Here is a 71,332-nt window from a genome sequence, read left to right on the forward strand (position 1 = left end):
CGGAAAGGGCTAGAAACGGGAACATGTGGCTAGTGTTGGTATCTCGTTGGAGGTGGCGAAAATGTTGGAGGATTATGTGCTGGATGCGACGGTTGATGGGGTAAAAGGTAAGGACCTTGCCTTTGTTGCGACGAGGGGGAGGTGGAGCATGGGCGGAGCTGCGGGATACCGAGTATACATGAGTGAGGGTCTCATCTATGAGGGGAGAGGGAAAGCCCTCCCCTCCCGCCCCGTTTTTTAAAAATAGATCACAGATGCGGCGTAGACGGAGGAAATGGGAATAGAGGATAGAGCCTTTGCAGGAAGCAGGGTGGGAAGAAGTGTAGCCTAGATGGATGTGGGAGTCCGTGGATTTGTAATAGACGTCAGTCGATATTCTATCTCCTGTGATGGAGACTGTGAGATCAAAAAAGGGGTGGGAGGTGTCGGAGATGGTCGTTTGGTTTTAGCATCCAGTTCGGCACAGATTCCTAATTGATTAGTAGGCCCGGATATGTTGTTCAGCCGCCCTCACTCGAATGAGATTCCATATGAGCGCTCCATCGTGCGTGTTTGTGTGAGAGAGAGAGTGTGTGCGTGTCTGCGCGTTCTGGGCGAGCGGCAGGTAATGCGAACCAACTTGAAGTAATCGGTTTTTAAATAACGTTGGACAACCTTAATCGCCAGTTGTTCTATTAGGTCAAAACCATAAATCTTGATTTCATACATTTATCTGCTTCCGTATCAGAAATAATAGCCAATGAAATTTGTTGCTCTTAAGACTGGAGTTATTGATTTTATTTGACATTTGTGTTTGTATTTATGATAGCAGAAAGCAAGAATCCAGAATACAATCTTAATACCACTGAATATTAATGAGTATTTGAAGATGCATCAATTGAGATTGAATAACATTGGAGGTTCAATTAACAATTGGATTGCTTTAATGGAATGACGTTTACAATGGGCAAGACAAACGACGATTTAAAACGCAAAGGCTGGTCGACAATAAGTAATATTTCCAGAACAATTTCTCACAAATAAAGAAAGGATGATCAAAAGATATCTCTTCACCTCCATTAGGTGGAATTGAGGAGTTTTAGACACAGCCGGATCTGGCGATGTTGGCCTTAAGCGGGATTGCCTGGGTTTCGTGTTTAACCACGCAGGAGTAAAGCTCGTTTGAGTTCCAGACTGTAGCTGGCAGAGTCAGGTAACTGCTCGCACTGAACGTGTTGTCCGTCTCCTGCTGGATTCGGCTGGTCTCAACGCCGTCACTTCTCGCACTGCCGTCTACGGTCCACTCAATGTCCACTGCACCCGGATTAAACCCGCTCACCAAACACACCAGGGTGGCGGTACCCTTTCCTGCGATTTCTTCCGCTGAAGGTCGGAGGACGGACACTGCGGGCGCGCGAGGTGCTGTTTAAAATAAAGTCACAGATTAGTGGGTGTTGAAGAATTACCGATTAAAATATTATCTTTGTTAAAAATACAGTTGGTATGCCATGGATCCATTAATTTTAATGAATAAACATTTTTCCTCTACTTGTTTCAAATTATTAAATTGCGCACGAGATATTTTCCAAGTGCGATCTCCGAAGAATAATTGGTGTTTATGACGATGGGACATGTTATATTTAGTGATGTAACGTAAGTTATTTCGGCAGCGTTTTTAATTGATCTCCAGATTATTATTTCCATTGGCTCCAGTTGAAATAAAAATCGGGTGTTGTACCCGACAGCTATTCGCGGGTTTTTATTATAAGGAACTGTTGAGCCAAGTTCAATCGACCTCGCCTAAAACATAAGTCTTATTTAGACATTTGCCCTTAGTTCATTTATTAAGACCAAAGACCGAAGTGTTATCAAGGATTTGATTACAGGGACAATAATATTTTGCCATTTTACCCATCGATGCACACACTAGTTTTGAAGCAACAGTAAATTTATTGTGTTCCCGCATTTTTTTAAATTGTTTTTTGACGTATTTACATTTTTGTTGAAAAGTATTTGTTTATTCTTTTTGGTAAAATTTAGCTCAATTTCTGAATTGGAACAGCGAATCTCACTACTTGCACACAATGACACAAAAAGAAAATCGGCTGTAAAACGTCACTTGGAATAAAACTGATTTCAACTGATATGGTTGGGAAATTCAATGCGCAAATTGCTTTCACATTTTCAGTTACTTTTCGTATAAAAATGAAATATCCGCTGTCCCCTTGTTTCCACATTCCGCATGCTGTAAGTGTAATGACGATTATATCTGGCAACAAAACTCATAGATAACGGAATTTAAAATTACGAAATGAATTCAACATCGCATCAGCAGCAAATGTTTGGCCGCGGTGTGTTTGGGTACATTAACTCTGAACATCTCCCGGAGAAGCAATTAAGCAAACATTTGAAAGCATTAAAAAAAAACATAGACTCATAACGAAGAACGATTTGAAATCCAATGTCGCTGCACTACACTTCGCACCGTATTATAGTTTGCTTCCGAAGCTTATTCCAGCTAAATTTTGGCCATGACATCCTTTAGCGCTTACAAAAAAAAGCATAAATCAATTTTTAAGCAGTTTTAACAGTTTAAAACAGGGCAAAGGTAAATCTCGAGTTGCTCCTCTCGGGATATGACAATTTCGTTGAAATTAACTTCATATTTCTTAACCTGTCTGAAGGGGACTGTTCTAATTGATCGCTTTATCAATGAGTTTGTTTAATTTCATCTGTTTCATTGTTTGAAATAAAACTGTAGTCAGGTCGCGAACATTACAAGAATCTATTACATATTGCTAATTTAGGAAAAAATCTAAGGCCACAAAAGAACTTGCGGAAGGCGGCGAACGCTTGCACGGAAAATTTATTTTATTGTAATTTTTCTATTACAACTTCTTTCAATATCGAAAACAACGTAAGGTAAATACAATAAATTCCATAAATTGTTGCAGCTGTTGCAGTCTTGTGCTTATGCTTACGGGGTTTTGAAAACCCGGGTGCGTTAATATCGACGCTTCAGACGTCTGGTTTAGTTTAGAGATACAGCGCGGAAACAGGCCCTTCGGCTCACCGAGTCCGCATCGGCCAGCGATCCCGGCACATTAACGCTACCCTACACGCACTAGGGAAATTTTACATTTATACCGAGCCAATTAACCTACAAGTCTGTCCGTCTTTGGAGTGTGGGAGGAAACCGAAGATCTCGGAGAAACCCCACGTAGTCGCGCGGAGATCGTACAAACTCCGTACAGCCAACATCCAATGTCGGGATCGAACCCGACAGGGTTACAGCCATTTCAGCGCCAGGTACAAATTGGAATTTAAAATCCAAGGCAGCGCTATAACGATGCGCCGCCGTGCCGGTTCTTGGATTAGAACCAATAATTTTCAAGAATCCATATTTCTCCATATTCATAATTTTGGGAAAACCCCACGAAGTTCCGGTGATCCGCAGCTCACGCACATTTTACAGCTCGTGATGTGATATCAACACAAAAAGAGAGCTATTATCGAAGGTGCAATTTGCATAGAATTATAGGTGTTATTAAAGGCAAGAAATAATTTCCCGAAAGAGACACAACGTGATGGAGTAACTCAGCGTTTCGGGAGCATCTCTGTAGAAGATGGATAAGTGATGTTTCGGGTCGGGACCTGCTAATATTCTTGAATCCTTTCACTTTATTCAACTCATATTATCGACTCCATTCATTTTCTTCCGTCTGAAGAAGAGTCCCGACCCGAAACGTCACCCATCCATGTTCACCAGAGATGCTGCCTGTCCCACTGAGTCACTCCAGTGTTTTTTTTTGTGTGCTTTGGTTTGTAAATCAGCATCTGCAGTTCCTTGTCACTCTAATGTTATATCCCGTTTCCATAAGGTCGGGCTTATTCTTATCCTGGTTTGGTAAGTGTTAGCTCATCGTCCGAAAAGTAATTAAGATTTTTTTTAAAAAAAACAGCTGGACAGTCATTTCGTCCTTTCATTGCTGTTGTGAACCAATTCTCCAAAGGAAATTCGATCGTGGTCGGGTATCCTTCAAAACGCATCTCTGGTGAACATGGATGGGTGACGTTTCGGGTCGGGACCCTTCTTCAGACGGAAGAAAATGAATGGAGTCGATAATATGAGTTGAATAAAGTGAAAGGATTCAAGAATATTAGCAGGTCCCGACCCGAAACATCACTTTAAAGGTTTTTATTTGAAACATCAATTAGCGACAGAAAACGAATTATCTTTCACCGCAGTATCAATAACTTTTAATAAGGTAAAAGATAGTTTACTTACTGCCAATGCCCAGCCTCGTTCCTTTGCCGAAGATGTAAGGATTTATCCACACGCCACAGTAGTAGTCCGCAGCGTCTCCAGACTGCACGTTCGATATTGTCAAAGTTGCAGTGTTGCCTGACACTGATCCGGCGAAACGTTCAGGAACTCCCGAGCCTCTAGTAATGCTGCTGCCCGAATAATAATAAAACAGAAACCGCGGAACCGATCCGGGAATCTGCTGGTACCAGGAAACATAGGTGGTACCTAAACTGCCGCCAGACATGGTGCAGGGTATTTGCACGTTTTGCCCCGGAGACGTGGACTTTGAAGACGGCTGATTTAGTGTAACTTGCGCATTTATGTCTGGAAAACAAACCAGAAAAAAAGTACAACATTAACTAATACTAGCGAAACAGCAGAAGTGTGAGAAATATAAACTTTTAGTCGCACTCCAGATTAAATACTATTGGAAGTAAAATACTCACACGCTGCAGAAAACGCTAACGCACAAACTAGTGGCATCCAGCAAGACATTGTAATTATTTGGGTGGAGGGCGCCAGATGAAGTGGCTAATTAGGTGTCTCTCCAGGTCGCTTATGAACCCTGTTGCGAGGCGTCACTGTCTTCCTTACTTATGCAAAACACTCAAATCACAATGGATGCTGCGCCAATCAGAAGTTGCCAGATTCTTCCTGTGTCAAATTATTTCCGAAATGTTAGGTAGATGAGGATTTAGTTACCAGTTATGTATCTCGGTACAATTTAATATATTTCCAAGCATGGACGGTGTAACAAGATAGCGAGAGATTCTGTTTTGATATCTCTGGTTTCTCTCTCCCGTGACTCTCAGTCTGAAGAAGGGTCTCAACCCGAAACGTCACCTGTTCCTTTTCTCCAGAGGTGCTGCCTGACCCGCTGAGTTAGCCCAGCAATTTATGCCTATTTTCCGTGTAAATCAGCATCTGCAGTTCCTTCCTACACCTGGAGATTTTGTTTATTTTTTGAAACGGGACATTCAATTATGGTTTTGCATTTGGTTTGGATCCTTTTCTGTGTGGTTGCATAGAGTGTATGTTGAAATAAAGTATCAATAAAGTATTGAAGTAACTCATCATATCCACTACTGATTAATCTGATCTCACTGTGTCGTCCTACTGCACGGGACTTGTTCCTTCGTCCCTTTAAATGCACATTGTATTTGAAACTGGTGAATATTATGATGAAGATGGTGATGAGGAGATGTCTGAATGCGAATTTGCAATTGGCTGCAAATGGTTTATGATTTTTCTAAATCTCGGTGTCAATTCTGACCTTCTTACTGTATATGCAAGTCACTGTCAAAAACGATGTAAAGATGTTGGAGTTATGTTTGGAAACCATGTTTGCTCGTAGCACCCAAGGTTAGTCCAGGTTCACTGACTTTGCACGTGAAATTGAGAAGGAAATCGAGAAATATATTTCATCGCCAAGGAAGCTTTTATCCGTTAAAAAAAGTGATGTGAGCCTGCTGGCGCTTGGATTGCCTTGGTATGAATTCTGTCAACCTTCATTCGATATATGGAATTATATTTAGATGTGACTAGTGTTGCTTGATAGGACGTACGCACATTTCTTACTGCGAACCAATCGCTCTATTTATAGCGAAAGCCTATTTTCATATTATGGATTGCTACAGCATCGTGTGAATCATACAGAAACCAACGCTAATCAACGCTTTTCAACAAGAAAATACAGCCTAAAGAACTTCGAAAAATATCAACATTTTATTGTTTGGGCCCTTACAATTTGGCTGACAATTAATCAAAAGAGAGCGTTTATTCACAAAATGCTGGAGTAACTCAGCAGGTCAGGCAGCATCTCAGGAGATCCCTGAGATGCTGCCTGACCTGCTGAGTTACTCCAGCATTTTGTGAATAAATACCTTCGATTTGTACCAGCATCTGCAGTTATTTTCTTAATCAAAAGAGAGCTGTCTCTTCCATTAATGTGCCTGTGCCGTTAAAACTCTCACCTATAAAGTCCTCAGATCGGTGACTTGTAAACAAGCCAAGCAGAGGCATAACTGTCTCAAGCTTTGTTTCAGATTTCCCCCCCACTGCTTAGTACTTCTGAAATGCTTACAGCTTGCCTGGATGAGTGCAGCTACGACAGCAATCAAGGAATTGAACTTCATCTATAACAAAGTAATCCGCTTTATTGACACTTGCCCCATTCTATATATTCACTCGCTGCAAGTTAACAATAAATTACGAAGACACTGTTTGCGTATACAAAATGCATTGCAATTGCTTGCCTTGGACGAACGGACAAGACCTCCGTGCCCAATCAGGTTGTGAGCAAATTGTGTGCATGGGAGCAGCACTGTTGCTTTCCAAGTCACAGATCACATTTAATGGGAAATATGTGACCATGCTTTGTGATTGCTGGGCCTGTGTCCCTTTTCATTAACAGAATTGGGGTCCGATCTCCAGAATACTTCAGAGATTCAATAAGCACCCCATCGCATTCTTATGCTTAATTAGAGACGCGTGACAAATACCTTGCTGTCAATGGTGATTCAAATTTGACGTATTGATGGATAATGTGATTAATTGTGGTTCGATTATTTCCTAAAGGCATTGGAGTAAATATCCATTTTCATCTATTACAGGAACAAAGCGTTTTGTTGACGTTGCGGGAACACACGGGCTTTAAAAGAGATTTCATGAATCTTGGTTTTGGAAACAGACGCAGATGATTGGTCCGGAGAGCTGTTCTACTCGTCATGCTAAAGCTTTGAAAAAAATGTCTGCTCTGGCTATTGCTCGACAGAGAGAAGGTTACGAGCATTCGATATTAACTTACCACGACTGCGGTACTCATTCAGAAGCTTCAGTGCATTCCAAATGGCAAGTCCAGTTACAACATCCAGCCGCGATGCTGTTGAATGAGGGCGGCAACCTGACCATACCGACACTAAGGTCCGGCCAGGCCTGCTAGTACGTCACTGGCGCCTCCGTGGCTAACACCCGTGGTCACGGGACTTTGGGCATTTCCTTGAGGACTGGTCATTATTCTGCGTTTGGTCTGATCTGATCAGATCTCATCTTTTACTTCAACTTTAAAAACTTATACTTCAGCTTTAAAAACATGGCACCGAGGAGAAGGAAGGGGCAGGCCAAGGCCACAGTCCGACCCCCACACTCACTCACCAGGCAGCTGGAGGCTGAGGTGACCCAGGAGGAGGAGACCCAGGTGGAAAAGGCCCAGGAGGAGGAGTTCCAGCAGGCGGAGGCCCAGGAGGAGAACTGGGAAGCTACCATTGTCCCCACCACCACCCCGGCCCTGATGAGCACCGGTAGAGTCTCCAAGAGACTACATATATTCAGTGACGAACAAGAGAGTGACCTGGTTAAGTGGTATGAATCACACCCTCAACTGTACGATAAAAACTACCGGTAGTACCGCAACAAGGCCGGGAGGACAGCTCTCCTTGAAGCCAAGGCCAAGGAGTTCCCTGATTGCACCTGTAAGTACAAACCATGTAGTGTGGTAGCTGTGGTCTCCATTCTTTTGCAAACAGGCACTGATATTTATCTTTTTATTTATACAGATGATCAACTATGTGGTTTTTTTTTAAAAGTCAGAGGACAAGATTTGGAAAGCTGTCCCAGAGGGCGAATAAGTCTGGGTCTGGTGCCAAGAGCCTGACGCAGAGGCAGGAGTGAATCCTGCAGAAGTGGTCCTTTCTGATGTCACACATTGTGCGAGAGGATGCCCAACAAAGCCAGAATACAGTAAGTATCATAACATAGACATTGTGAAACAGATTATTTGATTTTCATTATGCTTGTCATGTCCTGATGGTCTTGAAAGTCTGTAACTTCACATTTATCTCCTTCCACTTTGACAGGAGTGTACCACATTCCAGGACCTCGAGTGAGGACGAATGTGATCCTATTGAGGGACCCTCTGGATCCACCATTCATCCGCACAGCAGACGGAGCAAGACCACTGGCAGCTCCAGTGCATGCTCCACCACAGCGGAGGAAAGAGAGGCAGGTCTGCGGGAGCAGGTCAGCGATGTAAGCACGAACGATGAGTTCTCTTCCCATCCATCCATCCATCCATCCATCCATCCATCCATCCATCCATCCATCCATCCATCCATCCATCCATCCATCCATCCATCCATCCATCCATCCATCCATCCATCCATCCATCCATCCATCCATCCATCCATCTTTCCTTTTGAAAAAAGAAAATTGCCTGTATCTTACTCATTTATGCTTCAGCTGATGCAACTGGTGGAAGAATCCCGCAATGCTGTGCATACCATGGCACAGCCGCAGACAACACATGAGATGACTGTGGACACCTTTCTTGAATATTTGAAGACCCAGATTCTCAAAATTCCACACGATGCATGGTTTTCGTACGCCATTGCTGCCTTGACGATGGCACATGACTTCTCACATCAGGTTAATATCTTCAGTGAATCTTGTCCAGTTTTGAGGAAGTTTGACCTCAATATTAACCCTTAATTTTTATATTGATGATTGAATTATTGAAAGTTATTTCAGGTGTGTTGCACAATCTGCTGCAGATGGGGAACGTGGTGGGACAACAAGAGATCGGACAGTCTATGATGGGACCACCAGTCTACCACAGCAGTATGCTCACAATGCATCTAATTTTATAATCTTTTTTGTGAGTTGGATTTGACATTCTTTGTTTTTATTTCTTTGCCTTTCACCTATTTTCGATATGCTTCTGTGTTGCAGCCACAGTCACTGATGATACCCCTCACTGATGCCATTTTATCGGCACGCAGCACCTTTCCCATCGCAGATGGCATACTCAATCCCAGATTACCATTGGCTGGAGACACCTGCACTTGTGCCAGTGGCAACAGTTCGGCCCCCCAGAATGGAGAGTCTGGCCTCAAGTTCTGACAGCAGTTCTTATGGGCCATTGCATAACCGGCCACAATAAAAATTAGTACATAGACGATTGTGTGTAATGTTAAAAGTTTGTTTTTTGCTAGTTTTTCTAATCATTTGAAGTTTATAGTTTTTCACGGATTTTTGCATGTAGTTATTCACCTTTTATAGGAATTTAGTTTGCTGGAATAAAGAAAAATTTGGACAGTTTTACAAAAGATTGATGACTGGTTATTTCATTTCTGAGTACTTTCTCATAGCAACCTGCAACGGACCAGGTTGTGGAGGACACATGCTGTGAAGCCAATTGTCTGCACATTCTTGGGCTCCTGCTGCATCGTAGTCAGCAAGCATCTGAATCTGCTGACGAGGATGCCGAAAGGCATTTTCCACCACCTTCCTAGCCCTGGACAGCCTGTAGTTGATCCTCTGCTCCCTTGACATCCCCCTGTGGGAGTATGACTTTATCATCCATGACCTGAGTGGGAAGGCGTCATCACCAACCAGTGTGCATGGGATGTCAGGGCTGTCTTCTCCTGGCAGAGGTTCTGGATCAGGAAAGCCTGCTCTTCCTTCTTCCAGTGCTTTTCCAAGGGAGGTCTCTCTCCAGATCCCACCATCTGCAACACTGCCAGGTGTGCCCACGTGCACATACAGGAAGTTGTAGTTTGCACCCACCACAGCCATGATTACGATGGAATGGAACTTCTTGTAGTTGAAGTATATGGAACCTCCATTGGTTGGACACCTGATGGCCACATGCTTGCCGTCCACTGCCCCACATGTGTTCTGAAAGTTCCATCTGGTATCAAAGCCCTGCACCACTCTCTTCCACTCATCTGGTGTAGTAGAACAGTGCATGCCTTCATCTTCATAAACATTGATGATGGCCTCACAGGTCTCTCGGACAACCTTGTTAATGGTGTCGTGGGCCACAAAAAAAGCTGTAGCAGAGGCTCTTGTCGGAGTCTCCTAATGCAAGGTATCAGAGGGTGATGGCATGGTGCAGGCCTGGTTCCAGTGGCTTCCTTGTGAAGGTCTCCCTTTTTTCCAGGAGAGGACCCACCCGTGACATCAGTTCCTGAAATAGCTCAGGGGGTAGCCGAGTGAAGTTTCCGAAGGCAGCCTCATCTTCTTGCTGGAGCTCAGTCATCAGGTTGTCATACTGGCCCAACCTCGGACTCTTCATGGAAAAGGGCTTCAACCACTACAGACCTCTTCTTGGGCTTCTTCTTCCCCATTCTTCTTGAATATGTTAATTATCAGTTTGAAAATTCAAATGGTCAGACGAGATCTTCAACCAACAAGTCATGCTTGGGACGTTGTATTCAAGGGGAGAGTATACAGTTAATGGCAAGACCTGCTGCAGCATTGATGTGCAGTGGGATCTTCGAGTCAAGTTCATACCTCACTGAAGGTGGCAGCACAATTAGATTGGCTGGTAAAGAAAGTGCATGGTATGCTTGCCTTCATTGCCATGGGCATTGAGCATTGAAGTCAGGAGGTCATGATGGAGCTGCAAAAGGCTTTGGTAAGGCAACATGCGGATTATTGTGTGCTTTTCAATTTTCCCCATGACAGGAAGGATGTGGAGGCTTTGGAGAGAGGGCTCGTTGCTGTTCTGTACTGTTATATGTCCATCTGGTTTCTCTTTCTTTTTTCAAAACACTTAACAATTTCAGTCAAAGATACAGTAGAGGTCAGGAAGCCAGAGAACTGGCACACATTAATTTAACTGCTGCCTGGTGGGTCCAAAGTCACCCATCAAAGAGTTTTAAGAGAATAGTCATGGTGCATATCAAAACCAGCCTCCCATGCAATGCAATCCACTTCATTCTACTGACACCACAACAGAATACCATCTAACACCATTGCCTGGCCTTGCACAGATTCCTGGAACAATTGGATAACAAGAACCCTTCTGTCGGACTCCTATTCTTTAACTACAGTGCTGTCCTCAACACCACAATTTCAACTAAACTGGTTGCCAAACCCTTGACGTGGGAATAAGCACACCACTCCCCCCCCTAACTGGATCCTCTTCTTCTTGACCCAAAGAACGCAATCAGTGAAGATAGGTGACAAAACGCCCTTGTGGTCACTCTCAACACCGGCACTCTGCAAATTTGAGTTATGTGCCCCTTTCCATATCCCGTATACACTCGTGACTTGGTGGATTAATTCTGCTCTAACTCCATTTACAAATTTGCAAATGATATTATCGTAGCCGGCGGGATCATCAGCAATCCTGGCGTGGAGTAGAAGAATGAGATAGAGAGTTTAGTAAGATGGTGTCAAGACAACACCATCTCCATCAATCTCAGAAAAAGGAAACAGCTAGTCGTCGACTGGAAGAAGCATTGTAGATTATACAAACCAGTCTACATTGACAATGCTGAAGTGGAGGGGGGCAAGAGCTTTAATTTCGGGCGAAATAGACATTACCAGCTATTTGTCATGGCCCAATCAAATTGATACTCTGGGCAAGAAACCTCTGCAACACATCGACTTCCGCAGGAGGAAGGGAATTCGACATGTCTCAAATGGCTCCTGCCAATTTCTCAAGATGCATTATAGAAAACATCCTATTGGAAGGCATCACAGCTCAGTTTGGCAACTACTCTGCCCAAAGCCGCAAGCAATTGCACAGGGTTGTGGATGCAGTCCAGCATATCAGGTCCAGCGCCCTTCCCCCGTTGACTCCATCTCTCCTTCTCACTGCCTCACGAAAGCATCCAACTTACACCCTCTTCTCCCTCTTTACACATTCCCTGTTCTCCCTTCTTCCTTTGAACAGAATGTACAATAGGTTGAAAGCATGCACTGCACCACCAGATTCAAGGACAGCTTCATTTCTGCGATTATCCAACAATTGAACTGACTTCTTTAAGCTAAGGTGTTTATTCACAAAATGCTGGAGTAACTCAGCAGGTCATGCAGCATCTCTGGAGAGAAGGAATGGGTGACGTTTCGGGTCGAGACCCTTCTTCAGACTGACGTCAGGGGGCGGGACAAAGGAAGGATATATGTGGAGACAGGAAGATAGAGGGAGATCTGGGAAGGGGGAGGGGAAGAGAGGGACAGAGGAACTATTTAAAGTTGGAGAAGTCGATGTTCATACCACTGGGCTGCAAGCTGCCCAGGCGAAATATGAGGTGCTGTTCCTCCAATTTCCGGCGGGCCTCACTAGTGGGCACTGGAGGAGGCCCATGACAGAAAGGTCAGACTGGGAATGGGAGGGGGAGTTGAATTGCTCGGCCACCGGGAGACCAGTTTGGCCAACGCGGACCGAGCGCAGGTGTTGACATCTGGAGCAGCGGATGCAATAGATGAGGTTGGAGGAGATGCAGGTGGACCTCTGTCTCACCTGGAAAGACTTTAAGCTAAGGATGTATTCCCGATACCCTAATCTACCCCTCTGCGGCCACCTGACCTGATGAGTTACGACAGCACTTTGCGTTTTCCTCAAGGTCCCAGCATCTGAAGTTCCCTGTATCTCAATAGAAATTATTATTTTTCTTCAGCAGCATCCCATTCTATTTGGAAACTACAACATTCCAGTTCTCACAAAGTTAAACTTTACTCACTGTCCTAACAAAGCACCATGGACTATAAGCCCGTATCAATCCAGACGTTTTGAATTTATTGTCCCTATCTGAACCGGAATTATGTTTTTGGAGACTGCCTTTGACTTTCTGTATCGAAGCTTCAACTCAAGCCACAACAGTCAAATAACTATAACCAAACTCATCAGTTTTACATCAGTTGTGGCCATGTTGCGACTCAGAATTACTTGCTCTCAACGTAATTTACCAAATTGACAAGGCCTGTTTCCTGTATTCTTTCTCAGAAATATTACTCACATTTTCTATTATTCCACGTGGCTTGAATATGGTAACTTCCTTAAGAATTCAATGCTCTTACTGAGTGTTTTGGTATCCATAAATCACATTGTTGCCATTCACTGGATCTTCCATCTCAACAGTTCCAATTGTACATTAGGTGCTGCTGCATCTATTGTATTAACTATGCATATCCCTGTTGCATATCCTGCTCCCACTCCCTCTACTAGTCTTCTAGAATTTCTAAAATTGGAAATATATTTTCACAATAACTGCACTCTTAACAGATGTTGGATTAATTCCTTTATAGGTGTGGAATACCATTCTGCAAACCCAACCCAGTGAGGTTAAGCGTCACTTGAATGTGACGGTAATGGGGAACAACAACTACCTTTCCTTTTGCCTGGGTCATTACTTATCCATTACCGTAATATCCTCATCACAGAGTGTTAAGCTCTTGGTAGACACAAAATGCTAGAGTAACTCAGCGGATCAGGCAGCATCTCGGGAGAGAAAGAATGGGTGAGATTTCGGGTCGAGACCCTTCTTCAGAATGATGTTAGGGGAGGGGGCGGAACAACGATAGGATGTAGTAGGGGACCGTAAGACCAGTGGGAGAACTGGAAACGGGGAGGAGAAAGCGAGGGTCGGAGGAACTATCTGAAGATAGAGAAGTCAATGTTCATGCCACTGGGGTTTAAACTGCCCAAGCGAAATATGAGATGCTGTTTCTCCAATTTGCGTTGGGCTTCACTATGACAATGGAGGAGGACCAGGACACAAATGTCAGGTTGGAAATGGGAGGGGAAGTTGACGTGCTGAGCCACCGGGAGATCAGCTTGGTTAAGGCGGACTGAGCGAAGAGACAACTCTCAGACACCTCCTCCTACTTTTCATTGGACCATGCTCCCACTGACGAGCACCAGACCTTAATCTCTAACACTATCACTGATCTCGCCAATTCCGGCTCTCTGCCCGCTAATGCCTCCAAACATATCGTTCCCCAGCCCCGAATGGCCCGATTTAACCTTTTCCCTAAAATCCACAAAGAGAACTGTCCTGGCAGACCCATTGTTTCTGCCTGTTCATGTCCCACCGAATTAACTTCCACCTACCTCGACTCCATCCTATCCCTCCTGGTCCAATCCCTCCCTATCTATGCTCTCCGTCTCCTCAATAACTTCCGGTTTCTAGGCCTCCACTCCCTCATCTTTACTATGGATGTCCAGTCACTCTACACCTCCATCCCCCACAAGGATCGTCTTGAAGTCCTCGGTATCTTCCTCGACCGCAGAAACAGGCAATCTCCATCTACCAATACACTCCTCCGCCTAGCAGAGCTGGTTCTTACCCTCAACAACTTCTCCTTCGAATCTTCCCACTTCCTCCAAATCCGAGGCGTAGCTATGGGCACTTGCACGGGACCCAGCAATGCCCAGCAATGCCTACCTCTTTGTAGGGTTTGTCGAACAATCCCTGTTCCAGGCGTACACTGGCCACATCCCCGAACTCTACCTCCGCTACATTGACGAATGCATTGGTGCTACCTCTTGTGCCCATGCAGAACTCACTGACTTCATAAATTTCACCACTAATTTCCATGCTGCTCTTAAATATACTTGGACCATCTTTGACATCTCCCTACCGTTTCTGGATCGCACAATCTCCATCACAGGAGACAGACTAGTGACCGAGATCTACTACAAACCTACTGGCTCCCATGGCTATCTTGACTACACCTCTTCCCACCCTGTTTCCTGGAAGAACTCTATCCCCTACTCCCAATTCCTACATCTATGCCGCATCTACGCCCAAGATGAGGTATTTCATACTAGGGCATCAGAGATGTCCTCATTCTTTAGGAAATGCGGATTCCCCTCTTCCATTATAGATGAGGCTCTCACTAGGGTCTCCTCTATATCCCATTGGTAACGAGGATAGAGTCCCCCTTGTCCTCACCTTCCACCCCATCAGCCGTTGCATAGCACAAATTATCCTCCAACATTTCCACCGCCTCCAACGGGATCCCACTACTGGCCACATCTTCCCAACTCCATCCCTTTCTGCTTTCCGATGAGACCATTCGCTCCATAACTCCCTGGGTCGCCCCTTCCCACCCTAACCACCCCCTCCCCAGGTACTTTCCTCTGCATCCGCAGGAGATGCAACACCTGTCCCTTTACCTCCCCCCTTGACTCCATCCAAGGACCCAAACAGTCTTTCCAGTTGAGGCAGTGGTTCACATGCACCTCCTCCAACCTCATCTATTGTATCCGCTGTTCCAGATATCAACGTCTCTACATCGGGGAGACCAACTTCTCTACATCGGGCGGCACGGTGGCGCAGCGGCGCAGCGGTATAGTTGCCGCCTTACAGCGAATGCAGCGCCGGAGACTCAGGTTCGATCCTGACTACGGGCGCCGTCTGTACGGAGTTTGTACGTTCTCCCTTTGACCTGCGTGGGTTTTCTCCGAGATCTTCGGTTTCCTCCCACACTCCAAAGACGTACAGGTATGTAGGTTAATTGGCTGGTCAAATGTAAAAAAATTGTCCCTAGTGGGTGTAGGATAGTGTTAGCGTGCAGGGATCGCTGGGCGGTGCGGACCCGGTGGGCCGAAGGGCCTGTTTCTGCGCTGTATCTCTAAATCTAAAATCTAAAAAAAAATCTAAATCAAACGCAGGCTCAGCGATCGTTTCACTCAACACCTTCGTTCAGTATGCCTTAACCAACTGATCTCCCGGTGGCTCAGCACTTCAGTTCAAACTCCCATTCCCAATCTGACATTTCTGTCCTGTATTGTCACAGTGTCTCCTCTATTGTCACAGTGAGGCCCAGCGCAAATTGGTGGAACAGCGTCTCATATTTCGCATGGGCAGTTTACACCCCTGCGGTATGAACATTGACGTCTCTAACTTCAGATAGTTCCTCTAACCCTCTCTTTCCTCGTCCCCTTCCCAGTTCTCCCAGTAGTCTTCCTGTCTCCTACTACATCCTATCTTTGTCCCGCCCCCTCCCCCGACATCAGACCAAAGAAGTGTCTTCGACCTGAAACGTCTCCCATTCTTTCTCTCCCGAGATGCTGCCCGACCCGCTGAGTTGCTCCAGCATTTTGTGTCTACCTTCGATTTAAACCAGCATCTGCAGTTTTTCCCCTACACGTTTAGCTTTTGGTAGTGTGTAGGAATAAGCTGCAGATGCTATTTTTTTACGAGAGATATAGACAATGAGGTGGAGAGATAAAGAACAAGGACTGAAAGATATGCAAACGATGAAGGAAACAGGCCACTGTTAGCGCTTTATTGGGTGAAAATGAGAAGCTGGTGTGACTTGGGTGGGGGACAGATAGAGAGAGAGGGAATGCCGGGGTTACTTGAAGTTACAAAAATCAATATTCATTCCACTGGGCTGTCATCTGCCCAAGCGAAATCTGAGATGCTGTTCCTTCAATTTGCGTTTAGCCTTACTCTGACAATGGAGGAGACCAAGGGCAGAAAGGTCAATGTGGGAAGGGAAGGAGAATTAGAATATTTAGCAACCAGGAGATCAGGAAGTTTCAGGTGGACTGAGCGAAGGTGTTCGTCGAAACGGTCACCCAGTCCATGTTTAACAAAATAACTGCAGATGGTGGTACAAATCGAAGGTATTTATTCACAAAATGCTGGAGTAACTCAGCAGGTCAGGCAGCATCTCAGGAGAGAAGGAATGGGTGACGTTTCGGGTCGAGACACTTCTTCAGACCCAGTCTATGTTTGGTCTCGCCAAAGCACATGAGTCCACATCTTGACCAACGGATACAGTAGATGAGGCTGGAGAAGGTGCAAGTGAACCTCTGCCAAACCTGAAAGGACTGTCGAGGTCCCTGAATATAGTCAGGGGAGGTGGTGTTTGGACAGGCGTTGCATCTCATGCAGTTGCAGGGGAAGGTACCCGGGAAAGGGGTGGTTTGGGTGGGAAGGGATGCGTTAATCAGGAAGTTGCAGAGGGAATGGTATCTGCGGAAGGTGGAAAGGAGTGGAGTTGGGGAGATGTGACTAGTGTTGGTATCCCGTTGCAGGTGACGAAATGTTGGAGGACTATGCGACGGCTGATGGGGCGAAAGGTAAGGACAAGGGGGACTCTGTCCATTTTGCAACGAGGAGGAGGGGGAGCAAGGGCGGAGTTGTGGGGTACCGAGGAGACACGAGTGAGGGCCTCATCTTTGATTGGAGAGGGGAACCCCCGTTTCCTGAAGATTGAGGACATCTCGAATGTCCTGGTATGGAACACCGCATCGTGGGCGCAGATCTGCGTAGACGACTGAATTAGGGGTAGGGGGATAGCTCTTGGTAATGGTGGTTAGAGGTTAATAGGTTGGGCATCCATTTAAACAAATCCTCCAAAGTAGATCTCCACATATTACTGTATTGCGGTCTCCGGATCTACTGCAAAAGATAATTAACTGCAATGGAGCTCTGCCTTTTTTTAAAATCTGCAAAGAGCCATGCAGTGCAATTTCAAAATGTTTAGGTAACATTTCCCCCATCATTTTGCACCGTTTGTCTTTTCATTAGCGTATTTCCATTGGTGTAGGTATTTGTATATCTGCTATCATTTATAATTGTTTCCTATCCGCGGTTGTGTTCCTTATTCCAATTAATTCATCTGATGATTAAATGTGGTCTTGATGGAGCGCTCATGATTCCAGCCAGATGCGTGCATGTTTGAGACATACAAAGAAACAGAAACAAATCCAGCCAACTACTGGTACTGTTAGTTAAGTTTATACTGAATCTACTGGTTCTACTGTGTCTACCGAGCAGCCCCCCTCATGTCCACCAGGCCACATTTCTCCTGCCACTATAACACAACGTGGTCCCACCTACTGGAGACCAGCCCCTTCTGGGAGGAATGTAACTATTATCTGATCTCAGTCCTTTGGCATTTTAGGTTTAATACCGAATTTCTCCTTTTCCAACACATTTGATCCTCTGCTATTCAATTACCTCATTCTTAAGTTCGTTCAATCACTTTGGTAGCTCCTGGAAGTACCCCCATTTTTCCCCTTTCCTTTTCACCCACTACTGCTCTGGTTATCACATCTTCCGAAATCTTCACTGCTCATCCTATCATCAGCTCACAAGAGTTTTGCTCCTCTAGCTCTAGTTGCTCTGAACTTCATCGGAATGGCTCTATTCCTGCCCGATCAGGGTCAAGTCTGCAGTTAGACTGTTCTTACGTGCCCTTTTGATATGCCCCACTAATTCAGAACCCTGGGGGGAGGGGGGAGGGGGGGGGGGAGGGATGGAATGTGGAACCAGTGTTTCACTCCCAAGGCACAAGCATCCTTCCCTATGAACGGTGTTCCCTGATCAGACTTTATATGAGGTGCGACCCCCCCCCCCCACCCTACCCCCGCCCTCACCTAAGATTTGTGCATTCGGCTAGGATCCATGCCAAGGTTCCAGTTATAGTATTTCAGAATGGAAATGTCTACCCACTGGGCAACATGGTTGAGTAAACCAGCGAGTTGCAGAGGGACCGGTCTCTGCAGAAGGGGGAAAGGGTTAGAAAAGGGGGCATGGGACTAGTGTTGGTATCTCGTTGGAGGTGGCGAGAATGTTGGAGGATCATGTGTTGAATGTGACGGCTGCTGGGGTAAAGGCTAAGGACTAGGGGGGGGGGGGGCTGCCTTCGTTGTGACGAGGGGGAGGTAGAACAAGGGCGGAGCTGCGGGATACCGAGGATACATGAGTGAGGGTCTCATCTATGAGGGGAGAGGGAAACCCCCACCCCGTTCCTAAAAAAATAGGATATCTCGGATGTCCTGGTATGGAACACCTCATCTTGTGCGCAGATGCGGCGAAGATGGAGGAATTGGAAGTAGGGGATAGAGTCTTTGCAGGAAGCAGGGTGGGAAGAAGTGTAGCCTAGATGGATGTGGGAGTTCGTGAATTTGTAATAGACGTCAGTCGATATTCTATCTCCTGTGATGGAGACTGAGAGATCAAAAAAGGGGTGGGAGGTGTCGGGGATTGTCCTTTGGTTTTAGCATCCTGTTCGGCACAGATTCCTAATTGATTAGTAGGCCCGTATATGTTGTTCAACCGCCCTCACTCGAATGAGATTCCACATGAGCGCTCCATCGTGCGTGTGTGTGTGTGAGAGAGAGAGAGTGTGCGTGTCTGCGCGTTCTGGGCGAGCGGCAGGTAATGCGAACCAAGTTATCATATCATATCATATCATATATATACAGCCGGAAACAGGCCTTTTCGGCCCACCAAGTCCGTGCCGCCCAACGATCCCCGTACATTAACACTATCCTACACCCACTAGGGACAATTTTTACATTTACCCAGCCAATTAACCTACATACCTGTACGTCTTTGGAGTGTGGGAGGAAACCGAAGATCTCGGAGAAAACCCACGCAGGTCACGGGGAGAACGTACAAACTCCTTACAGTGCAGCACCTGTAGTCAGGATCGAACCTGAGTCTCCGGCGCTGCATTCGCTGTAAAGCAGCAACTCTACCGCTGCGCTACCGTGCCGCGGTATAGTTACCGGTTTTTAAATAACGTTGGACAACCTTAATCGCCGGTTCTTCTATTAGGTCAAAACCATAAATCTTGATTTCATACATTTAACTGCTTCCATATCAGAAATAATAGCCAAGGAAATATGTTGCTCTTAAGACTGGAGTTATTGATTTTATTTGACAATTGAGTTTGTATTTATGATAGCAGAAAACAAGAATCCAGAATACAATCTTAATACCACTGACTATTAATGAATATTTGAAGATGCATCAACTGAGATTGAATAACATTGGAGGTTCAATTAACAATTTGATTGCTTTAACGGAATGGCGTTTACAATGGCCAAGACAAAGGACGATTTAAAACGCAAAAGGCTGGTCCACAACAAACAACATTTCCAGAACCATTTCTCACAAATAAAGAAAGAATGATGAAAAGATATATCTTCAGCTCCATTAGGTGGAATTGAGGAGATTTAGATACAGCCTGATCTGGCGACGTTTGCCTTAAGCGGGATTGCCTGGGTTTCGTGTTTAACCACGCAGGAGTAAAGCTCGTTTGAGTTCCAGACTGTGGCTGGCAGAGTCAGGTAACTGCTCGCACTGAACGTGTTGTCCGTCTCCTGCTGGATTCGGCTGGTCTCAACGCCGTCACTTCTCGCACTGCCATCCACAGTCCACTCAATTTCCACTGCACCCGGATTAAACCCGCTCACCAAACACACCAGGGTGGCGGTACCCTTTCCTGCGATTTCTTCCGCTGAAGGTCGGAGGACGGACACTGCGGGCGCGCGAGGTGCTGTTTAAAATAAAGTCACAGATTAGTGGGTGTTGAAGAATTACTTCGGTTAAAATATTATCTATATACTAAAACTCTCGTTTGTTTGTTTGTTTGTTTGTTTGTTTGTGCCTGAACTACAGCCAAAATGGTACAAGATAGCGGGACCATTTTAGGCCCACCTTACTCACCGCCATCCCTTTGATGCTAATGGAAGAAGTTTCATTGCAATTGGTGTTATATTTTAAAAGTTATTCACATTTTAAAGTTTAAATCTATCTCCTAGGGATGGAGGGAAGGAGGGAGGGAGGGGGGGAGGGAGGGGAGTGGAGGTAGGGGACGAGGGAGAAAGGGGGAGGAGGGGTGGGTGGAGTGGGGGGGGAGGGGGAGAGGGGGTCGTGGAGGCGAGGGAAGACGGAGGGGGGAGGGGGAGGGGGAGGAGAGGGTGCTGCACCAATGCAGGAGAGGTTTGGGCCCAACGGATCCACTTGCTCGCGTCTCTGTTAAAAATACAGTTGGTGTGCCATGGATCCATTCATTTTAATGGATAAACATTTTTCCTCTACTTGTTTCAAATTGTTAAATTGCGCACGATATATTTTCCTAGTGAGATTTCCGAAGAATAATTGGTGTTTATGACAATGGGACGCATTATATTTAGCGACGTAACATAAGTTATTTCGGCAGTTTTTAATTGATCCCCAGATTGTTATTTCCATTGGCACCAGTTGAACTAAAAATCGGGTGTTGTGCCCGACAGCCATTCGCGGGTTTTGTTATAAATGGAACTGTTGAGCAAAGTTCAACCGAACTCGCTTAAAACATAAGTCTTATTTAGACACTTGCCCTTAGTTCATTTATTAAAACCAAATACCGGTGTTATTCAGGATTTGATTAAAAGAACAATAATATTTTGCCATTTTACCTGTCGATGCACACACTAGTTTTGAAGGAACAGTGAATTTATTGTGTTCCCGCATTTTTTAAATTGTTTTTTGACATAATTTGCATTTATGTTGAGAAGTATTTGTTCATTCTTTTTGGTAAAAAATAGCTCAATTTCTGAATTTGAACAGCGAATGTCACTCCTTGCACACAATGACACAAAAAGAAAATCGGATGTGAACAGCACTTGGAATAAAACTGATTTCAACTGATATGGTTGGGAAATTCAACGCGCAAATTGCTTTCACATTTCCAGTTATTTTTCGTGTAAAAAATGAAATATCCGCTGTCCCCTTGTTTCCACATTCCGCATGCTGTAAGTGTAATGACGATTATATCTGGCAACAAAACTCATAGATACCGGAATCTAAAAATTACGAAATGAATTCAACATCGCATCAGGAGCAAATTATTGGCCGCGGTGTGTTTGGGTACATTGACTTTGAATATGTCCGGGAGAAACAATTAAGCAAACATTGGAAAGCATAAAAATGTTTTAAAAAACATAGACTCATAATAAAGAACGATTTGAAATCTAATGTCGCTGCATTACACATCGCACCGCATTATAGTTTGCTTCCGAAGGTTATTCCAGCTAAATTTTGGTCATTACATCCCTTAGCGTTTACAAAAAAAGCATACAAGAAACATTTGAGCAGTTTTAACAGTATAAAACAGAGCAAAGGTGAATTTGATAGTTGGTCCTCTCGGGATATGTCTTAATTTCTTTGAAATTAACTTATCTGAAGAAGACTGTTCTAATTGCTCGGCTAAATTCGGCTAAGCAGTTTGTTTAATTTCCTCTGTGTCATTATTTGCCATAAAATTCTAGTCAGGTCGCGAACACTACAAGGAGTTATTCTACACTGCTAGTTTAGGAGAAAATCTAAACGCTTGCACGGGTGAAATGAATGTTATTACAATCTTTTCTATTTGAACTTCTTTCGATATCAAAAACAACGTAAGGTAAATACAATAAACTCTCTTGAATTGTTGCAGCAGTTCCAGTCTTGTGCTTATGCTTAATACGGGGTTTTTAAATCCATATAAAAACAATTCAAGGCGACCAACATTAACGTGTTAATGTCGACGCTTCATATGTCTTGTCGGTTTAGTTTAGAGATACAGCGCGGAAACAGGGCTTTCGACCCTCCGTGTCCGCACTGACCAGCGATCCCCACACATTAATGCTGCCCTACACACACACTAGGGACAATTTAGATTTAAACGGAGCCAATTAACCTGCAAGCCTTTGGAGTGTGGGAGGGAACTAAAGATCTCGGTGAAAACCCACGTGGTCATGGGGAGAACGTACAAACTCCGTACAGACAGTACCCGTAGTCAGAATCGAACCCGATTGGGCTACAGCGTTTTCAGCGCCAGGTGAAATTTGGAATTTGAAATTCAAGGCAGCGCTGTACCGTATTATGCCTATATACGTTTCGGGTCGGGCAAGCTTATAGTCTTGAATCCTTTCACTTTATTCAAATCATATTATCGTCTACATTTATTTTCTCCAGTCTGAAGAAGTGTCGCGACCCGAAACGTCACCTATCCATGTTCACCAGAGATACTGCCTGACCACTGAGTTACTCCAGTGCTATTTGTGTGCTTTTATTTGTTAATCAGCATCTGGAGTTACTTGTCACTCTAATGTTATATCCCGTTCCATTCGGTCGGTCTAATTCTAATCCTGGTTTGGTCCTTGTCAGCTCATTGTCCGCAAAGTAATTAAGAATAATAAAACAGCTGGGCAGCCATTTCGTCCTGTCATTTCATTGCTGTTGTCAACTAATTTGCCAAAGGAGACTCGATCGTGGCCGGGAATTTAGAAAATATCAGCTATAAAAGGATTTTATTTATTTTTTTAGTAAAAAATACAAACAGCCGGCCTAACATCTGGCCCGTTGATAGAACTATGTCAAATAATTTGCCAAAGAGAACCCGACTTTGGTCGAACGCTGCACATAATGTATTATCGTTAAAAGCCTTTTCTTTCAACAATCGATTAGCGCCAGAAAATAAATTACTTTTCACTGCAGTGTCAATAACCAAAGGTAGGACGTGTAGGAAGGAACTGCAGACCCATTCCTTCCTTCCAGAGATGCTGTCTGTCTAGCTTGTTGTGTCTATCTTCGCTTTAAACTAGCATCTGCAGTTTCACCCTGCAACACATTCCTTCTCTCTAGCGACGCTGCCAGTCTCGCTGCGTTACTCCAGCTATTTGTGCCTACCCAAAGATAGAAGATAGGTTACTTACTGCCAATACCCAGCCTCGTTCCTTTGCCGAAGATGAAATGATCCATCCACACACCACAGTAGTAGTCGGCAGCGTCCCCCGACTGCACGTTCGATATTGTCAATGTTGCAGTGTTGCCTGACACTGATCCGGCGAAACGAGCAGAAACTCCCGAGCCTCTGTAAATGCTGCTGCCCGAGTAATAGTAGAACAAATACCGCGGAACCGTTCCGGGAATCTGCTGGTACCAGGAAACATAATTGCTACTTAAACTGCCCCCAGACAGGGTACAGGGTATTGCCACGTTCTGTCCCAGAGATGTGGACTTTGAAGACGGCTGAGTTACTGCATATTGCGCATTTATATCTGGAAAACAAACCAGAAAAAAGTGGAATATTAACTAATATTAGAGAAACAGCGGAATTGTCATGAATAGAAGCGTTTAATCGCACTCGAGATTAAATATCATGTCGGTTGAAGTAAATACTCACAAACTGCGGAAAACGCTAACGCATAGACGAGAGAGATCCAGCAAGACATTGTAATTAATTGAGCGGAGAACGCCATGTGTAGTGGCTTCTCAGTGTTTCTCTCCGGGTCGCTAATGAAGGCGTGTTCCTTATTTATCCATCAACAGTCAAATCAGAATGCGCGTTGCGCCAATCAGAAGTTGCCAGTTTCTTCCTGCGTCAAATTATTTCCAAACTGTTACGTAAATAAGGATTTGGTATCGAGTATCTCGGTACAATTTATCTCGGTACAATTGTATCTCGGTACAATTTAATATAAACTCAAGCACACAAGTAACTGTTTCGTTTGAAATGAGGTGTTCAGTTATTCGTTTTCATTTATTCTGAATCTTTTGCCGTACGGTTGCACGGCATGCGCCTTAAAAGAAATTAATCGATTAACCTCATCATAATTTCTGGCGACTGTTCATTTAATCTTGAAAAATGAAGGGATGCATTCCAGTAGGCGCGGAAGAATTCGATCTCATGGTCTCGCAGAACTGTGCGCGACATGTACCGTCACCCTTTTAGTTGCACATTTTATTTGAAACCAGTAGATATTCTGGTGAAGTTGATGTGTAGGAAATCTTTCAAAGCAGAATGTGAAGAAACAATTGTCTGCAAAATTATGTACGAATTTGTAAATTTGGGTGTCAATGCCGACTGTGCACCGTCAAAACCGCTGTAATTCCGGAAGGAATGCTTGCTAGCAGCACACATGTTCACTGACTTTGCACGGGCAATTGACTTAATTGAGAAGAAAATTTGAGAAATATGTTTCATCGACCAGGGAGCTGCTGGCGAGTTTTATATGTTAAAGACGTCGATGTCTGCACGTGCTTGGATTGCTATGATATTAATTCTGTCCAACTTCATCCGTCATATGAAATTATATTTACATGCATCCAGCACTGCCTTATACTTGATCTGATGTGCGCAGATTTTATATAGCAACTTAATCGCTCTAGTTGTAGCGGCAGCGCTCTTTTCGCCTTATGGATTGTCCCTGCAGGGTCGTATCAGCAGGGGAATCAGTGCTAACGGCTATCAACAAGAAAATACAGTCAAAAGAATGTCGAAAAATTCAATATATTGCCTCAGGGACGAACGAGCTCGCTGGTAATTAATTAAAGGAGACCGGGTTGTTTTGCTGATGTGCCTAGACAGTTAATACTCGCATCTCATAAAAGTCCTCAGATCGATGACATGTAAACAGGCCAAGCAAAGGCATCAATGTCTCAAGCATTGTTTCCCAAATTGTTCTACTCCTCGGTACTTCCGAAATGCTATCTCTGTTGGAGCAGGAAAATCATTCCTGTGATGCCAGTGTTAACTGGCATGAACAACATTTTGGTTGAAATAATGACATTAGAATACTGTATGTTTCAGTGCGCAACCATCACACCTTGCCTATTACCAATGTGCATTGCCGTTGCTGTTCCCGTTTGATCCCTCCACATGAACGCTTTACCATGATAAACTGGATACATTGTACAATTCCCTCAGGTTGCCTGTATAATTGCAACTCGAACAGCCATCAAGTAGTTGAACTACATCCAGAAGAAAGTAATCCGCTTTTTGATAATATTTTCATTCTGAATATTCACCCCCTCCAAATAACAATATATTGCGACGACTCTCTTGGCCATACGCAAAATATATTCCAATTATGCCAAGGACACACGGACAACACCTACGAGCCTAATCAGGATAAGAGCAAATGGGGTGCAGAGGAGCACCACTCTTGCTGGACAAGTCACAGTCGTTGCAGAGCGCGAAATATATTGCTATGCTTTGCGATTGCTGGGCCCATAGAGTCATAGAGTCATAGAGTGATCATGTCTTGGAAATCCCTATCCAATACCAGGATTTGGGTCCTATCGCCAGAATACATCAGTGATTCTCGAAGATTACCAATGCATACTAATGTTCACCTTGCTATCATTGTTGATTAAAATTTAGAGTATTGATGGAACTTTTGGTTTTGGATACAGAAACAGAGGATAGGGAAGTAGAGTTGTTCTACTCGTCTTGTTGGAGCTTTGCAGAATATTATTTCTGCTCAAGCTACAGTGTAAGTCTACGTGCTAGCATTATGGTAAGAAAAACGAGAGGGAGATGGAGAGAGGGGGTGGGAGGGACAGAGAGAGAGAGAGAGAGAGAGAGAGAGAGAGAGAGAGAGAGAGAGAGAGAGAGAGAGAGAGAGAGAGAGAGAGAGAGAGTAGACAGGCAGATTGACAGTCTCAAAAGGTTAACATTCGTAATGAAATGTTGAACAGAACGGGGTTGTGACGTTCAACCAGATGCGAGTATGAGCTGCTGGAATCTTCAGTAAAACGCACAATGCTGGAATAGATCGTCTCTAAAGGACACATTTCGGATCAAATCCATTTCCCATCAAGTCAACTCCGCCATTCAATCATGGCTGACCTCTATCACTCTCCGAACATCATTCTCCTGCCTTCTCCCCATAAACTCTGACACCCGTACTAATCAAGAATATGTCTATCTCTGCCTTAACAATGTCCACTGACGGACTCCACAGCCTTCTGTGGCAGAATTCCACAGATTCACCACCCTCTGACTAAAGTAATTTCTCATCTCCTTCCTAGAAGAATGTCCTTTAATTCTGGGCTATGACCTCTAGTCCTAGACTCTCCCACCAGTGGAAACATCCTCTCCACATCCACTCTAACCAAGCATTTCACTTTTCTGTATGTTTCACCGAGGTTCCCCCCATTCATCTAAACTACAGCGAGTACAGGCCCAGTGCTGACAAATGCTTATCATAGGCCCCCGCACACGAACACTATCCTACCCACACTAAGGGCAATTTACAATTATACCAAGGCAATTAGTTTACAAACCTCTACATCTTTGGAGCGTGGGAGCAAACAGGAGATCCCGAAAAAACCCCACACACAGGTCACAGGGATAACGGGGAGAACGTTGTCTGTTTCAGACAAACACCTGTACTCAGAATCGAAACCAATTCTCTGTCGTTGTAATGCAGCAACTCTACCCCTGTGCCACCGTGCCCTCTGGTATAAGGTCCCCCATGGTAAGCTGATCCAGAATTTAAAGATGCACAAGATTCACAGCGACATGGTTGTGTGGATTCATAACTGGTTAATTCACAGAAGGACATAGGGTTGTGGTCGAAGATATTCTGAATGGAGGTCTGTGACCACTAGCAATCCACAATAATCTATCCTGGGAAATCTGCTGATTTTTATACATATAAACAACATGGATGCAAATCTAGATTGGCTAGTGAGTACGTTTAGTGACGATACCAAAATTGGAGGAGTTGCAGGCAGTGAGGAAACTGTGAGGAGATACAATGGAATATAGATCATCTGCAGAAATAGCAGATCCAGCTTAATTCGAGTAAATGTGAGTATTGCACCGTGGGACGTTGTATTCAGGGGAGAGTATACAGTTATTGGCAAGACCTGTTGCAGCATTGATGTGCAGTGGGATCTTGGAGTGGCTGGTGGCTCCAAAATCACCCATCAAAGAGTTTCAAGAGAATAGTTATGGTGCATATCAAAACCAGCCTCCCAGGCAATGCAATCCATTTCATTCTGCTGACACAACAGAATACCATTTAACACTATTGCCTGGCCTCGCACATATTCCTGGAACAATTGGATAACAAGAACCCTTCTGTCGGACTCCTATTCTTTAACTACAGTGCCGTCCTCAACACCACAATTTCAACTAAACTGGTTGCCCTTGAGGCGGGAATAAGCACACCACTCCCCCCCCCCCCCCCCAAGTGTGCCCTCTTCTTCTTGACCCAAAGAACGCAATCAGTGAAGATAGGTGACAAAACGCCCTTGTGGTCATTCTCAACACCGGCACTCTGCAAATTTGAGTTATGTGGCCCTTTCTATATCCCCTATACACTCGTGACTTGGTGGATTAATTCTGCTCTAACTCCATTTACAAATTTGCAAATGATATTATCGTAGCCGGCGGGATCACCAGCAATCCTGGCGTGGAGTAGAAGAATGAGATAGAGAGTTTAGTAAGATGGTGTCAAGACAAAACCCTCTCCATCAATCTCAGAAAAAGGAAACAGCTAGTCGTCGACTGGAAGAAGCATTGTAGAATATACAAACCAGTCTACATTGTCAATGCTGAAGTGGAGGTGGGCAAGAGCTTTAATTTCGGGCGAAATAGACATTACCAGCTATTTGTCATGGCCCAATCAAATTGATACTCTGGGTAAGAAACCTCTGCAACACCTCGACTTCCGCAGGAGGAAGGGAATTCGACATGTCTCAAATGGCTCCTGCCAATTTCTCAAGATGCATGATAGAAAACATCCTATTGGAAGGCATCACAGCTCAGTTTGGCAACTACTCTGCCCAAAGCTGCAAGCAATTGCACAGGGTGGTGGATGCAGTCCAGCATATCAGGTCCAGCGCCCTTCCCCCGTTGACTCCATCTCTCCTTCTCACTGCCTCACGAAAGCATCCAACTTACACCCTTTTCTCCCTCTTTACACATTCCCTGTTCTCCCTTCTTCCTTTGAAGAGAATGTACAATAGGTTGAAAGCACGCACTGCACCACCAGATTCAAGGACAGCTTCTTTTCTGCGATTATCCAACAATTGAACTGACTTATTTAAGCTAAGGTCTTTATTCACAAAATGCTGGAGTAACTCAGCAGGTCAGGCAGCATCTCAGGAGCGAAGGAATGGGTGACTTTTCGGGTCGAGACCCTTCTTCAGACTGATGGCAGGGGGGAGGGACAAACGAAGGATATAGGTGGAGACAGGAAGATAGAGGGAGATCTGGGAAGGTGGAGGGGAAGAGAGGGACAGAGGAACTATCTAAAGTTGGAGAAGTCGATGTTCATACCATTGGGCTGCAAGCTGCCCAGTCGAAATATGAGGTGCTGTTCCTCCAATTTCCGGTGGGCCTCACCAGTGGGCACTGGAGGAGGCCCATGACAGAAAGGTCAGACTGGGAATGGGAGGGGGAGTTGAAGTGCTCGGCCACCGGGAGACCAGTTTGGCCAACGCGGACCGAGCGCAGGTGTTGAGTGAAGCGATCGCCGAGCCTGCGCATGGTTTCGCCGATGTAAATAAGTTGACATCTGGAGCAGCGGATGCAATAGATGAGGTTGGAGGAGGTGCAGGTGAACCTCTGTGTCACCTGGAAAGACTTTAAGCTAAGGATGTATTCCCGATACCCTAATCTACCCCTTTGCGGCCACCTGACTTGATGAGTTACGACAGCACTTTGCGTTTTACTCAAGGTCCCAGCATCTGAAGTTCCCTGTATCTCAATGGAAATTATTATTTTTCTTCAGCTGCATCCCATTCTATTTGGAAACTACAACATTCCAGTTCTCACAAAGTTAAACTTTACTCACTGTCCTAACAAAGCACCATGGACGAAAAGCCCGTATCAATCCAGACGTTTTGAATTTATTGTCTCTATCTGAACCGGAGCTATGTTTTTGGAGACTGCCTTTGACTTTCTGTATCGAAGCTTCAACTCAAGCCACACAGTGAAATAATTATAACCAAACTCATCAGTTTTACATCAGTTGTGGCCATGTTGTGACTCAGAATTACTTGCTCTCAACGTAATTTACCAAATTGACAAGGCCTGTTCCCTGTATTCTTTCTCAGAAATATTACTCACATTTTCTATTATTCCACGTGGCTTGAGTATGTTAACTTCCTTAAGAATTCAATGCTCTTACTGAGTGTTTTGGTATCCATAAATCACATTGTTGCCATTCATTGGATCTTCCATCTCAACAGTTCCAATTGTACATTAGGTGCTGCTGCATCTATTGTATTAACTATGAAAATCCCTGTTAAATATCCTGCTCCCACTCCCTCTACTAGTCTTCTAGGATTTCTAAAATTGGAAATATCTTTTCACAATTACGGCACTCTTAACAGATTTTGGATGAATTCCTTTATAGGTGTCGAATACCATTCTGCAAACCCAACCCAGTGAGGTTAAGTGTCACTTGAATGTGACGGTAATGGGGAACAACAGCTACCTTTCCTTTTGCCTGGGTCATTACTTATCAATTACCGTAATATCCTCATCACAGAGTGTTAAGCTCTTGACAGACACAAAATGCTAGAGTAACTCAGCGGATCAGGCAGCATCTCGGGAGAGAAAGAATGGGTGACATTTCGGTCGAGACCCTTCTTCAGAATGATGTCAGGGGAGGGGGCGGAACAACGATAGGATGTAGTAAGAGACCGTAAGACCAGTGGGAGAACTGGAAACGGGGAGGAGAAAGCGAGTTATTCACAAAATGCTGGAGTAACTCAGCAGGTCAGGCAGCATCTCGGGAGAGAAGGAATGGGTGACGTTTCGGGTCGAGACCCTTCTTCAGACTGATGTCGGGGGTGGGACAAAGGAAGGATATAGGTGGAGACAGGAAGATAGAGGGAGATCTGGGAAGGAGGAGGGGAAGGGAGGGACAGAGGAGCTATCTGAAGTTGGAGAAGTCAACGTTCATACCACCGGGCCGCAAACTGCCCAGGCGAAATATGAGGTGCTGCTCCTCCAATTTCCGGCGGGCCTCACTATGGCACTGGAGGAGGCCCATGACAGAGAGGTCAGACTGGGAATGGGAGGGGGAGTTGAAGTGCTGGGCCACCGGGAGATCAGTGGCGTTAATGCGGACCGAGCGCAGGTGTTCAGCGAAGCGATCGCCGAGCCTGCGCTTGGTTTCGCCGATATAGATGAGTTGACATCTAGAGCAGCGGATGCAATAGATGAGGTTGGAGGAGGTGCAGGTGAACCTCTGTCTCACCTGGAAAGAATGTTTGGGTCCTTTGATGGAGTTGAGGGGGGAGGTAAAGGGACAGGTGTTGCATCTCGTGCGGTTGCAAGGGAAAGTGCCCGGGGTTAGGGTGGTTTGGGTAGGAAGGGACGAGTGGACCAGGGAGTTGCGGAGGGAACGGTCTCTGCGGAATGCAGAGAGGGGAGGGGATGGGAAGATATGGCCAGTGGTGGGGTCCTGTTGTAGGTGACGGAAATGTTGGTGGGTGATATGTTGGATCCGCTGGCTGGTGGGGTGGAAGGTGAGAACGAGGGGGATCCTGTCCTTGTTGCGAGTGGGGGGATGGGGAGCAAGAGCGGAGCTGCGGGATGTAGAAGAGACCCTAGTGAGAGCCTCATCTATAATGGAGGAGGGGAAGCCCCGTTTTCTGAAAAACGAGGACATCTCGGAAGCCCTAGTCTGAAACACCTCATCCCGGGCACAGATGCGGCGTAGACGGAGGAATTGGGAGTAGGGGATAGACTTTTTGCAGGGGACCGGGTGGGAAGAAGTGTAGTCCAGATAGCTGTGCGAGTCGGTGGGCTTGTAATAAATGTCCGTCACTAATTTTTCTCCTGTGATGGAGATGGTGAGGTCCAGAAACGGGAGGGAGATGTCAGAGAGGGTCAGAGGAACTATCTGAAGATAGAGAAGTCAATGTTCATGCCACTGGGGTTTAAACTGCGCAAGCGAAATATGAGATGCTGATTCTCCAATTTGCGTTGGGCCTCACTATGAAAATGGAGGAGGACCAGGACACAAATGTCAGATTGGAAATGGGAGGTGAAGTTGACGTGCTGTGCCACCGGGAGATCAGCTTGTTTAAGGCGGACTGAGCGAACAGACAACTCTCAGACACCTCCTCCTACTTATCATTGGACCATGCTCCCACTGACGAGCACCAGACCTTAATCTCTAACACTATCACTGATCTCGCCAATTCCGGCTCTCTGCCCGCTAATGCCTCCAAACATATCGTTCCACAGCCCCGCACGGCCCGATTTAACCTTTTCCCTAAAATCCACAAAGAGAACTGTCCTGGCAGACCCATTGTTTCTGCCTGTTCATGTCCCACCGAATTAACTTCCACCTACCTCGACTCCATCCTATCCCTCCTGGTCCAATCCCTCCCTATCTATGCTCTCCGTCTCCTCAATAACTTCCGGTTTCTAGGCCCCCACTCCCTCATCTTTACTATGGATATCCAGTCACTCGACACCTCCATCCCCCACAAGGATCGTCTTGAAGTCCTCGGTATATTCCTCGACCGCAGAAACAGGCAATCTCCATCTACAAATACACTCCTCCGCCTAGCAGAGCTGGTTCTTACCCTCAACAACTTCTCCTTCGAATCTTCCCACTTACTCCAAATCCGAGGCGTAGCTATGGGCACTCGCATGGGACCCAGCAATGCCTACCTCTTTGTAGGGTTTGTCGAACAATCCCTGTTCCAGGCGTACACTGGCCACATCCCCGAACTCTACCTCCGCTACATTGACGAATGCGTTGGTGCTACCTCTTGTACCCATGCAGAACTCACTGACTTCATAAATTTAACCACCAATTTCCATGCTGCTCTTAAATATACTTGGACCATCTTTGACATCTCCCTACCGTTTCTGGACCGCACCATCTCCATCACAGGAGACAGACTAGTGACCGACATCTACTACAAACCTACTGGCTCCCATGGCTATCTTGACTACACTTCTTCCCACCCTGTTTCCTGGAAGAACTCTATCCCCTACTCCCAATTCCTCCATCTATGCCGCATCTGCGCCCAAGATGAGGTATTTCATACTAGGGCATCAGAGATGTCCTCATTCTTTAGGAAATGCGGCTTCCCCTCTTCCATTATAGATGAGGCTCTCACTAGGGTCTCCTCTATATCCCATTGGTAACGAGGATAGAGTCCCCCTTGTCCTCACCTTCCACCCCATCAGCCGTTGTATACCACAAATTATCCTCCAACATTTCCACCACCTCCAACGGGATCCCACTACTGGCCACATCTTCCCAACTCCATCCCTTTCTGCTTTCCGATGAGACCATTCGCTCCATAACTCCCTGGGTCGCCCCTTCCCACCCTAACCACCCCCTCCCCAGGTACTTTCCTCTGCAACCGCAGGAGATGCAACACCTGTCCCTTTACCTCCCCCCTTGACTCCATCCAAGGTAGAGTTGCTGCTTTACAGCGAATGCAGCGCCGGAGACTCAGGTTCGATCCTGACTACAGGTGCTGCACTGTAAGGAGTTTGTACGTTCTCCCCGTGACCTGCGTGGGTTTTCTCCGAGATCTTCGGTTTCCTCCCACACTCCAAAAGACGTACAGGTATGTAGGTTAATTGGCTGGGTAAATGTAAAAATTGTCCCTAGTGGGTGTAGGATAGTGTTAATGTGCGGGGATCGCTGGGCGGCACGGACTTGGAGGGCCGAAAAGGCCTGTTTCCGGCTGTATATATATGATATGATATGATGATATGACCCAAACAGTCTTTCCAGTTGAGGCAGTGGTTCACATGCACCTCCTCCAACCTCATCTATTGTATCCGCTGTTCCAGATATCAACGTCTCTACATCGGGGAGACCAACTTCTCTACATCGGGCGGCACGGTGGCGCAGCGGCGCAGCGGTATAGTTGCCGCCTTACAGCGAATGCAGCGCCGGAGACTCAGGTTCGATCCTGACTACGGGCGCCGTCTGTACGGAGTTTGTACGTTCTCCCTGTGGCCTGCGTGGGTTTTCTCCGAGATCTTCGGTTTCCTCCCACACTCCAAAGACGTACAGGTATGTAGGTTAATTGGCTGGTCAAATGTAAAAAAATTGTCCTTAGTGGGTGTAGGATAGTGTTAGTGTGCAGGGATCGCTGGGCGGTGCGGACCCGGTGGGCCGAAGGGCCTGTTTCTGCGCTGTATCTCTAAATTTAAAATCTAAAAAAAAATCTAAATCAAACGCAGGCTCAGCGATCGTTTCACTCAACACCTTCGTTCAGTATGCCTTAACCAACTGATCTCCCGGTGGCTCAGCACTTCAGTTCAAACTCCCATTCCCAATCTGACATTTCTGTCCTGTATTGTCACAGTGTCTCCTCTATTGTCACAGTGAGGCCCAGCGCAAATTGGTGGAACAGCGTCTCATATTTCGCATGGGCAGTTTACACCCCTGCGGTATGAACATTGACGTCTCTAACTTCAGATAGTTCCTCTAACCCTCTCTTTCCTCGTCCCCTTCCCAGTTCTCCCAGTAGTCTTCCTGTCTCCTACTACATCCTATCTTTGTCCCGCCCCCTCCCCCAACATCAGACCAAAGAAGTGTCTTCGACCTGAAACGTCTCCCATTCTTTCTCTCCCGAGATGCTGCCCGACCCGCTGAGTTGCTCCAGCATTTTGTGTCTACCTTCGATTTAAACCAGCATCTGCAGTTTTTTCCCCTACACGTTTAGCTCTTGGTAGTGTGTAGGAATAAGCTGCAGATGCGATTTTTTTTACGAGAGATATAGACAATGAGGTGGAGAGATAAAGAACAAGGACTGAAAGATATGCAAACGATGAAGGAAACAGGCCATTGTTAGCGGTTTATTGGGTGAAAATGAGAAGCTGGTGTGACTTGGGTGGGGGACAGATAGAAAAAGAGGGAATGCCGGGGTTACTTGAAGTTACAGAAATCAATATTCATTCCACTGGGCTGTCATCTGCCCAAGCGAAATCTGAGATGCTGTTCCTCCAATTTGCGTTTAGCCTTACTCCGACAATGGAGGAGACCAAGGGCAGAAAGGTCAATGTGGGAAGGGAAAGAGAATTAGAATATTTAGCAACCAGGAGATCAGGAAGTTTCAGGTGGACTGAGCGAAGGTGTTCGTCGATACGGTCACCCAGTCTATGTTTAAGAAAATAACTGCAGATGCTGGTACAAATCGAAGGTATTTATTCACAAAATGCTGGAATAACTCAGCAGGTCAGGCAGCATCTCAGGAGAGAAGGAATGGGTGACGTTTCGGGTCGAGACCCTTCTTCAGACCCAGTCTATGTTTGGTCTCGCCAAAGCACATGAGTCCACATCTTGACCAACGGATACAGTAGATGAGCCTGGAGAAGATGCAATTGAACCTCTGCCAAACCTGAAAGGACTGTCGAGGTCCCTGAATATAGTCAGGGGAGATGGTGTTTGGACAGGCGTTGCATCTCCTGCAGTTGCAGGGGAAGGTACCGGGAAAGGGGTGGTTTGGGTGGGAAGGGATGCGTTAATCAGGAAGTTGCAGAGGGAACGGTATCTGCGGAAGGTGGAAAGGAGTGGAGTTGGGGAGATGTGACTAGTGTTGGTATCCCGTTGCAGGTGACGAAAATGTCGGAGGATTATGTGTTGTATGCGACGGCTGATGGGGGGAAAGGTAAGGACAAGGGGGACTCTGTCCATTTTGCAACGAGGAGGAGGGGGAGCAAGGGCGGAGCTGTGGGGTACCGAGGAGACACGAGTGAGGGCCTCATTTTTGATGGGAGAGGGGAACCCCCGTTTCCTGAAGATTGAGGACATCTCGGATGTCCTGGTATGGAACACCTCATCGTGGGCGCAGATCTGCGTAGACGACTGAATTAGGGGTAGGGGGATAGCTCTTGGTAATGGTGGTTAGAGGTTAATAGGTTGGGCCTCCATTTAAACAAATCCTGCAAAGTAGATCTCCACATATTACTGTATTGCGGTCTCCGGATCTACTGCAAAAGACAATTAACTGCATTTGAGCTGTGCCTTTTAAAAAAAAAATCTCCAACGAGCCAAGCAGTGCAATTCCAAAATGTTTAGGTAACATTTCCCCCATCATTTTGCACCGTTTGCCTTATCATTAGTGTATTTCCATTGGTGTAGGTAGTTGCATAGCTGCTATCATTTATAATTGTTTCCTATCCGCGGTTGTGTTCCTTATTCCAATTAATTCGTCTGATGATTAAATGTGGTCTTGCTGGAGCGCTCATGATTCCAGCTAGATGCGTGCATGTTTGAGACATACAAAGAAACAGAAACAAATCCAGCCAACTACTGGTACTGTTAGTTAAGTTTATACTGAATCTACTGGTTCTACTGTTTCTACCTAACGGCCCCCCTCATGTCCACCAGGCCACATTTCTCTTGCCAGTATAACACAACGTGGTCCCACCTACCGGAGACCAGCCCCTTCTGGGAGGAATTTAACTATTATCTGATCTCAGTCCTTTGGCATTTTAGGTTTAATATCGAATTTCTCCTTTCCCAACACATTTGATCTTCTGCTATTCAATTACCTCATTCTTAAGTTCGTACAATCACTTTGGTAGCTCCTGGAAGTACCCCCATTTTTCCCTTTCCTTTTCACCCACTACTGCTCTGGTTATCACATCTTCCGAAATCTTCACTGCTCATCCTATCATCAGCTCACAAGAGTTTTGCTCCTCTAGCTCTAGTTGCTCTGAACTTCATCGGAATGGCTCTATTCCTGTCCGATCAGGGTCAAGGCTGCAGTTAGACTGTTGTTACGTGCCCTTTTGATATGCCCCACTAACTCGGAACTCTGTGGGGGGGGGGGGGGGTGTGGGGGGGGAGGCGTGGAATGTGGAACCAGTGTTTCACTCCCAAGGCACAAGCATCCTTTATTAGCTTCCCTATGAACGGTGTTCCCTGATCAGACTTTATATGAGGTGCGACCCCCCCCCCGCCCCCACCTAAAATTTGTGCATTCGGCTAGGACCCATGCCAAGATTCCAGTTATATTATTTCAGAATGGAAATGCCTACCCAATGGGCAAGATGGGTGAGTTAACCAGCGAGTTGCAGAGGGACCGGTCTCTGCGGAAGGCGGAAAGGGTTAGAAAAGGGGGCATGTGACTAGTGTTGGTATCTCGTTGGAGGTGGCGAGAATGTTGGAGGATCATGTGTTGAATGCGACGGCTGCTGGGGTAAAAGGTAAGGACTAGGGGGACCCTGCCTTCGTTGTGACGAGGGGGAGGTAGAACAAGAGCTGCGGGATACCGAGGATACATGAGTGAGGGTCTCATCTATGAGGGGAGGGGAAACCCCCCCCCCCCTCCACCCCGTTCCTAAAAAAATAGGATATCTCGGATGTCCTGGTATGGAACACCTCATCTTGTGCGCAGATGCGGCGAAGATGGAGGAATTGGAAGTAGGGGATAGAGTCTCTGCAGGAAACAGTGTGGGAAGACGTGTAGCCTAGATGGATGTGGGGGTCCGTGAATTTATAATAGACGTCAGTCGATATTCTATCTCATGTGATGGAGACTGAGAGATCAAAAAAGGGGTGGGAGGTGTCGGGGATTGTCCTTTGGTTTTAGCATCCTGTTCGGCACAGATTCCTAATTGATTAGTCGGCTCGTATATGTTGTTCAACCGCCCTCACTCGAATGAGATTCCATATGAGCGCTCCATCGTGCGTGTGTGTGTGTGAGAGAGAGAGTGTGTGCGTGTCTCCGCGTTCTGGGTGAGCGGCAGGTAATGCGAACCAAGTTATAGTTACCGGTTTTTAAATAACGTTGGACAACCTTAATCGCCGGTTCTTCTATGAGTTCAAAACCATAAATCTTGATTTCGTACATTTAACTGCTTCCGTATCAGAAATAATAGCCAAGGAAATATGTTGCTCTTAAGACTGGAGTTATTGATTTTATTTGACAATTGTGTTTGTATTTATGATAGCAGAAAACAAGAATCCAGTATACAATCTTAATACCACTGACTATTAATGAATATTTGAAGATGCATCAACTGAGATTGAATAACATTGGAGGTCCAATTAACAATTGGATTGCATTAACGGAATGGCGTTTACAATGGGCAAGACAAACGACGATTTAAAACGCAAAGGCTGGTCCACAACAAACAATATTTCCAGAACCATTTCTCACAAATAAAGAAAGAATGATGAAAAGATATATCTTCAGCTCCATTATGTGGAATTGAGGAGATTTAGATACAGCCTGATCTGGCGACGTTTGCCTTAAGCGGGATTGCCTGGGTTTCGTGTTTAACCACGCAGGAGTAAAGCTCGTTTGAGTTCCAGACTGTGGCTGGCAGAGTCAGGTAACTGCTCGCACTGAACGTGTTGTCCGTCTCCTGCTGGATTCGGCTGGTCTCAACGCCGTCACTTCTCGCACTGCCACCCACAGTCCACTCAATATCCACTGCACCCGGATTAAACCCGCTCACCAAACACACCAGGGTGGCGGTGCCCTTTCCTGCGATTTCTTCCGCTGAAGGTCGGAGGACGGACACTGCGGGCGCGCGAGGTGCTGTTTAAAATAAAGTCACAGATTAGTGGGTGTTGAAGAATTACCGATTAAAATATTATCTATATACTAAAACTCTCGTTTGTTTGTTTGTTTGTGCCTGAACTACAGCCAAAACGGTACACGATAGCGCGACAATTGTAGGCCCACCTTACTCACCGCCATCCCTTTGATGCTAATGGAAGAAGTTTCATTGCAATTGGTGTTATATTTTAAAAGTTATTCACATTTTAAAGTTTAAATCTATCTCCTAGGGAGGGAGGGAGGGAGGGAGGGGGGGGGGAGGGGAGTGGAGGTAGGGGACGAGGGAGAAAGGGGGAGGAGGGGTGGGTGGAGTGGGGAGGGGAGAGGGGGATGGGGGAGGGGAGGGAAGACGGAGGGCGGGGGAGGGGGAGGAGAGGGTGCTGCACCAATGCAGGAGAGGTTTGGGCCCAACGGATCCACTTGCTCGAGTCTCTGTTAAAAATACAGTTGGTATGCCATGGATCCATTCATTTTAATGGATAAACATTTTTCCACTACTTGTTTCAAATTGTTAAATTGCGCACGATATATTTTCCTGGTGAGATTTTCGAAGAATAATTGGTGTTTATGGCAATGGGTCACTTATATTTAGTGACGTAACATAAGTTATTTCGGCACTTTTTAATTGATCGCCAGATTGTTATTTCCATTGGCTCCAGTTGAACTAAAAATCGGGTGTTGCGCCCGACAGCCATTCGCGGGTTTTATTATAATGGAACTGTTGAGCAAAGTTCAACCGACCTCGCTTAAAACATAAGTCTTATTTAGACACTTGCCCTTAGTTCATTTATTAAGACCAAATGCCGGTGTTATTAAGGATTTGATTAAAAGGACAATAATACTTTGCCATTTTACCTGTCGATGCACACACTAGTTTTGAGGCAACAGTTAATTTATTGTGTTCCCGTATTTTTTAATTGTTTTTTGACATAATTAACATTTATGGTTGAGAAGTATTTGTTCATTCTTTTTGGTAAAAAAATAGCTCAATTTCTGAATTTGAATAGCGAATCTCACTCCTTGCACACAATGACACAAAAAGAAAATCGGCCGTGAACGTCACTTGGAATAAAACTGATTTCAACTGATATGGTTGGCAAATTCAACGCGCAAATTGCTTTCACATTTTCAGTTATTTTTCGTGTAAAAAATGAAATATCCGCTGTCCCCTTGATTCCACATTCCGCATGCTGTAAGTGTAATGACGATTATATCTGGCAAACAAAACTCAGAGATACCGGAATTTAAAATTACGAAATGAATTCAACATCGCATCAGCAGCAAATTATTGGCCGCGGTGTGTTTGGGAACATTGACTTTGAACATGTCCGGGAGAAACAATTAAGCAAACATTGGAAAGCATAAAAATGTTTAAAAAAACATAGACTCATAATAAAGAACGATTTGAAATCTAATGTCGCTGCATTACACATCGCACCGCATTATAGTTTGCTTCCGAAGGCAATTCCAGCTAAATTTTGGTCATTACATCCCTTAGCGCTTACAAAAAAAGCATACAAGAAACATTTGAGCAGTTTTAACAGTATAAAACAGAGCAAAGGTGAATTTGATAGTTGGTCCTCTCGGGATATGTCTTAATTACTTTGAAATTAACTTCTCTGAAGAAGACTGTTCTAATTGTTCGGCTACATTAATGACTTAGACGAAGGGATTAAAAGTGCCATTAGCAAATTTGCAGATGATACTAAGTTGGGGGGTAGTGTGAATTGTGAGGAAGATGCAATAAGGCTGCAGGGTGACTTGGACAGGTTGTGTGAGTGGGCGGATACATGGCAGATGCAGTTTAATGTAGAGAAGTGTGAGGTTATTCACTTTGGAAGCAAGAATAGAAAGGCAGATTATTATCTGAATGGTGTCAAGTTAGGAGGAGGGGGAGTTCAACGAGATCTGGGTGTCCTAGTGCATCAGTCAATGAAAGGAAGCATGCAGGTACAGCAGGCAGTGAAGAAAGCCAATGGAATGTTGGCCTTCGGAACAAGAGGAGTTGAGTATAGGAGCAAAGAGGTCCTTCTACAGTTGTACCGAGCCCTGGTGAGACCGCACCTGGAGTACTGTGTGCAGTTTTGGTCTCCAAATTTGAGGAAGGATATTCTTGCTATGGAGGGCGTGCAGCGTAGGTTCACTAGGTTAATTCCCGGAATGGCGGGACTGTCGTATGTTGAAAGGCTGGAGCGATTGGGCTTGTATACACTGGAATTTAGAAGGATGAGGGGGGATCTTATTGAAACGTATAAGATAATTAGGGGATTGGACACATTAGAGGCAGATAACATGTTCCCAATGTTGGGGGAGTCCAGAACAAGGGGCCACAGTTTAAGAATAAGGGGTAGGCCATTTAGAACGGAGATGGGAAGAACTTTTTCAGTCAGAGGGTGGTGAAGGTGTGGAATTCTCTGCCTCAGAAGGCAGTGGAGGCCAGTTCGTTGGATGCTTTCAAGAGAGAGCTGGATAGAGCTCTTAAGGATAGCGGAGTGAGGGGGTATGGGGAGAAGGCAGGAACGGGGTACTGATTGAGAGTGATCAGCCATGATCGCATTGAATGGCGGTGCTGGCTCGAAGGGCTGAATGGCCTACTCCTGCACCTATTGTCTATTGTCTATTGTCTATTGTCTATTGTCTATTGTCTATTGTCTATTAAATTCGGCTAAGCAGTTTGTTTAATTTCCTCTGTTTCATTATTTGCCATAAAATTCTATTCAGGTCGCGAACACTACAAGAAGTTATTCTACACTGCTAGTTTAGGAGCAAATCTCAGGGCACAAAAGAACTGCGGAAGTGGCGAACGCTTGCACCTGTGAAATTAATGTTATTACAATCTTTTCTATTTGAACTTCTTTCGATATCAAAAACAACGTAAGGTAAATACAATAAACTCTCTTGAATTGTTGCAGCAGTTCCAGTCTTGAGCTTATGCTTAATACGGGGTTTTAAAATCCATATAAAAACAATTCAAGGCGACCAACATTAACGCGTTAATGTCGACGCTTTCGATGTTTTATCGGTTTAGTTTAGAGATACAGCGCGGAAACAGGGCTTTCGACCCACCGTGTCCGCACCGACCAGCGATCCCCACACATTAATGCTGCCCTACACACACACTAGGGACAATTTAGATTTATACCGAGCCAATTAACCTGCAAGCCTGTACGCCTTTGGAGTGTGGAAGGAAACTAAAGATCTCGGAGAAACCCCACCCGGTCACGGGGAGAACGTACAAACTCCATATAGACAGTACCCGTAGTCGGGATCGAACCCGACTGGGCGACAGCGCTTTCAACGCCAGGTGAAATTTGGAATTAGAAATTCAAGACAGCGCTCTACCGTATTATACTTTCCGGTCGGGTCGGGCAAGCTTATAGTCTTGAATCCTTTCACTTTAATCAAATCTTATAATCGACTACATTTATTTTCTCCAGTCTGAAGAAGGGTCCCGACCCGAAACGTCACCTATCCATGTTCAGCAGAGATGCTGCTTGACCCACTGAGTTACTCCAGTGCTTTTTGTGTGCTTTTATTTGTTAATCAACATCTGCAGTTACTTGTCACTCTAATGTTATATCCCGTTCCAGTAATTAAGTGATTAAGAATAATAAAACAGCTGGGCAGCCATTTCGTCCTGTCATTGCTGTTGTCAACTAATTTGCCAAAGGAGACTCGATCGTGGCCGGGAATTTAGAAAATATCAGCTATAAAAGGCTTTTATTTGTTTTTTTAGTAAAAAATACAAACAGCCGGTCTAACATCTGGCCCGTTGATAGAACTATGTCAAATAATTTGCCAAAGAGAACCCGACTTTGGTCGAACGCTGCACATAATGGATTAGCGTTAAAATCCCTTTCTTTAATCCATCGATTAGCGACAGAAAATAAATTACTTTTCACTGCAGTATCAATACCCAAAGGTAGGACGTGTAGGAAGGAACTGCAGACCCATTCCTTCCTTCCAGAGATGCTGTCTGTCTAGCTTGTTGTGTGTATCTTCGCTTTAAACTAGCATCTGCAGTTCCACACTGCAACCCATTCCTTCTCTCTAGCGACGCTGCCTGTCTCGCTGCGTTACTCGAGCTATTTGTGCCTACCCAAAGATAGAAGATAGGTTACTTACTGCCAATACCCAGCCTCGTTCCTTTGCCGAAGATGAAAGGATTCAGCCACATACCACAGTAGTAGTCGGCAGCGTCCCCCGACTGTACGTTCGATATTGTCAATGTTGCAGTGTTGCCTGACACTGATCCGGCGAAACGATCAGGAACTCCCGAGCCTCTGGAAATGCTGCTGCCCGAGTAATAGTAGAACAAATACCGCGGAACCGTTCCGGGAATCTGCTGGTACCAGGAAACGTGATTGCCACCTAAACTGCCGCCAGACAGGGTACAGGGTATTGCCACGTTCTGTCCCAGAGATGCGGATTTTGAAGACGGCTGAGTTACTGCATATTGCGCATTTATATCTGGAAAGCAAACCAGAAAAAAGTAGAATATTAACTAATATTAGAGAAACAGCGGAATTGTCATGAATAGAAACGTTTAATCGCACTCGAAATTAAATATCATGTCGGTTGAAGTAAATACTCACAAACTGCGGAAAACGCTAACGAATAGATGAGAGAGATCCAGCAAGACATTGTAATTAATTGAGCGGATAACGCCATGTGAAGTGGCTTCTCAGTGTTTCTCTCCGGGTCGCGAATGAAGGCGTGCTCCTTATTTATCCATCAACAGTCAAATCAGAATGCGCGTTGCGCCAATCAGAAGTTGCCAGTTTCTTCCTGTGTCGAATTATTTCCAAACTGTTACGTAAATAAGGATTTGGTATCGAGTATCTCGGTACAATTTATCTCGGTACAATTGTATCTCGGTACAATTTAATATAGACTCAAACACACAAGAGGTGTTCAATTTTTTTTTCCATTTATTCTGAATCTTTTGCCGTACGGTTGCACGAAAAAGAAATTCATCGATTAACCTCTTCGTAATATCTGGCGACTCTTCATTCATTCTTGAAAATGAAGGGATACATTCCAGTAGGGGCTGAAGAATCCGATCGCATGGTCTCGCACAACTGTGCGCGACATGTGCCTTCACCCTTTTAGTTGCACATTTTATTTGAAACCAGTAGATATTTTGGTGAAGATGATGTGTAGGAAATCTTTCAAAGCACAATCTGAAGAAACAATTGTCTGCAAATTTATTTACGAATTTGTAAATTTGGGTGTCAATGCCGACTGTGCACCGTCAAAACCGCTGTTATTCCGGAAGGAATGCTTGCTAGCAGCACACATGTTCACTGACTTTGCACGGGCAATTGACTTAATTGAGAAGAACATTTGAGAAATATGTTTAATCGACCAGGGAGCTGCTGGCGAGGTTTATATGTTAAAGACGTGGATGTCCGCACGTGCTTGGATTGCTATGATATTAATTCTGTCCAACTTCATCCGACATATGAAATTATATTTACATGCAACCAGCGTTGCCTTATACTTGATCTGATGTGCGCAGATTTTATATAGCAACTTAATCGCTCTAGTTGTAGCGGCAGCGCTCTTTTCGCCTTATGGATTGTCCCTGCAGGGTCGTATCAGCAGGGGAATCAGTGCTAACGGATATCAACAAGAAAATACAGTCAAAAGAATGTCGAAAAATTCAAAATATTGCCTTAGGGACGAACGAGTTCGCTGGTAATTAATTAAAGGAGACCGGGTTGTTTTGCTGATGTGACTGGACAGTTAATACTCGCATCTCATAAAAGTCCTCAGATCGATGACATGTAAACAGGCCAAGCAAAGGCATCAATGTCTCAAGCATTGTTTCCCAAATTGTTCTACTCCTCGGTACTTCCGAAATGCTATCTCTGTTGGAGCAGGAAAATCATTCCTGTGATGCCGGGGTATGATTGTGCATCATTTAACTGGCATGAACAACATTTTGGTTGAAATAATGACATTAGAATAGTGCATGTTTCAGTAGCGCACCCATCACACCTTGGCTATTACCAATGTGCATTGCCGTTGCTGTCCCCTTTGATCCCTCCACATGAACGCTTTACCATGATAAACAGGATACATTGGACATTTCCCTCAGTTTGCCTGTATAATTGCAACTCGAACAGCCATCAAGTAGTTGAACTACATCCGGAAGAAACTAATCCGCTTTTTGATCCTCTTTTCACTCTGAATATTCACCCCCTCCAAATAACAATATATTGCGACGACTCTCTTGGCCATACGCAAAATACATTCCAATTATGCGAAGGACACACGGACAACACCTACGAGCCTAATCAGGATAAGAGCAAATGGTGTGCAGAGGAGCACCACTCTTGCTGGACAAGTCACAGCCGTTGCAGAGTGCGAAATATATTGCTATGCTTTGCGATTGCTGGGGCCATGTCTTGGAAATCCCTATCCAATACCAGTATTTAGGTCCTGTCGGACATCGGTGATTCTCGAAGCTTACCAGTGCCTACTAATGTTCACCTTGCTATCAGTGTTGATTAAAATTTAGAGTATTGATGGAACTTTTGGTTTTGGAAACAGAGACCGAGGATAGGGAAGTAGAGTTGTTCTACTCGTCTTGTTGGAGCTTTGCAGAATATTATTTCTGCTCAAGCTATAGTGTAAGTCTACGTGCTAGCATTATGGTAAGAACAAGGAGAGAGAGAGAGAGAGAGAGGGGAGAGAGAGAGAGAGAGAGAGAGAGAGAGAGAGAGAGAGAGAGAGAGAGAGAGAGAGAGAGAGAGTAGACGGGCAGATTGACAGTCTCAATAGATTAACATTCGTAATGAAATATTGAACAGAACGGGGTTGTGACGTTCAACGAGATGCGAGTATGAACTGCTGGAATCTTCAGTAAAACGCACAATGCTGGAATAAATCGTCTCTAAAGGACACATTTCGGATCAAGTCCATTTCCCATCAAGTCAACTCCGCCATTCAATCATGGCTGACCTGTCTCTCGCTCCGAACATCATTCTCCTGCCTTCTCCACATAAACTCTGACACCCGTACTAATCAAGAATATGTCTATCTCTGCCTTAACAATATCCACTGACGGCCTCCACAGCCTTCTGTGATGTATACATGCCACAATAGGGTAAAGTTGCTATGCGATGTATACATGCCACGATATGGTAAAGCTGTGCCTGCGCAGCTGCAAAAATACACGGAGAGTTAAAATGGCGATCTTGTGTCCAGACCTGTGTTGTTTTAGTCTCCCACTCAATGCGTGCTTTAGAGAATGATACTGAGTAAAACGTATCACTTCTTCGGCAGAATTCCACAGATTCACCACCCTCTGACTAAAGCAATTTCTCATCTCCTTCCTAGAAGAAAGTCCTTTAATTCTGGGCAATGACCTCTAGTCCAGGACTCTCCCACCAGTGGAAACATCCTCTGCACATCCATTCTAACCAAGCCTTTCACTTTTCTGTATGTTTCACTGAGGTTCCCCCCCATTCATCTAAACTACAGCGAGTACAGGCCCAGTGCTGACAAATGCTTATCATAGGACCCCGCACACGAACACTATCCTACCCACACTAAGGGCAATTTACAATTATACCAAGCCAATTAGTTTACAAACCTCTACATCTTTGGAGCGTGGGAGGACCGGAGATCCCGAAAAAAACCCCACACAGGTCACAGGAAGAACGGGGAGAACGTTGTCCGTTTCAGACAAACACCTGTACTCAGAATCGAAACCAATTCTCTGTCGCTGTAATGCAGCAACTCTACCCCTGTGCCACCGTGCCCCCTGGTATAAGGTCCCCCATGGTAAGCTGATCCAGAATTTAAAGATGCACAAGATTCACAGCGACATGGCTGTGTGGATTCATAACTGGTTAATTCACAGAAGGACATAGGTTTGTGGTCGAAGATATTCTGAATGGAGGTCTGTGACCACTAGCAATCCACAATAATCTATCCTGGGAAATCTGCTGATTTTTATACATATAAACAACTTGGATGGAAATCTAGATTGGCTAGTGAGTACGTTTAGTGACGATACCAAAATTGGAGAAGTTGCAGGCAGTGAGGAAACTGTGAGGAGATACAATGGAATATAGATCATCTGCAGAAACTGCAGATAGAGTTTAATTCGAGTAAATATGAGTATTGCACCGTGGGACGTTGTATTCAAGGGGAGAGTATACAGTTATTGGCAAGACCTGTTGCAGCATTGATGTGCAGTGGGATTTTGGAGTCTAGTTCATACCTCACTGAAGGTGGCAGCACAATTAGATAGGGTGGTAAAGAAAGCGCATGGTATGCTTGCCTTCATTGCCATGGGCATTGAGCATTGAAGTCAGGAGGTCATGATGGAGCTGTATAAGGCTTTGGTAAGGCAGCATGTGGATGATTGCGTACTTTTTAGTTTGCCCCATGACGGGGAGGATGTGGAGGCTTTGGAGAGAGGGCTCTTTGCTGTTCTGTACTGTTATATGTCCATCTGGTTTCTCTTTCTTTTTTCAAAACACTGTTAACAATTTCAGTCAAAGATACGGTAGAGGGCAGGAAGCCAGAGAACTGGCACACATTAATTTAACTGCTGCCTGGTGGCTCCAAAATCACCCATCAAAGAGTTTCAAGAGAATAGTCATGGTGCATATCAAAACCAGCCTCCCAGGCAATGCAATCCACCTCATTCTACTGACACCACAACAGAATACCATCTAACACCATTGCCTGGCCTCGCACAGATTCCTGTAACAATTGGATAACAAGAACCCTTCTGTCGGACTCCTATTCTTTAACTACAGTGTCGTCCTCAACACCACAATTTAAACTAAACTGGTTGCCAAACCCTTGAGACGGGAATAAGCACACCACTCCCCACCCCCCCCCCCCCAAGTGTATCCTCTTCTTCTTGACCCAAAGAACGCAATCAGTGAAGATAGGTGACAAAACGCCCTTGTGGTCACTCTCAACACCGTATACACTCGTGAATTGGTGGATTAATTCTGCTCTAACTCCATTTACAAATTTGCAAATGATATTATCGTAGCCGGCGGGATCATCAGCAATCCTGGCGTGGGGTAGAAGAATGAGATAGAGAGTTTAGTAAGATGGTGTCAAGACAACACCCTCTCCATCAATCTCAGAAAAAGGAAACAGCTAGTCGTCGACTGGAAGAAGCATTGTAGATTATACAAACCAGTCTACATTGACAATGCTGAAGTGGAGGTGGGCAAGAGCTTTAATTTCGGGCGAAATAGACATTACCAGCTATTTGTCATGGCCCAATCAAATTGATACTCTGGGCAAGAAACCTCTGCAACACATCGACTTCCGCAGGAGGAAGGGAATTCGACATGTCTCAAATGGCTCCTGCCAATTTCTCAAGATGCATTATAGAAAACATCCTATTGGAAGGCATCACAGCTCAGTTTGGCAACTGCTCTGCCCAAAGCCGCAAGCAATTGCACAGGGTTGTGGATGCAGTCCAGCATATCAGGTCCAGCGCCCTTGCCCCGTTGACTCCATCTCTCCTTCTCACTGCCTCACGAAAGCATCCAACTTACACCCTCTTCTCCCTCTTTACACATTCCCTGTTCTCCCTTCTTCCTTTGAACAGAATGTACAATAGGTTGAAAACACGCACTGCACCACCAGATCCAAGGACAGCTTCATTTCTGCGATTATCCAACAATTGAACTGACTTCTTTAAGCTAAGGTGTTTATTCACAAAATGCTGGAGTAACTCAGCAGGTCATGCAGCATCTCTGGAGAGAAGGAATGGGTGACGTTACGGGTCGAGACCCTTCTTCAGACTGATGTCAAGGGGCGGGACAAAGGAAAGATATAGGTGGAGACAGGAAGATAGAGGGAGATCTGGGAAGGGGGAGGGGAAGAGAAGGACAGAGGAACTATTTAAAGTTGGAGAAGTCGATGTTCATACCACTGGGCTGCAAGCTGCCCAGGCGAAATATGAGGTGCTGTTCCTCCAATTTCCGGTGGGCCTCACTAGTGGGCACTGGAGGAGGCCCATGACAGAAAGGTCAGACTGGGAATGGGAGGGGGAGTTGAATTGCTCGGCCACCGGGAGACCAGTTTGGCCAACGCGGACCGAGCGCAGGTGTTGACATCTGGAGCAGCGGATGCAATAGATGAGGTTGGAGGAGATGCAGGTGGACCTCTGTCTCACCTGGAAAGACTTTAAGCTAAGGATGTATTCCCGATACCCTAATCTACCCCTCTGCGGCCACCTGACCTGATGAGTTACGACAGCACTTTGCGTTTTCCTCAAGGTCCCAGCATCTGAAGTTCCCTGTATCTCAATGGAAATTATTATTTTTCTTCAGCAGCATCCCATTCTATTTGGAAACTACAACATTCCAGTTCTCACAAAGTTAAACTTTACTCACTGTCCTAACAAAGCACCATGGACTATAAGCCCGTATCAATCCAGACGTTTTGAATTTATTGTCTCTATCTGAACCGGAATTATGTTTTTGGAGACTGCCTTTGACTTTCTGTATCGAAGCTTCAACTCAAGCCACAACAGTCAAATAACTATAACCAAACTCATCAGTTTTACATCAGTTGTGGCCATGTTGCGACTCAGAATTACTTGCTCTCAACGTAATTTACCAAATTGACAAGGCCTGTTTCCTGTATTCTTTCTCAGAAATATTACTCACATTTTCTATTATTCCACGTGGCTTGAATATGGTAACTTCCTTAAGAATTCAATGCTCTTACTGAGTGTTTTGGTATCTATAAATCACATTGTTGCCATTCACTGGATCTTCCATCTCAACAGTTCCAATTGTACATTAGGTGCTGCCGCATCTATTGTATTAACTATGCGTATCCCTGTTGCATATCCTGCTCCCACTCCCTCTACTAGTCTTCTAGAATTTCTAAAATTGGAAATATCTTTTCACAATAACTGCACTCTTAACAGATGTTGGATTAATTCCTTTATAGGTGTGGAATACCATTCTGCAAACCCAACCCAGTGAGGTTAAGTGTCACTTGAATGTGACGGTAATGGGGAACAACAACTACCTTTCCTTTTGCCTGGGTCATTACTTATCCATCACCGTAATATCCTCATCACAGAGTGTTAAGCTCTTGGTAGACACAAAATGCTAGAGTAACTCAGCGGATCAGGCAGCATCTCGGGAGAGAAAGAATGGGTGAGATTTCGGGTCGAGACCCTTCTTCAGAATGATGTTAGAGGAGGGGGCGGAACAACAATAGGATGTAGTAGGGGACCGTAAGACCAGTGGGAGAACTGGAAACGGGGAGGAGAAAGCGAGGGTCGGAGGAACTATCTGAAGATAGAGAAGTCAATGTTCATGCCACTGGGGTTTAAACTGCCCGAGCGAAATATGAGATGCTGTTTCTCCAATTTGCGTTGGGCCTCACTATGACAGTGGAGGAGGACCAGGACACAAATGTCAGATTGGAAATGGGAGGGGAAGTTGACGTGCTGAGCCACCGGGAGATCAGCTTGGTTAAGGCTGACTGAGCGAAGAGACAACTCTCAGACACCTCCTCCTACTTTTCATTGGACCATGCTCCCACTGACGAGCACCAGACCTTAATCTCTAACACTATCACTGATCTCGCCAATTCCGGCTCTCTGCCCGCTAATGTCTCCAAACATATCGTTCCCCAGCCCCGCATGGCCCGATTTAACCTTTTCCCTAAAATCCACAAAGAGAACTGTCCTGGCAGACCCATTGTTTCTGCCTGTTCATGTCCCACCGAATTAACTTCCACCTACCTCGACTCCATCCTATCCCTCCTGGTCCAATCCCTCCCTATCTATGCTCTCCGTCTCCTCAATAACTTCCGGTTTCTAGGCCCCCACTCCCTCATCTTTACTATGGATATCCAGTCACTCGACACCTCCATCCCCCACAAGGATCGTCTTGAAGTCCTCGGTATATTCCTCGACCGCAGAAACAGGCAATCTCCATCTACAAATACACTCCTCCGCCTAGCAGAGCTGGTTCTTACCCTCAACAACTTCTCCTTCGAATCTTCCCACTTCCTCCAAATCCGAGGCGTAGCTATGGGCACTCGCACGGGACCCAGCAATGCCTACCTCTTTGTAGGGTTTGTCGAACAATCCCTGTTCCAGGCGTACACTGGCCACATCCCCGAACTCTACCTCCGCTACATTGACGAGTGCATTGGTGCTACCTCTTGTACCCATGCAGAACTCACTGACTTCATAAATTTCACCACTAATTTCCATGCTGCTCTTAAATATACTTGGACCATCTTTGACATCTCCCTACCGTTTCTGGATCGCACAATCTCCATCACAGGAGACAGACTAGTGACCGACATCTACTACAAACCTACTGGCTCCCATGGCTATCTTGACTACACTTCTTCCCACCTTGTTTCCTGGAAGAACTCTATCCCCTACTCCCAATTCCTACATCTATGCCGCATCTATGCCCAAGATGAGGTATTTCATACTAGGGCATCAGAGATGTCCTCATTCTTTAGGAAATGCGGATTCCCCTCTTCCATTATAGATGAGGCTCTCACTAGGGTCTCCTCTATATCCCATTGGTAACGAGGATAGAGTCCCCCTTGTCCTCACCTTCCACCCCATCAGCCGTTGTATAGCACAAATTATCCTCCAACATTTCCACCGCCTCCAACGGGATCCCACTACTGGCCACATCTTCCCAACTCCATCCCTTTCTGCTTTCCGCTGAGACCATTCGCTCCATAACTCCCTGGGTCGCCCCTTTCCAACCTAACCACCCCTCCCCAGGTACTTTCCTCTGCAACCGCAGGAGATGCAACACTTGTCCCTTTACCTCCCCCCTCGACTCCATCCAAGGACCCAAACAGTCTTTCCAGTTGAGGCAGTGGTTCACCTGCACCTCCTCCAACCTCATCTATTGTATCCGCTGTTCCAGATGTCAACGTCTCTACATCGGCGAGACCAACTTCCCTACATCGGGCGGCACGGTGGCGCAGCGGCGCAGCGGTATAGTTGCCGCCTTACAGCGAATGCAACGCCGGAGACTCAGGTTCGATCCTGACTACGGGCGCAGTCTGTACGGAGTTTGTACGTTCTCCCTGTGACCTGCGTGGGTTTTCTCCGAGATCTTCGGTTTCCTCCCACACTCCAAAGACGTACAGGTATGTAGGTTAATTGGCTGGTCAAATGTAAAAAAATTGTCCCTAGTGGGTGTAGGATAGTGTTAGTGTGCAGGGATCGCTGGGCGGTGCGGACCCGGTGGGCCGAAGGGCCTGTTTCTGCGCTGTATCTCTAAATCTAAAATCTAAAAAAAAATCTAAATCAAACGCAGGCTCAGCGATCGTTTCACTCAACACCTTCGTTCAGTGTGGGAAGGGAAAGAGAATTAGAATATTTAGCAACCAGGAGATCGGGAAATTTCAGGTGGACTGAGCGAAGGTGTTCGTCGAAACGGTCACCCAGTCTATGTTTAAGAAAATAACTGCAGATGCTGGTACAAATCGAAGTTATTTATTCACAAAATGCTGCAATAACGCAGCAGGTCAGGCAGCATCTCAGGAGAGAAGGAATGGGTGACGTTTCGGGCCGAGACCCTTCTTCAGACCCAGTCTATGATTGGTCTCGCCAAAGCACATGAGTCCACATCTTGACCAACGGATACAGTAGATGAGGCTGGAGAAGGTGCAAGTGAACCTCTGCCAAACCTGAAAGGACTGTCGAGGTCCCTCAATATAGTCAGGGGAGATGGTGTTTGGACAGGCGTTGCATCTCCTGCACATCTTAACAGCAGAGGGACAAACATTCTGGCAGGCAGGTTTGCTAGTGCGACACCTGTGGCTTTAAACTAAGTAGTGGGGGGGAGGGGTTAACAAATTGTGAAAATGAAGATGAGGTTGAAGGGAATACAGGAGATATTGCAGAAGACTCTCGGAAGAATGGGAACAGAAGTTCTAGAGGGGAAAAGAGAGTAAGGGCAGGGCCATTTGGGACCAATGTGAGAGGAGAGGTAAATACAGAAGTTAAAGTGTTGTACTTAAATGCGCGTAGTATAAAGAATAATGTGGATGAGCTTGAGGCTCAGTTAGTCATGGGCAAGTATGATGTTGTAGGGATCACTGAGACATGGCTACAAGAGGACCAGGGCTGGGAACTGAATATTCAGGGGTACACAACGTATAGAAAAGACAGACAGGTGGGCAGAGGGGGTGGGGTTGCTCTGCTGGTAAGGAATGATATTCATTCCCTTGCAAGGGGTGACATAGAATCAGGAGATGTTGAATCAGTATGGATAGAAATGAGGAATTGTAAGGGTAAAAAGGCCCTAATGGGAGTTATCTATAGGACCCCAAACAGTAGCCTCGACATAGGGTGCAAGTTGAATCAGGAGATAAAATTGGCGTGTCACAAATGTAATGCTACGGTGGTTATGGGAGATTTCAACTTGCAGGTAGACTGGGAAAATCAGGTTGGAAATGGACCCCAGGAAAGAGAGTTTGTAGAGTGCCTTCGAGATGGATTCTTAGAACAGCTTGTACTGGAGCCTACCAGGGAGAAGGCAATTCTGGATTTAGTGTTGTGTAATGATCCTGGTCTGATAAGGGGACTAGAGGTAAAAGAGCCATTCGGAGGCAGTGATCACAACATGATAATTTTACTCTGCAAATGGAAAGGCAGAAGGGAAAATCGGAAGTGTCAGTATTACAGTATAGCAAAGGGGATTACAGAGGCATGAGGCAGGAGCTGGCCAAAATTGACTGGAAGGAGGCCGTAGCAGGGAAGACGGTAGCACAGCAATGGCAGGTATTCCTGGGAATAATGCAGAGGTTGCAGGATCAATTTATCCCAAAGAGGCGGAAAGACTCTAAGGGGAGTAAGAGACTCCTGTGGCTGACAAAGGAAGTCAATGACAGCATAAAAATTAAGGAGAGGAAGTATAACATAGCAAAGAAGAGTGGGAAGACAGAGGATTGGGACTCTTTTAAAGAGCAACAAAAGTTAACTAAAAAGGCAATACGGGGAGAAAAGATGAGGTACGAGGGTAAACTAGCCAATAATATAAAGGAGGATAGCAAAAGTTTTTTTAGGTATGTGAAGAGGAAAAAAATAGTCAAGGCAAATGTGGGTCCCTTGAAGACAGAAGCAGGGGAATTTATTATGGGGAACAAAGAAATGGCAGACGAGTTAAACCGTTACTTTGGATCTGTCTTCACTGAGGAAGATACACACAATCTCCCAAATGTTCTAGGGGCCGGAGAACCTAGGGTGATGGAGGAACTGAAGGAAATCCACATTAGGCAGGAAATGGTCTTATTGAAACATATAAGATAATTAGGGGATTGGACACATTAGAGGCGGGAAACATGTTCCCAATGTTGGGGGAGTCCAGAACAAGGGGTCACAGTTTAAGAATAAGGGGTAGGCCATTTAGAACGGAGATGAGGAAGAACTTTTTCAGTCAGAGAGTGGTGAAGGTGTGGAATTCTCTGCCTCAGAAGGCAGTGGAGGCCAGTTCGTTGGATGCTTTCAAGAGAGAGCTGGATAGAGCTCTTAAGGATAGCGGAAAAAGAACATCAAAAGTTAAAGAGAGACTGGGTAGGAAGTATGGTAGCATCTTCTTTTAATTCAAAAGCAAGAGGGGTTGCGATCCTATTTAAGAAAACACTACCAATTAAGATACAAAATATTGTGTGACCCAGTAGGTAGATTTATAATTGTACTTTGTCAAATTTTCTCAGAATTGTGGACTTTAATGAATATATATGCACCAAATACAGATGATGAGAAGTTTGTGCAGGATACTTTTCTAAATCTAGCGGAAGCACATGAAAATATATTGATAGGGGGAGATTTCAATTTTTGTTTAGATCCAGTAATGGATAGATCATCAAGGACAGCGACAAGGACAAGAGCAGCGAAGACAACCTTGAATTTAATGGAAAGTTTAAATTTAATAGATGTTTGGAGGAAAAGCCATCCCAAGGAAAGAGATTACTCTTTTTATTCCAATAGACATGATACATATTCTAGAATAGATCTATTTTTGATTTCAGCTCAATTAAGCGGTAGAATAATACAAATAGATTACAAGGCTAGATTGTTATCGGATCACTCACCATTATTAATGAAAATTACGATGCCAGATAAAGAACAGTCAGTGTATAGATGGAGACTCAACTCTTTACTATTGAAAAGGCAAGACTTTTGTGATTTTATTTGAGGACAAATGGAATTATTTTTGGAAACAAATTTAAATTCAGTGGATGATAAATTTATTGTATGGGATGCAATGAAGGCTTATTTGAGAGGCCAAATTATAAGCTACTCATCTAAGATAAAGAAAGATTATAGGAAGGAATCTGAAAGATTAGAAAAAGAAATCACCGTATTAGAAAAAGACTTACAGAAAACTTCTTCAGATACAAAAAAAACACAACTTGCAAATAAAAAATTTCAATACAATACTTTACATACTCACAGAACAGAAAAACTAATATTACGAACTAACCAAAGATATTATGAATTAGGAGAAAGAGCGCACAAGGTATTGGCATGGCAACTGAAAGAAGAACAAATATCAAGAACAATAAATTCAATTAGAACAGATCAGAACATTATTACTTATAAACCTAGAGAAATCAATGAGGTATTTAAGCAATTCTACACTAATCTGTACCATTCTGAATCTGAAAAGGATGCAATTAAGATAAATAATTTTTTATCCAAGATACAATTACCAACAATCTCTAATGAGGAGCAGATGGGACTAAATGCCTCCTTTACTTTGAGAGAGGTGGAGGAAGTATTATATTCTTTACAAAGTAATAAATCTCCAGGGGAAGATGGTTTCCCGCCTGAGTTCTATAAAAAAATTAAAGATTTGTTGTTACCACTATTTATGGAAGTGATACATCAAGCGGAAAAAACTTCTACATTACCAGACTCCTTCTCACTGGCAATTATAACCGTAATTTTAAAAAAAGGGAAAGTCCCTTTAAATGCATCTTCTTATAGACCAATATCATTGTTGAATGCAGATTATAAAATAGTTGCTAAACTTTTAGCAAGGAGATTGGCAGAATATTTACCGAAGCTGGTTAAAGAGGACCAAACTGGATTTGTCAAAAAAAGGAAAATATCTGATAATGTAGCAAGATTTATAAGTATTTTACATTTAGCACAGAAAAGAAAGGAATTGAGCGTAGCAGTTGCTTTAGATGCTGAAAAGGCGTTTGACAGGTTAGAATGGGATTTTTTATTTAAAGTATTAGAGAAGTACGGATTAGGAAATGGTTTTATTAACTGGGTAAAAGCTCTTTATAAACAACCTAAAGCCAAAGTGGTGACAAATGGCCAATCTTCTCAATCATTTAATTTGGAAAGATCTAGTCGACAGGGATGTCCCTTGTCACCGGCTTTATTTGTATTGGCCATTGAACCTCTGGCAGAGCTAATAAGATCAGATTTAGATATTAAAGGATTTAAAGTTAATCAGGAAGATCACAAAATTACTTTATTTGCAGATGATGTCTTAATTTGTCTTACTAGACCAGTGGAATCCTTAAGAAAATTATATTTCAGACTGGAAGAATATGGGAAAGTATCAGGATATAAAATTAATAAAGATAAAACTGAAATAATGCCTCTTGTGGAAGGCAATTATGATCAATGTAAAAGAGAAAGTCAGTTTAAATGGCAAAAAGAAGGCATTAAGTTTTTAGGAGTTAAAGTAGATAATAAGTTAAATAATTTGTATAAATTAAATTATAAACCACTAATAAAAAAAATAGATGAGGACCTGAAGAAATGGATGAATCTTCCAATTACATTGATAGGGAGAGTGAATTGTATTAAGATGAATATTTTTCTGAGGATACAGTATTTATTTTCAACACTGCCTATACCTTTGCCAAATAAAAATTTTCAAGAATTGAACAAAACTGTGAGGAATTTTCTTTGGTACGTGAAGAGGAAAAAAATAGTCAAGGCAAATGTGGGTCCCTTGAAGACAGAAGCAGGGGAATTTATTATGGGGAACAAAGAAATGGCAGACGAGTTAAACCGTTACTTTGGATCTGTCTTCACTGAGGAAGATACACACAATCTCCCAAATGTTCTAGGGGCCGGAGAACCTAGGGTGATGGAGGAACTGAAGGAAATCCACATTAGGCAGGAAATGGTTTTGGGTAGACTGATGGGACTGAAGGCTGATAAATCCCCAGGGCCTGATGGTCTGCATCCCAGAGTACTTAAGGAGGTGGCTCTAGAAATAGTGGAAGCATTGGAGATCATTTTTCAATGTTCTATAGATTCAGGATCAGTTCCTGTGGATTGGAGGATAGCAAATGTTATCCAACTTTTTAAGAAAGGAGGGAGAGAGAAAACGGGTAATTATAGACCAGTTAGTCTGACATCAGTGGTGGGGAAGATGCTGGAGTCAATTATAAAAGACGAAATTGCTGAGCATTTGGATAGCAGTAACGGGATCATTCCGAGTCAGCATGGATTTACGAAGGGGAAATCATGCTTGACAAATCTACTGGAATTTTTTGAGGATGTAACTAGGAAAATTGACAAGGGAGAGTCAGTGGATGTGGTGTACCTCGACTTTCAGAAAGCCTTCGACAAGGTCCCACATAGGAGATTAGTGGGCAAAATTAGGGCACATGGTATTGGGGGTAGGGTACTGACATGGATAGAAAATTGGTTGACAGACAGAAAGCAAAGAGTGGGGATAAATGGGTCCCTTTCGGAATGGCAGGCAGTGACCAGTGGGGTACCGCAAGGTTCGGTGCTGGGACCCCAGCTATTTACGATATACATTAATGACTTAGACGAAGGGATTAAAAGTACCATTAGCAAATTTGCAGATGATACTAAGTTGGGGGGTAGTGTGAATTGTGAGGAAGATGCAATAAGGCTGCAGGGTGACTTGGACAGGTTGTGTGAGTGGGCGGATACATGGCAGATGCAGTTTAATGTAAATAAGTGTGAGGTTATTCACTTTGGAAGTAAGAATAGAAAGGCAGATTATTATCTGAATGGTGTCAAGTTAGGAGGAGGGGGAGTTCAACGAGATCTGGGTGTCCTAGTGCATCAGTCAATGAAAGGAAGCATGCAGGTTCAGCAGGCAGTGAAGAAAGCCAATGGAATGTTGGCCTTCGTAACAAGAGGAGTTCAGTATAGGAGCAAAGAGGTCCTTCTACAGTTGTACCGGGCCCTGGTGAGACCGCACCTGGAGTACTGTGTGCAGTTTTGGTCTCCAAATTTGAGGAAGGATATTCTTGCTATGGAGGGCGTGCAGCGTAGGTTCACTAGGTTAATTCCCGGAATGGCGGGACTGTCGTATGTTGAAAGGCTGGAGCGATTGGGCTTGTATACACTGGAATTTAGAAGGATGAGGGGGGATCTTATTGAAACATATAAGATAATTAGGGGATTGGACACATTAGAGGCAGATAACATGTTCCCAATGTTGGGGGAGTCCAGAACAAGGGGCCACAGTTTGAGAATAAGGGGTAGGCCATTTAGAACGGAGATGAGGAAGAACTTTTTCAGTCAGAGGGTGGTGAAGGTGTGGAATTCTCTGCCTCAGAAGGCAGTGGAGGCCAGTTCGTTGGATGCTTTCAAGAGAGAGCTGGATAGAGCTCTTAAGGATAGCGGAGTGAGGGGGTATGGGGAGAAGGCAGGAACGGGGTACTGATTGAGAGTGATCAGCCATGATCGCATTGAATGGCGGTGCTGGCTCGAAGGGCTGAATGGCCTACTCCTGCACCTATTGTCTATTGTCTATTGATAGGTAAAATGTCAAGAGTGTCTCTGGAAAAAATAACATGGAAATTTGAATTAGGTGGATTGCAATTACCAAATTTTAAAAATTACTATCTGGCAGCACAAATGAGTTTTATTTCATCCTTTTATCAAGAGGGTGGAAAAACAGCATGGGTTAAAATTGAAATGGATAAAATAAAAGAGTTTTGTCCAGAAGAATTTATATATAAATGGGAAGCGAAGCTATTAGTTAAGGATAAAGAGTCACCTTTGCTGAAACATTTAATTAATACATCGTTGAAAACAGTTAAAGTTAATGATAAAAGATTTTTTTTAACAGCTAAAACTCCATTAGTAAAAAATGGATTATTGCCGTTTGCTTGGAATAATCAAATACTACAACTCTGGGAACAGAAGGGTATTAAAAATATAGGAGATTGCTATGAAGGAAATACATTTTTGACATTTTCTCAATTGAGAAATAAATATCAAATTCCAGGGAATAGTATTTTTTTCTATTATCAATTACAATCTTTTTTAAGGGAAAAGTTAGGTAATTCAATGTCTCTATTTCAGATTAAAGGAATGGAATCCTTGATTCAGGGCAAGGGAATTAAAAAAATTATATCATCAATGTATAAATGACTACAAATATCTAGTCCAAAGATAGGAATTCAAAAATCACGACAAAGATGGGAAACAGATCTTAATATTATTATTGATGAACCAAGTTGGGAAAGACTGTGTTTACATAGTATGAAAAATACTATTAATGTGAGATATAGTTTAGTACAATATAATTTTTTGCATCAACTATATTTAACCCCGGAAAAAAAAAATATTTTTAAACCAAACTAATCTGAAATTTGTTTTAGATGCAACCAAGACGTGGGTACTTTTTTACACTCTACATGGGCATGTCAGAAGGTAACTCCTTTTTGGAAAGACCTAAAAATGTTTTTGGAACAATTGATGAATAAGATCATACCAATGGATTCAAGGTTGTTTTTGTTGGGAGACACAAAAGGAATAATACCAAAGCTAATTTTAGATAAATATCAGGAAGGATTTCTCAAAATAGCATTAGCAGTAGCAAAAAAATGTGTAGCGGTCACTTGGAAAGATCAAAATGAAATAAGATTTGAAAGATGGTATGCAGAAATGCGGAGTTGTATCCCATTAGAAAAAGCAACGTATAATCTGAGAAATGGATACGACTTCTTCTTGAAGGTGTGGAACCCATTCATTTTAAAGCTAGGATTAAGAATTGGAAGTATTTAAATTCAGGATGGTTTTGTTACCTCTAATAAGAATGTAATAAGAAATTACTCGGAAGTGACTCCCTCGGGACTCCAGGTTTCTCTCTTTCTCTCTTCTGCTTTTTTTTTTCTTTTTTCCTTCTTTTTAATTGGGGGGTGGGGGGGGGGGGGGGTGGGGGAGGGGAGAAAATACAGAACAATACGTGTATAATCGAATTTATAAAGTAGTTATTATTGTTTACTATGAAATGTATAATGTATGAGTTCTGTTAAAACTTAAATAAAATATTTTAAAAAATTTAAAAAAAGGATAGCGGAGTGAGGGGGTATGGGGAGAAGGCAGGAACGGGGTACTGATTGAGGGTGATCAGCCATGATCGCATTGAATGGCGGTGCTGGCTCGAAGGGCTGAATGGCCTACTCCTGCACCTATTGTCTATTGTCTATTGTCTATTGTCCTTTTTTCCCATTTTTCAGAATGTTTTCTAATATCTTCTTTGGATACGGGGAATTTCTTACTTAGTATTTCAACTGCAGTTATTTTATTCATTGTCCTCATCTTATTTTAGTGCACTTGGTCAGTCAATTTAAATGCAGTCCTTGTTCTCACTCCGTTCCGTCTCTATAGTCACTATGCTACCTACTACGCTATTTCTATTTTCTACAGTTCTACTATATTCCTTTAATATTTTGCAATTTTTATTTTTTACAGTTCTACTATATTCCTTTAATATTTTGCAATTTTTATTTTTTATGTTATCCAATTATTCCAATTTTTGATCCTGCCCGTACAGACCCCTAGCCGACCAGAGTAATCCCCGGTTAACTAGAGCGGTATCCACAGGACTTTTTATCCTGCCTATTCAGACCCCTAGCTAACCAGAGTGATCCCCAGTTAACTAGAGCGGTATCCACAGGACGTTTTATCCTGCCTGTCCAGACCCCTAGCTAACCAGATTAATCCCCGGTTAACTAGAGCGGTATCCACAGGACGCCTCGTCTATTCCGTCCCCTATCCTCTTAGGGCGGTATCCACGAGGTCTTCGTGACGTCACAAATCCACTTTCTTAACTTATCTAGTTTCTACTTACCCCACTGCGCAGCCTTCTTGAGCAATCCTCCGAGTCTCTTTTTAGAATAGTTTAGACAGATTCTTTGGATCGGAGAGGCCCTTGGACCGCCTGGGCGCTCCTGTGCCACCAGTGGTCCCCCGTTTTCAGCAGGCCATTAGTCCAAATAAAGCGGAAAACCGCCTACCTTTTTTGCCGGTGGCCACCCTTTACCTGTTGAACCGGGGAGCCCCTGACGGGCTTGGAAGCGCCTTTAGCTTGTCGTCCGTTATCGAACGGGCCTCTTTCCGATCCTGCCGACTACGCCAATTTTGTCGTGGTTACCGGTGTTCAAAATGAAGCAGATGACACGGAGAATTCTTCAAGAAGTTAAAAACCTTTATTTGCAAACAACGGCTGGAACAATCAGGATGTCAACCATCTGACTGCCCACTTAGTACACCGGGCAGCCTATTTTTATAGGATTATTCTAAACCTTATCTCCTTTGCATTACCTCATACCCACACTCCTTTCTTCAGTCCTTCATTTCTTTGTAGTACCTGTTTGTCCCGCCACCATTAAATCCCATTTAGTAATATATCCTTATCTCAATGCTCACATCCCTTCATATTTCGCCTCCCTTATTTCCTGCTAGTCCATCCCTCACATCCATCCATCACCCCAAGGCTTATGTTTTTCCTTATCTCTTCTCTTGCCACCATTAAATCCTACTCATTGATAAATGTCTGCATCTCTTCGGATTCTGCTACCCTTATCATCTAGGCTAAAGCAAAGGTACAAGCTAAAGCAAAGGAGTGTTATGTTACAGGGACGTGTCAAGGGCAAGGAATGTCTAGAGCGCCTTAATTAGTTACAGAGAGGCGCCTAATGCCTAAGTAGTTACAAACCTTACACAACAATGTATAAAATAATACCGTAACAATGTCAGAGAGTGGTGAAGGTGTGGAATTCTCTGCCTCAGAAGGCAGTGGAGGCCAGTTCGTTGGATGCTTTCAAGAGAGAGCTGGATAGAGCTCTTAAGGATAGCGGAGTGAGGGGGTATGGGGAGAAGGCAGGAACGGGATACTGATTGAGAGTGATCAGCCATGATCGCATTGAATGGCGGTGCTGGCTCGAAGGGCTGAATGGCCTACTCCTGCACCTATTGTCTATTGTCTATTGTCTATTGAAGGTACCCGGGAAAGGGGTGGTTTGGGTGGGAAGGGATGCGTTAATCAGGAAGTTGCAGAGGGAACGGTATCCACGGAAGGTGGAAAGGAGTGGAGTTGGGGAGATGTGACTAGTGTTGGTATCCCGTTGCAGGTGACGAAAATGTCGGAGGATTATGTGTTGTATGCGACGGCTGATGGGGCGAAAGGTAAGGACAAGGGGGACTCTGTCCATTTTGCAACGAGGAGGAGGGGGAACAAGGGCGGAGCTGTGGGGTACCGAGGAGACACGAGTGAGGGCCTCATCTTTGATGGGAGAGTGGAACACCCGTTTCCTGAAGATTGAGGACATCTCGGATGTCCTGGTATGGAACACCTCTTCGTGGGCGCAGATCTGCGTAGACGACTGAATTAAGGGTAGGGGGTAGCTCTTGGTAATGGTGGTTAGAGGTTAATAGGTTGGGCATCCATTTAAACAAATCCTGCAAAGTAGATCTCCACATATTACTGTATTGCGGTCTCCGGATCTACTGCAAAAGATAATTAACTGCATTTGAGCTGTGCCTTTTAAAAAAAATCTCCAACGAGCTAAGCAGTGCAATTCCAAAATGTTCAGGTAACATTTTCCCCATCATTCTGCACCGTTTGCCTTATCATTAGTGTATTTCCATTGGTGTAGGTAGTTGCATATCTGCTATCATTTATAATTGTTTCCTATCCGCGGTTGTGTTCCTTATTCCAATTAATTCGTCTGATGATTAAACGTGGTCTTGCTGGAGCGCTCATGATTCCAGCCAGATGCGTGCATGTTTGAGACATACAAAGAAACAGAAACAAATCCAGCCAACTACTGGTACTGTTAGTTAAGTTTATACTGAATCTACTGGTTCTACTGTTTCTACCTAACGGTCCCCCTCATGTCCACCAGGCCACATTTCTCCTGCCAGTATAACACAACGTGGTCCCACCTACCGGAGACCAGCCCCTTCTGGGAGGAATGTAACTATTATCTGATCTCAGTCCTTTGGCATTTTAGATTTAATACCGAATTTCTCCTTTTCCAACACATTTGATCCTCTGCTATTCAATTACCTCATTCTTAAGTTCGTACAATCACTTTGGTAGCTCCTGGAAGTACCCCCGAATCTTTTCCTTTCCTTTTCACCCACTACTGCGCTGGTTATCACATCTTCCGAAAGATTCACTGCTCATCCTATCATCAGCTCACAAGAGTTTTGCTCCTCTAGCTCTAGTTGCTCTGAACTTCAACGGAATGGCTCCATTCCTGTTCGATCAGGGTCAAGGCTGCAGTTAGACTGTTCTTACGTGCCCTTTTGATATGCCCCACTAACTCAGAACCTGGGGGGGGGGAGGGGTGGAATATGGAACCAGTGTTTCACTCCCAAGGCACAAGCATTCTTTATTAGCTTCCCTATGAACGGTGTTCCCTGATCAGACTTTATATGAGGTGCGACCCCCCCCCCCCGCCCCCACCTAAAATGTGTGCTTTCGGCTAGGACCCATGCCAAGGTTCCAGTTATATTATTTCAGAATGGAAATGCCTACCCACTGGGCAACATGTTTGAGTTAACCAGCGAGTTGCAGAGGGACCGGTCTCTGCGGAAGGCGGAAAGGGTTAGAAAAGGGGGCATGTGACTAGTGTTGGTATCTCGTTGGAGGTGGCGAGCATGTTGGAGGTTCATGTGTTGAATGCGACGGCTGCTGGGGTAAAAGATAAGGACTAGGGGGACCCTGCCTTCGTTGTGACGAGGGGGAGGTAGAACAAGGGCGGAGCTGCGGGATTCCGAGGATACATGAGTGAGGGTCTCATCTATTAGGGGAGAGGGAAACCCCCCCCCCCCACCCCGTTCTTAAAAAATTAGGATATCTCGGATATCCTGGTATGGAACACCTCATCTTGTGCGCAGATGCGGCGTAGATGGAGGAATTGGAAATAGGGGATAGAGTCTTTGCAGGAAGCAGGGTGGGAAGAAGCGTAGCGTTGATGGATGTGGGAGTCCGTGAATTTGTAATATACGTCAGTCGATATTCTATCCCGTGTGATGGAGACTGAGAGATCAAAAAAATGGGTGGGAGGTGTCGGGGATGGTCCTTTGGTTTTAGCATCCTGTTCGGCACAGATTCCTAATTGATTAATAGGCCCATATATGTTGTTCATCCGCCCTCACTCGAAAGAGATTCCATATGAGCGCTCCATCGTGCGTGTGTGTGAGAGAGAGAGTGTGTGCGTGTCTGCGCGTTCTGGGCGAGCGGCAGGTAATGCGAACCAAGTTATAGATACCGGTTTTTAAATAACGTTGGACAACCTTAATCGCCGGTTCTTCTATTAGGTCAAAACCATAAATCTTGATTTCATACATTTAACTGCTTCCGTATCAGAAATAATAGCCAAGGAAATATGTTGCTCTTAAGACTGGAGTTATTGATTTTATTTGACAATTGTGTTTGTATTTATGATAGCAGAAAACAAGAATCCAGAATACAATCTTAATACCACTGACTATTAATGAATATTTGAAGATGCATCAACTGAGATTGAATAACATTGGAGGTTCAATTAACAATTGGATTGCATTAACGGAATGGCGTTTACAATGGGCAAGACAAACGACGATTTAAAACGCAAAGGCTGGTCCACAACAAACAATATTTCCAGAACCATTTCTCACAAATACAGAAAGAATGATGAAAAGATATATCTTCAGCTCCATTAGGTGGAATTTGAGGAGATTTAGAGACAGCCTGATCTGGCGACGTTTGCCTTAAGCGGGATTGCCTGGGTTTCGTGTTTAACCACGCAGGAGTAAAGCTCGTTTGAGTTCCAGACTGTGGCTGGCAGAGTCAGGTAACTGCTCGCACTGAACGTGTTGTCCGTCTCCTGCTGGATTCGGCTGGTCTCAACGCCGTCACTTCTCGCACTGCCACCCACAGTCCACTCAATATCCACTGCACCCGGATTAAACCCGCTCACCAAACACACCAGGGTGGCGGTGCCCTTTCCTGCGATTTCTTCCGCTGAAGGTCGGAGGACGGACACTGCGGGCGCGCGAGGTGCTGTTTAAAATAAAGTCACAGATTAGTGGGTGTTGAAAAATTACTTCGGTTAAAATATTATCTATCTACTAAAACTCTCGTTTGTTTGTTTGTTTCTGCCTGAACTACAGCCAAAACGGTACACGATAGCGCGACAATTGTAGGTCCACCTTACTCACCGCCATCCCTTTGATGCTAATGGTAGAAGTTTCATTGCAATTGGTGTTATATTTTAAAAGTTATTCACATTTTAAAGTTTAAATCTATCTCCTAGGGAGGGACGGAGGGAGGCAGCGGGGGGAGGGAGGGGAGTGGATGTAAGGGACAAGGGAGAAAGGGGGAGGAGGGGTGGGTGGAGTGGGGAGGAGGGGGAGAGGGGGGTGGGGGAGGGGAGGGAAGACGGAGTGGGGGGAGGGTGGGGGGTGGGGGAGGAGAGGGTGCTGCACCAATGCAGGAGAGGTTTGGACCCAACGGATCCACTTGGTCGAGTCACTGTTAAAAATACAGTTGGCATGCCATGGATCCATTCATTTTAATGAATAAACATTTTTCCTCTATTTGTTTCCAATTGTTAAATTTCGCACGATATATTTTCCTAGTGAGATTTCCGAAAAATAATTGGCGTTTATGACAATGGGACACGTTATATTTAGTGACGTAACATAAGTTATTTCGGCAGTTTTTAATTGATCCCCAGATTGTTATTTCCATTGGCTCCAGTTGAACTAAAAATCGGGTGTTGTGCCCGACAGCCATTCGCGGGTTTTATTATAATGGAACTGTTGAGCCAAGTTCAACCGAACTTGCTTAAAACATAAGTCTTATTTAGACACTTGCCCTTAGTTCATTTATTAAGACCAAATGCCGGTGTTATTAAGGATTTGATTATCAGCACAATAATATTTTGCCCTTTTACCTGTCGATGAACACACTAGTTTTGAAGCAACAGGTAATTTATTGTGTTCCCGCATTTTTTAAATTGTTTTTTGACATTATTTGCATTTATGTTGAGAAGTATTTGTTCATTCTTTTTGGTAAAAAATAGCTCAATTTCTGAATTTGAACAGCGAATCTCACTCCTTGCACACATTGACACAAAAAGAAAATCGGCTGTGAACGGCACTTGGAATAAAACTGATTTCAACTGATATGGTTGGGAAATTCAACGCGCAAATTGCTTTCACATTTCCAGTTATTTTTCGTGTAAAAAATGAAATATCCGCTGTCCCCTTGATTCTACATTCCGCATGCTGTAAGTGTAATGACGATTATATCTGGCAACAAAACTCATAGATACCGGAATTTAAAATTACGAAATGAATTCAACATCGCATCAGGAGCAAATTATTGGCCGCGGTGTGTTTGGGTACATTGACTTTGAACATGTCCGGGAGAAACAATTCAGCAAACATTGGAAAGCATAAAAATGTTAAAAAAACATAGACTCATAATAAAGAACGATTTGAAATCCAATGTCGCTGCATTACACATCGCACCGCATTATAGTTTGCTTCCGAAGGTTATTCCAGCTAAATTTTGGTCATTACATCCCTTAGCGCTTACAAAAAAAGCATACAAGAAACATTTGAGCAGTTTTAACAGTATAAAACAGAGTAAAGGTGAATTTGATAGTTGGTCCTCTCGGGATATGTCTTAATTTCTTTGAAATTAACTTCTCTGAAGAAGACTGTTCTAATTGTTCGGCTAAATTCGGCTAAGCAGTTTGTTTAATTTCCTCTGTTTCATTATTTGCCATAAAATTCTAGTCAGGTCGCGAACACTACAAGAAGATATTCTACACTGCTAGTTTAGGAGAAAATCTAAGGGCACAAAAGAACTGGGGAAGTGGCGAACGCTTGCACGGGTGAAATTAATTTTATTATAATCTTTTCTATTTGAACTTCTTTCGATATCAAAAACGACGTAAGGTAAATACAATAAACTCTCTTGAATTGTTGCAGCAGTTCCAGTCTTGTGCTTATGCTTAATACGGGGTTTTTAAATCCATATAAAAACAATTCAAGGCGACCAACATCAACGCGTTAATGTCGACGCTTCAGATGTCTTATCGGTTTAGTTTGGAGATACAGCGCGGAAACAAGGCTTTCGACCCACCGCGTCCGCACCGACCAGCGATCCCCACACATTAATGCTGCCCTACACACACTAGGGACAATTTAGATTTATACCGAGCCAATTAACATGTATACGTGCTATACCGTATACCGTATTACCGTATTATACCTATATACGTTTCGGGTCGGGCAAGCTTTGTCTTGAATCCTTTCGCTTTAATCAAATCATATTATCGACTACTTTTATTTTCTCCAATCTGAAGAAGGATCCCGACACGAAACGTCACCTATCCATGTTCACCAGAGATGCTGCCTGACCCACTGAGTTACCCCAGTGCTTTTTGTGTGCTTTTATTTGTTAATCAGCATCTGCAGTTACTTGTCAATCTAATGTTATATCCCTTTCCATTCGGTCGGCCTAATTCTAATCCTGGTTTGGTCCTTTTCAGCTCATTGTCCGCAAAGTAATTAAGAATAATAAAACAGCTGGACAGCCATTTCGTCCTGTCATTGCTGTTGTCAACTAATTTGCCAAAGGAGACTCAATCGTAACCGGGAATTTAAAAAAAATCAGCTACAAAAGGGTTGTATTTGAACTTTTTTAGTAAAAAATACAAACAGCCGGCCTAGCATCTGGCCCGTTGATAGAACTATATCAAATAATTTGCCAAAGAGAACCCGACTTTGGTCGAACGCTGCACATAATGTATTAGCGTTAAAAGCCTTTTCTTTCAACCATCGATTAGCGACAGAAAATAAATTACGTTTCACTGCAGTGTCAATAACCAAAGATAGGACGTGTAGGAAGGAACTGCAGACCCATTCCTTCCCTCCAGAGATGCTGTCTGTCTAGCTTGTTGTGTCTATCTTCGCTTTAAACTAGCATCTGCAGTTCCACACTGCAACCCATTCCTTCTCTCTAGCGACGCTGCCAGTCTCGCTGCATTACTCCAGCTATTTGTGCCTACCCAAAGATAGAAGATAGGTTACTTACTGCCAATACCCAGCCTCGTTCCTTTGCCGAAGAACAAAGCATCTTTCCACATAGCACAGTAGTAGTCGGCAGCGTCCCCCGACTGCACGTTCGATATTGTCAATGTTGCAGTGTTGCCTGACACTGATCCGGCGAAACGATCAGGAACTCCCGAGCCTCTGGAAATGCTGCTGCCCGAGTAATAGTAGAACAAATACCGCGGAACCGTTCCGGGAATCTGCTGGTACCAGAAAACATTACTGTTACCTAAACTGCCGCCAGACAGGGTACAGGGTATTTCCACGTTCTGTCCCAGAGATGTGGATTTTGAAGACGGCTGAGTTACTGCATATTGCGCATTTATATCTGGAAAACAAACCGGAAAAAAAAAGTAGAATATTAATTAATATTAGAGAAACAGCGGAATTGTCATGAATAGAAACGTTTAATCGCACCCGAGATTAAATATCATTTCGGTTGAAGTAAATACTCACAAGCTGCGGAAAACGCTAACGCATAGACGAGAGAGATCCAGCAAGACATTGTAATTAATTGAGCGGAGAACGCCATGTGTAGTGGCTTCTCAGTGTTTCTCTCCGGGTCGCTAATGAAGGCGTGCTCCTTATTTATCCATCAACAGTCAAATCAGAATGCGCGTTGCGCCAATCAGAAGTTGCCAGTTTCTTCCTGTGTCAAATTATTTCCAAACTGTTACGTAAACAAGGATTTGGTATCGAACATCACGGTACAATTTATCTCGGTACAATTGTATCTCGGTACAATTTAATATAAACTCAAGCACACAAGAGACTGTTTCGTTTGAAAGGAGGTGTTCAATTATTCTTTTATTCTGAATCTTTTGCCGTACGGTTGCACGAAAAAAAAATCATCGATTAACCTCATCGTAATATCTGGCGGCTGTTCATTCAATCTTGAAAAATGAAGGGATACATTCCAGTAGGGGCTGAAGAATCCGATCACATGGTCTCGCACAACTGTGCGCGACATGTACCTTCACCCTTTTAGTTGCACATTTTATTTGAAACCAGTAGATATTCTGGTGAAGATGATGTGTAGGAAATCTTTCAAAGCACAATGTGAAGAAACAATTGTCTGCAAAATTATTTACGAATTTGAAAATTTGGGTGTCATTGACGACTGTGCACCGTCAAAACCGCTGTAATTCCGGAAGGAATGCTTGCTAGCAGCACACATGTTCACTGACTTTGCACGGGCAATTGACTTAATTGAGAAGAACATTTGAGAAATATGTTTCATCGACCAGGGAGCTGCTGGCGAGTTTTATATGTTAAAGACGTCGATGTCTGCACGTGCTTGTATTGCTATGATATTAATTCTGTCCAACTTCATCCGACATATGAAATTATATTTACATGCAACCAGCGTTGCCTTATACTTGATCTGATGTGCGCAGATTTTATATAGCAACTTAATCACTCTAGTTGTAGCGGCAGCGCTCTTTTCGCCTTATGGATTGTCCCTGCAGGGTCGTATCAGCAGGGGAATCAGTGCTAACGGATATCAACAAGAAAATACAGTCAAAAGAATGTCGAAAAATTCAAAATATTGCCTTAAGTTCGAACGAATTCGCTGGTAATTAATTAAAGGAGACCGGGTTGTTTTGCTGATGTGCCTGGACATTTAATACTCGCATCTCATGAAAGTCCTCAGATCGATGACATGTAAACAGGCCAAGCAAAGGCATCAATGTCTCAAGCATTGTTTCCCAAATTGTTCTACTCCTTGGTACTTCTGAAGTGCTATCTCTGTTGGAGCAGGAAAATCATTCCTGTGATGCCGGGGTATGATTATGCATCGTTTAACTGGCATGAACAACATTTTGGTTGAAATAATGACATTAGAATACTGTATGTTTCAGTGCGCAACCATCACACCTTGCATATTACCAATGTGCATTGCCGTTGCTGTTCCCCTTTGATCCCTCCACATGAACGCTTTACCATGATCAACTGGATACATTGGACAATTCCCTCAGGTTGCCTGTATAATTGCAACTCGAACAGCCATCAAGTAGTTGAACTACATCCAGAAGAAACTAATCCGCTTTTTGATCCTCTTTTCACTCTGAATATTCACCCCCTCCAAATAACAATATATTGCGACGACTCTCTTGGCCATACGCAAAATACATTCCAATTATGCCAAGGACACACGGACAACACCTACGAGCCTAATCAGGATAAGAGCAAAGGGTGTGCATAGGAGCACCACTCTTGCTGGACAAGTCACAGCCGTTGCAGAGCGCGAAATATATTGCTATGCTTTGCGATTGCTGGGGCCATGTCTTGGAAATCCCTATCCAATACCAGGATTTGGGTCCTATCGGACATCAGTGATTCTCGAAGCTTACCAGTGCCTACTAATGTTCACCTTACTATCAATTTTGATTAAAATTTAGAGTATTGATGGAACTTTTGGTTTTGGAAACAGAGACCGAGGATAGGGAAGTAGAGTTGATCTACTCGTCTTGTTGGAGCTTTGCAGAATATTATTTCTGCTCAAGCTACAGTGTAAGTCTACGTGCTAGCATTATGGTAAGAACAACGAGAGAGAGAGAGAGAGAGAGAGGGGGGGAGGGAGAGAGAGAGAGAGAGAGAGAGAGAGAGAGAGAGAGAGAGAGAGAGAGAGAGAGAGAGAGAGAGAGAGTAGATGGGCAGATTGACATTCGTAATGAAATGTTGAACAGAACGGGGTTGTGACGTTTAACGAGATGCGAGTATGAGCTGCTGGAATCTTCAGTAGAACGCACAATGGTGGAGTGGATCGTCTCTAAAGGACATTTCGGATCAAGTCCATTTCCCATCAAGTCAACTCCGCCATTCAATCATGGCTGATCTGTCTCTCTCTCCGAACACCATTCTCCTGCCTGCTCCCCATAAACTCTGACACCCGTACTAATCAAGAATATGTCTATCTCTGCCTTAACAATATCCACTGACGGCCTCCACAGCCTTCTGTGATGTATACATGCAACAATATGGTAAAGTTGCTATGCGATGTATACATGCAACGATATGGTAAAGCTGTGCCTGCGCAGCTGCAAAAATACACGGAGAGTTAAAATGGCGATCTTGTGTCCAGACCTGTGTTGTTTTAGTCTCCCACTCAATGCGTGCTTTAGAGAATGATACTGAGTAAAACGTATCACTTCTGCGGCAGAATTCCACAGATTCACCACCCTCTGACAAAAGCAATTTCTCATCTCCTTCCTAGAAGAATGTCCTTTAATTCTGGGCTATGACCTCTAGTCCAGGACTCTCCCACCAGTGGAAACATCCTCTGCACATCCACTCTAACCAAACCTTTCACTTTTCTGTATGTTTCACTGAGGTTCCCCCCCATTCATCTAAACTACAGCGAGTACAGGACCAGTGCTAACAAATGCTTATCATAGGCCCCCGCACACGAACACTATCCTACCCACACTAAGGGCAATTTACAATTATACCAAGCCAATTTGTTTACAAACCTCTACATCTTTGGAGCGTGGGAGGAAACCGGAGATCCCGAAAAAAAAACCCCACACAGGTCACAGGGAGAACGGGGAGAACGTTGTCTGTTTCAGACAAACACCTGTACTCAGAATCGAAACCAATTCTCTGTCGCTGTAATGCAGCAACCCTACCCCTGTGCCACCGTGCCCCCTGGTATAAGGTCCCCCATGGTAAGCTGATCCAGAATTTAAAGATGCACAAGATTCACAGCGACATGGTTGTGTGGATTCATAACTGGTTAATTCACAGAAGGACATAGGGTTGTGGTCGAAGATATTCTGAATGGAGGTCTGTGACCACTAGCAATCCACAATAATCTATCCTGGGAAATCTGCTGATTTTTATACATATAAACAACTTGGATGCATA

The 71,332-nt window shown here is 44.3% G+C and overlaps 4 protein-coding genes across 4 annotated transcripts; all 4 read right to left on the bottom strand.

Moving 5' to 3' along the window:
- Window positions 1-755: 755 nt before the first annotated feature.
- Window positions 756-4,863, bottom strand: LOC144605786 (immunoglobulin lambda-1 light chain-like). The gene is made up of 3 exons (XM_078421347.1): window positions 4,735-4,863; window positions 4,268-4,612; window positions 756-1,401 (listed from the first exon to the last, which is right to left on the bottom strand). The coding sequence occupies exons 1-3, from the start codon at window positions 4,781-4,783 to the stop codon at window positions 1,079-1,081; spliced, it is 717 nt and encodes a 238-aa protein (XP_078277473.1). The 5' UTR covers window positions 4,784-4,863; the 3' UTR covers window positions 756-1,078.
- Window positions 4,864-19,679: 14,816 nt separating this feature from the next.
- On the bottom strand, window positions 19,680-24,077 carry LOC144606106 (immunoglobulin lambda-1 light chain-like). Its single transcript, XM_078421920.1, has 3 exons — window positions 23,981-24,077; window positions 23,511-23,855; window positions 19,680-20,326 (listed from the first exon to the last, which is right to left on the bottom strand). Exons 1-3 carry the CDS (start codon window positions 24,054-24,056, stop codon window positions 20,004-20,006), a joined length of 744 nt encoding a protein of 247 aa, XP_078278046.1. The 5' UTR covers window positions 24,057-24,077; the 3' UTR covers window positions 19,680-20,003.
- A 13,357-nt stretch (window positions 24,078-37,434) lies between these two features.
- Window positions 37,435-42,790, bottom strand: LOC144606116 (immunoglobulin lambda-1 light chain-like). Its single transcript, XM_078421938.1, has 3 exons — window positions 42,696-42,790; window positions 42,226-42,570; window positions 37,435-38,079 (listed from the first exon to the last, which is right to left on the bottom strand). The coding sequence occupies exons 1-3, from the start codon at window positions 42,769-42,771 to the stop codon at window positions 37,757-37,759; spliced, it is 744 nt and encodes a 247-aa protein (XP_078278064.1). The 5' UTR covers window positions 42,772-42,790; the 3' UTR covers window positions 37,435-37,756.
- A 20,963-nt stretch (window positions 42,791-63,753) lies between these two features.
- LOC144606100 (immunoglobulin lambda-1 light chain-like) lies at window positions 63,754-68,018 on the bottom strand. The gene is made up of 3 exons (XM_078421908.1): window positions 67,922-68,018; window positions 67,449-67,793; window positions 63,754-64,400 (listed from the first exon to the last, which is right to left on the bottom strand). Exons 1-3 carry the CDS (start codon window positions 67,995-67,997, stop codon window positions 64,078-64,080), a joined length of 744 nt encoding a protein of 247 aa, XP_078278034.1. The 5' UTR covers window positions 67,998-68,018; the 3' UTR covers window positions 63,754-64,077.
- Between the last annotated feature and the right edge of the window lie 3,314 nt (window positions 68,019-71,332).

Source organism: Rhinoraja longicauda, chromosome 25 (assembly GCF_053455715.1).
Source record: "Rhinoraja longicauda isolate Sanriku21f chromosome 25, sRhiLon1.1, whole genome shotgun sequence".
NCBI lineage: Eukaryota > Metazoa > Chordata > Chondrichthyes > Rajiformes > Arhynchobatidae > Rhinoraja > Rhinoraja longicauda.

What these genes read in the sequence shown, in the direction of transcription:
- LOC144606116 (XM_078421938.1), bottom strand. Translation starts at nt 42,771, where the DNA reads ATGGCGTTATCCGCTCAATTAATTACAATGTCTTGCTGGATCTCTCTC. An exon ending in GTTAGCGTTTTCCGCAGTTT is followed by an intron (nt 42,571 to 42,695) that starts GTGAGTATTTAC and finishes TTTGCTTTCCAG; the next exon opens with ATATAAATGCGCAATATGCA. An exon ending in AACGAGGCTGGGTATTGGCA is followed by an intron (nt 38,080 to 42,225) that starts GTAAGTAACCTA and finishes TATTTTAAACAG; the next exon opens with CACCTCGCGCGCCCGCAGTG.
- LOC144605786 (XM_078421347.1), bottom strand. Translation starts at nt 4,783, where the DNA reads ATGTCTTGCTGGATGCCACTAGTTTGTGCGTTAGCGTTTTCTGCAGCG. An exon ending in GTTAGCGTTTTCTGCAGCGT is followed by an intron (nt 4,613 to 4,734) that starts GTGAGTATTTTA and finishes TTTGTTTTCCAG; the next exon opens with ACATAAATGCGCAAGTTACA. An exon ending in AACGAGGCTGGGCATTGGCA is followed by an intron (nt 1,402 to 4,267) that starts GTAAGTAAACTA and finishes TATTTTAAACAG; the next exon opens with CACCTCGCGCGCCCGCAGTG.
- LOC144606106 (XM_078421920.1), bottom strand. Translation starts at nt 24,056, where the DNA reads ATGGCGTTCTCCGCTCAATTAATTACAATGTCTTGCTGGATCTCTCTC. An exon ending in GTTAGCGTTTTCCGCAGTTT is followed by an intron (nt 23,856 to 23,980) that starts GTGAGTATTTAC and finishes TTTGTTTTCCAG; the next exon opens with ATATAAATGCGCAATATGCA. An exon ending in AACGAGGCTGGGTATTGGCA is followed by an intron (nt 20,327 to 23,510) that starts GTAAGTAACCTA and finishes TATTTTAAACAG; the next exon opens with CACCTCGCGCGCCCGCAGTG.
- LOC144606100 (XM_078421908.1), bottom strand. Translation starts at nt 67,997, where the DNA reads ATGGCGTTCTCCGCTCAATTAATTACAATGTCTTGCTGGATCTCTCTC. An exon ending in GTTAGCGTTTTCCGCAGCTT is followed by an intron (nt 67,794 to 67,921) that starts GTGAGTATTTAC and finishes TTTGTTTTCCAG; the next exon opens with ATATAAATGCGCAATATGCA. An exon ending in AACGAGGCTGGGTATTGGCA is followed by an intron (nt 64,401 to 67,448) that starts GTAAGTAACCTA and finishes TATTTTAAACAG; the next exon opens with CACCTCGCGCGCCCGCAGTG.